This window comes from Helianthus annuus, chromosome 13, assembly GCF_002127325.2.
Source record: "Helianthus annuus cultivar XRQ/B chromosome 13, HanXRQr2.0-SUNRISE, whole genome shotgun sequence".
NCBI lineage: Eukaryota > Viridiplantae > Streptophyta > Magnoliopsida > Asterales > Asteraceae > Helianthus > Helianthus annuus.
Window position 1 is genome coordinate 68723892 of NC_035445.2, and position 72089 is coordinate 68795980.

Below are 72089 nucleotides of genomic sequence, written 5' to 3' on the forward strand. Positions count from 1 at the left end.
CAATTCTTGAGGTTCACTCTTTAAAAAGGAATAACAATGTAATGATAATTATTTAGGTTAAATTAAATTTTAAAAGTACTATTATATTATATACAGTCAGAATTATGTTTTATCTACTTAAAATATGTTCAATATGATAAGGGTGTTAGGAGTGGTTAAACATTTTAGAGTGGCAAACCAAAAAACCGATCAATCAGAGCGCGCCATGTCAATCAGTCAAAAGTGTTTAAACTTTGCTGAAAATTGTTGGCAATGGTTTAAACACTTGCTGAGTGGCAAACTTTTCTTTTATTTTCTGTTTTTTTTTTTTTTAATTTAAGATAAAATGGAAAAAACATCAACTTTTTATAAATGAAAATAAAGCATTACATTTTAAATAAAAATAAAGCATTACGTTTTAAATAAAAATAAAGCATTACATTTTAAATAAAATCTAACTTTAAAAAAAAAACTAAAAATCACAAGGCCATCTATATTTTTTTGCGATCTCACGTTTTCTACCGAGTGTGATTTCCAACATTGCAGGGTGAACATTGTCGGTAGGTCGATTATACGTCTCCAAGTCCTTGTCGAACATTGTTTGTCGCAACGCCTCTCGTTGCTCATCCGACAAGGTCAAGTATTTTTCTTCTCGTATACGTTTAATTTCCATTATCTCTTTTTTCATGGCCTTGTACTCTTCGAATTTGTGTGTTATATCTCTTGGGTCTTCGTTTCTTGAAGACGGCCCTTTGTCCTTTTTCTCCTTTCTCGTTTGTCGTCTTGGTGGTGGTGAAGGATCCTCGTTTATGTCGGGAATACCGAATCCGCTCGAGATTTCGACATTCGGTAATCCTCGTGTATAATTTCCCGAATCCGAACACTTTCTTTTTAGACCCGAGCCGGAGCTTCCTTCATTCAACAAAGGTACCGGCGACCACTTTTGATTTGTTCTAACAATCTCCCAAGCCGCAATATGAGCAAAATCAATTTTTTCTTTGCTTTTGTAATCATTTAGCGCTTGCTTCGTTACATAAGCATCGTCCTCCCCGCTAGGACGTAAGCGATTCTAAAATAATAAATTATCAACAACTTAATCCAAATATTTCGTTAAAAAATAAACCGTATAAAAAAAATATACCGCTTGATGAAATAGATCGTTGAATGTGTTAATTTTTGTTTGCATCGTCATCGGAGTTATCTTGTACGTCTCTCGGTGATTGTGACATTGGGGTTTGAAAAGGTCTCAGTGATAGTGAGCTTGGGGTTTGAAAAGCAAACGAGTCAAAAGCATTATGGGCTTCTAGGGAGTAATCATAATAATCGGGTCGAGTCATCGTCGGACCGTGTTGCATCCAATTTTGGATGGGTTGGGTATCATAACCGAAAAGTTGATGCATGGGTTGGTTAAAATAAAATGGAAGTTGGGTTTGATTCGCAAACCCAAGGTGCGGATGAAACGGGACACTAGAACCACCAGAACCACGTTTATCTTGAGCCCTCGACTTCGAACCGGACCCTACCATTTTTTTCTTACCTTCACCCTTGTTTGAGCCTTCCATTTTTTGAAAAGTTTTAAAAAAAAAGAGAGTGGAATGTAGTAAAGTTGGATGAGATTGATGCTTGGTGAAAATGGATTTGAAAAGGTTAATTTATAAAAGGTAAAAATGATTTTTTTTAATAAACCAACAGCATTATAGCCGTTGAACCTCGTTCCCCGCATCGGCATTGATCCCCCGATTCATGAGTTGTTCGGCAACGGTAAACTGTTGACAACGGTGTTTGCCGATCGGCAAACCCGTTTGCTGACCAGTTTACCGCTCCACTCCTTAACACCCTAATATCCATAAATTTCTAGAAAGCAAGTCACTTATCTAGCTTATATATGAAGCAATCAACAACATATTTTGTCGGTGATACACACGCTAGCATTGCTGACACATCGTGGTCAAACCTTTCTTGTGGATTCCTTTGTCCTAATTTTTATGTCGGTGCCATTGTTTGCATCACCCTTGATTTTGAAGGGTGATCCAACTTACTCTAAAGGGTCTGTTGGTCAAATCTTCATCATAAGTTTGAATCTCTCCCAGTAATACTAACTCATATTTATATAATTTGTACTTAGTAGAGATTAAACCTAAGACATCCAAAAAAAATGTCAGTGATCTCTAGATCAAGTGGTGGAAGTCTTTCATTTCTCTTAACAGATGAAAGTTCAACTCTGACTTGGTGCAGAGCGAGACATTGGTGGGCAATGATAGGAGACCCAGAGAAACTTGGGTTCAATCCTTGAGGCAAACGGGTTTTACCGGTAATTTCACCGTTGTGCTTACGGGCGGATGGGTTACCGGGTTTTCCTCGGAATTGGTGGTGGACTCGGGTTACTCTCGGAGTACTCCGTTTGATCCAGTGAATGCACCGAAAATGCCTATGATTAATTCTGTTGGTCGTTAAAAAAAAACAGAAAACAAAAAAAATTCTAGTTTAAAACAAAATATCTATGTGATAATTGAGAAGTCACTTCAATCTATATATGATAAAATTGAAACTCTAATGTGATTTATTATTTATTTTTTAAATTAAAATTAAATAGTAACATCATTAAGAGATGAACAAATGGTATTGGGTATAGGTATCGGTCTCATATTTATCAAACCGGTGTATTTTCGTTACCGGTTCTACACAGGTATTCACCGGTTTTTACCCTCAAATACCGGTGTCGTACCAGTACCGACCGGTACCGAACCGTACCATACTAAGTATATTCGGTACCGGTACCCACTTTTGGGGATTTGGGTAATGGTATTTTCGGTACCGGTTGGTACCGAGCTCATCAAATCCTGTAGCAACGCAGCAATGCAAGTAATCCGGTCTCAAATTTACCAAACCGGTGTATTTTCGGTACCGGTTCTGCCCAGGTATTCACCGGTTTTTACCCTCAAATATCGGTGCCGTACCAGTACCGACCGGTACCGAACCGTACCATACTAGGTATATTCGGTACCGGTACCCACTTTTAGGGATTTCGGTAACGGTATTTTCGGTACCGGTTGGTGGTACCGAGCTCATCAAATCCTGTAGCAACGCAGCAATGCAAGCAATTGCACCGTTTAGATTACTTTTGATACACACAGTAAGTAAACTGTATTTCGTTTGAATGAGGTTCTATATATATACAACTTATTTTGCTTTCTTTTATGTCTTTTCTGTAATCAATGACTTGTAGCATGTAAAATTAACTTGGATATTTAGAATATTGATGAGCAAACCGTATCAAATCCTGTAAACGAACCGGTATCGTATCGGTACCAAATTTACTATACCAAATCATTTTCGTTACCAATTTGGTACCCACCTTTTGGCGTTTTCAGAATCGTTACTTTCGGTTCGACACCGGTCTAGTACCATACCTGTATTTATTGATTTTTACCTTCAAAGACCATACCGTATTGTACCGAGCATTTTCGGTGCCGGTACCTAATTTCGATGATTTTCCGGATCGGTACTTTCGTTGCCGTTACCGGTACCGAGCTCATCCATATTTTAACGTGTTAGCACCGTAATAACTGAACTGAAAACAACCGAATTTCCAACGTGTAGGACGTGTGGGTCCTATTATTATATATTAGGTTATTTAAAATCGTTTTTTTATGACGGAGTGATTATCCTTACCACGTCATTTTTTTTATGTTTTGATATTCGGTATCTGTTTGCCGTTACTGACACGCCTTTTGTAGTCATTGGGTCCCGCCGCAACGTGCGGACGAAAAATAACTAGTTGTGTTTAGAGATCGAAACTCACACATTCCGAGAAGGAAACCACTTGATTTTACCAACAATAGATAAAAGAAAATTTTGCCAATGAAGTAGTGGTGGAGTGGTTGTGGAAAGACTTGATGTTCTTGTAACCCAGGTTTGATTCCCACTTGTTCCATTATTTTCTGCGACATCTAGGTGAAGGGCGAATACGGGATGCGCCAGTTCATATTAGATGAGAGGCGAGGTTTTACCGATTATTCTATTGACCAGACTTTTATACACAAACATATTATTGTTAAATCAAAATCTAAGTTAAAGTAAGAATAAAAATGCATGATCTCGACAAGAGTTTCGCTACAGAAACTAGACTATGAATCGCTCGATCCCGATCTTATAGAAATCTCTCACTTTCTTTGTGCCACTCCACTTGTATTCTCATCGATCAGTTGTTCATAGACCATGACTCTTGGATGAGAAGCAATGTCTAGTAGAGATGGTGTGAACATGTAGAAGGGGGTGTGAGTGTGACAAAGATATTTTTGGGGACGTTAGTTTAACGTGTATTTTTCATATTAACGCATGTTTGTAAAAAGATCAAACATGTTATGGGTCAACGTACTATATTGTCGGAATGATTCAAATGAAACATGAACACTTTTTTAGTTATTATATCCAAACAAAAATAAAGCTTGATGATCGTACGAAAATCTGCAACTGTATTGTCATTTGAAAATTTGCGTAAACATAAAAAAAAAACTAAGAAAGTGCTAAATTAAATTACAAATTTTATGCAAAGTTTAAGAGTTAATTAATTACACAAATGGTCTCTATTCTTTGCACATATTTCACAAATGCCCCCAAACATAAAAAAAAGTCAAAGTACTGAATTAAATTACAAATGTATGAATTTTGTAATTATGATAGTGCTTACCATGGATAATCGTTAAATTGACTCGTTAAATGCGTGTGAAATGTCTAATTTTCTCTTTGCTAAAAGATAAAACAATAACAAGAAAAAAGAAATATAAAATTAGTTATATCATTAATATATACAAGTGGGCCACATTTTTATTTATGTATAATAATACTAATAATTTAATCATACCACCCTTTCTTCTTCGTCTTTTGCAACAACCACCACCATCGGCTCACTACCTCACCACTGACTCCATCACCACCACCCATATTGCTACCCGTATACGAGCTTCACACCCACTCCAATCACCATTATTTTCAGAAGTCTTTGTAATGAACTTTATATACTTTTTCGATCTCGGCCTCGTTGGATCTGCAAAAATGACAGAGGCGACATGCCATACCCATCGGCCTTAGGGTGAGGGACTGTCACAATTATAGATTACAAACCACTAGTAGCATCTATGCAATTTTGAAGTTTTATAAACCAAAATCTTAATATTTGCAAAATACAAGGACCATTCGTGTAATTAAGTCAAAGTTAAGCTATGATTTTTTTAACTAATTTTATATGAGAATTTTGGAATATAAAATGTCTACCAAGCATGTGCACTTAATAATTGGACATGACACTCCACGTGAACCACTTTCTTCTTATTCCTTCTTTTCTTATTTAAAAATATCATTTATTCTCGTTCAAGACTTAAAAATATCAATTATTCTCGTTCCAAGACGTATAATTGAGTGATTAAATTATCTCTTTTGCTGGTTGGATATGGACATACTATTGCTACAACTTACAATATCATGAATCGAATTTAAGATTGTAAGTATCTTGTTGATAGATTTATAAATAGAATTATATAAATTTTTTGTAATATTTTTCTATTTTACATTTAATAGTTATTTCATGAAATTAGTGGTTAGTATTTCTACACTTCGTATTTTGTCACTGAAGTAATTTTATATATCCCTTACAAACTCGTAAAATATTATATTTGAATGCCAATAACTGTTTATATTCTATATCTTTAACATTACATACCTTATTTTATTAAATATATCCAAAGTATTCTCGAAAAAATGTTGTTGAATAACTGATTATACAATACTTATATCACGACGAGTAATTTAATGTCGAGAGACAACCATAAATAAAAAGTGAATTAAAAAAAGTTCGTTTTATTTGCCATTTGGCTTTAGTTTCTAGATTTTGACCAATAAACCAAAAACTGATACGATCACACGATCTTACTAAAATGCTTGTAGCTTAATGGTACAAATGTGTTCATCGGTGTTCTTCTCCTAAAATGATTAAAGTATGAGACTACATGGTATGGTGATGGACCATCCTTGGTGGATGATCCGCCACGTAGGCGACACATCATAGTCCTCCCAAGGATGGATCATCCTCCAAAACTAGGGGGCATGGGAGGATGGTCCTAGTCATCATCCTCCACCACTTTTATATTTTTTTTATTTTTTTTAATCTTCAACTTTTTTTAAACATTTAACAAATAAAGTAACAAATAATTTTCATTAATATTAAAAAACATTACATAAACTTAAAAAAAATTAAACTTAAAAAAAATAAACTAAAAAAAACATAAACTTAAAAACCTAAAGTTAAAAAAAAAAACTTAAAAATATCCTAACATATTAAAATAAGCTACTAGTCGTCGTCTTCCATGTGGTGGGCGGGTTCGTTTTGAGCGTTGTTCCAAATGTACTCCACCAAGTCCGCTTGTAGGTTGTGATGTGTGTACTCGTTACGTAGAGCGAAGGCGTTCAAATCTTGTTGTTCCTCACTAACTGGAACAGAATTTCCAGTAGACGCGTTTTCATCGTAATCGTATATCGCTCTCCCTTCGTCTTCAATGATCATGTTATGAAGGATGATACAAGCGTACATAATGTGTCGTAACCTCCTTGGTGTTTGCGAACGTGCTGGAATAGAAATGATGTGCCATTTTTTTTGTAGAACACCAAAAGCCCGTTCAATATCTTTTCTTGCGCCCTCTTGAAACTTTGCAAACTTTTTCCTTTTGTCGTTGGTCGGGTGCGGGATAGTTTTAACGATTGTCGAGTACGTTGGGTATATCCCATCGGCTAGGTAGTAACCTCGCCTGTACTCCACCCCTGAAACTGTAAAGCTTGTGTCTGGACCTGTACCCGCCACTACATCATCAAAAATCTGTGACTGGTATATGATGTTGAGGTCATTGAGCGAACCAGGTAGACCAAAAAAAGCATGCCATATCCAGAGATCCTGTGACGCAACAGCCTCTAGAATGATAGTCGGATGTCCCTGATCTCCCCTAGTATATTGACCTTGCCATGCAACCGGGCAGTTCTGCCACTGTCAGTGCATGCAATCAATGCTCCCGAGCATTCCTGGGAAACCATGTCTCTGTTCGTGTGCTTGGTATAATTTTTGAACGTCGTTTGCGTTCGATTTCCGCAGGTATCGCTTGCTATACAATTTGACAACCCATTGGCAAAACTTGTACAAACATCGACGTGCGGTTCTTTCAGACATCCTAATGTACTCGTCTAATGCATCTGGTGCGTAACCGTACGCAAGTTGGCGAATGGCCGACGTACATTTTTGTAAATTACTGAAACCCCTTTGCCCCCTAGCATCGTTTCGCAATGTAAAAGACGGATCAGACTGGGCCATGTCGCCTGCAATACGTAAGAACAGTTGACGACTCATGCGGAAACGACGTCGAAAAATATCGGCTGGGTACACGGGTTCGTCGGCAAAATAATCGGCTACTAGTTTATCGTGGCCGACTATAAATTTAGAACAAAACATAAATGAAATTAATTAAAACATACATTTTAAAATCTATATAAAACATAAGGAAAAAAAATAAAATACCTTCTTGGTCTCGGTTATATTTTGCTCGTCTAGTTAGCGGTTGGGACGACCCTTCAGCGGCCGCCATGAACACCTGAGCCGCGTTCATAATCATGTTGTGCATACTAACATCCTCTTCCGAAGATGATGAATACCACTCCGACGAAGACGATGAAGACATAGAAGAAATTGAAGAAATGGAAGAAACGGGTGAAGCCATGATAATTTTTTAGCGAGATGAGGTGGTAGCGGGTAAAAAATGGTACAACATATGATGATTTTTTATAAAAAGGGAAGAGTGATTTATAAAATGTGAGAGAGATGGGGTGGTAGTGGGTGAAAAGTTGTGAAAATAGGGGTTAAAGATGTGAGTATTTATAAAAATGGAAGTGAAATGGGTTTTTTTTTTAATATAGCCGTTTGAAAAAGTTTTTTTTTTATTTCTAACGGTCAAAAGGTGGGGGACCCACCAAATTTGCATCGTTGCAAACGGCTACTTTGGGACGGAGAGGACGGGGACGGTAGGGGGCGGCACGGTGTTTGGACCGTCGCCGACCCGCGACGGGCCGGGGCCGACCCCCATACCGTGTAGCCTGAAACCCAAAATCAACTTCGTTTAATGTATACCGAATACATGTTTTAAAGGATGAAGATGAATCGTATTATTCAAGGAGGAAGGGTAGGCTATATACCTCATGCCATTATAGCTCAAGGGAATTTACACAGTCTTACAAAATAATACAAAAACAGAACCTGCAAGTGTTTTGAGTTTGCAAATTTATTAGGTATATGAAAGTAATTAAATGTTGTAACTAAGAAGAAAGGGGTTTCAATATTTACAAGAGAAATCTTACTTACTACTGAATCTCAACTCTTTTCTACTGGGAAAACAAAACATTCACCATCTTCTACCACAAGATTCATCTGCCTGAATCCTAACAACCCTGACTGACTTGCTATAGAACCCTAAAGCCACCGTTGTTGGGGCTTCGCGTTGTCCACAACCTACCACCGCCATCATTCGAACACCATCATCACTGACTCGACGTCATCTCAGGAGGACTTCTTAATATGTGGGGGTGGCTGGAAACGAACGGGGCTATTGAAGAGGAACAACTGAATTAAAGAATCTATTGATTGCATTGAAAGAGGAACTGTTGAGTTTAAGAAACTGATAATGGCATTGAAGATTGAAGGGGAAGGGAACCGCGTAGAGAGAATCAATCAATATTGATAAATGGTGTATCCATTTTGTGTGAGGAGGGGCATAAAGGGAACAAAATGATTAAAAAATAGGGATTTTAACTTGACCTTTTATATACTATCTTAAAAATTGTGTAGGAAATTATATTTAGTACATCTGAAATGCTTTATATTGGTGTATAGATAAGGGTGTTAATCTCAATAAAAACAAGTGATAGGGGCGATAATTCTTAACACGAGCCGCTAACCCGACTCGAATCCGACACGAAAAAACAGGTTTGGGTCGACTAGCACGACCCATTTTAAAAAATGGGTTGACCCATTAACCCGTTTAACTATTTAGAAAAAAATCTTTTTATATTTTTGTTTTTGTTTTTTTCGTTTCTATTTTACATGGTTAGTTGTAACAATGTTAGTTTTGACAAATTGTATTATTTATTTGTTACATTCATACTCATCATTAAACATGTTATCAATAACCCGCTCGATAACCAACAACTCACTTATAAATCGTCAATTTGTATGACTCATCTAAAAATATGAGTTAAATGAATCGGGTTCGGGTTGAGCCGAATTAATATGGGTCGGGTTAGAGTTGAAATCTTTGACCCGAATAATAATATAGGTCGGGTTCAGGTTGAACATTTCAATCCACCAACCCGCAAACCATTAACCTGCCAACCTATCAACCCGACACGATTGACACCTATAGAGTTTATGAGTAGTGTAGTTGCCATTCAAATAGAAAAAAATATCTTTTTTTTTTCTTTTCCCTTAGCCTTAAAAAAATGCTTAATAAAGGCACAGTTACAAGTAAAATTCTACTAGAAATGTTTGTTTGTTTGATGTTAAAAGCCAAACACTAGATCCACCAAAATAATTAACTAACCTAGATAACTCTATCCATCTCACTGTACGGAAGCTTGACCATGGATACAACAAGTGTAAAATCAAAACTAAGAAAAAAACGTGAAATCATAAGTTTTTATTTTCCCCGGCTATTCCAAAGTGGCGAGTGACCGGTAAAGAGGCATGTCTTCCCTAGTGGAGACGTCAGTTTGATTACAGCCTGAGTCATTTTCAACCAAAATCTAGGTGAACGGACGAATTGGGCTTTAATCCCAGATTCGAACCTGACGGGAGACGAAAGTTTACGGATTCCATCCGATTCCCGCGCATCAAAAGGTACAGTCTCACGGCGATCGAGGAGTCGACCTTGGACATAGTCTCGAGCTGGGTGAGTTTACACGTAAGATTTTTTGCCGTTTAAAAAGAAATTTAAAAAAAAATAAAAATAAAAGGCACCGTAACCGACACTACCCACTTGCTACGATCCAGTGTCCCGATTCCTACAATACATCACCGTCACGACGTCGTTAGATCAGTTCCACCACACCGATAAATCCTACTCGTGACACCAGACAATCACAATCCACTTCACACACAGCTAATCGCCACAACTGGCCCCACCATTCCCCTCTGCATAAATACCTAAAAATCTCCCCGTCCTTACCGCACCGGATCCAACCCCTAAACAACACAATGGCGAGAGTAGATCTCGACGGAAACGTCATAAAGCCCATGACGATATGCATGATCGGTGCCGGAGGATTCATCGGCTCGCATTTGTGCGAGAAGTTGATGTCCGAGACGCCGCACACGGTGTTGGCTGTTGATGTCTATAATGATAAGATCAAGCATCTGCTTGAACCGGACTCGCTTCCCTGGAATGGACGTATTCAGTTTCATCGGTTGAATATTAAGAATGATTCTCGCCTTGAAGGACTCATTAAGTGCTCCGATCTGGTAATTTGTTTCTTGTTTGTTCTAGATTTGTTGTTTTGCAGTGCGTATTTTGTTGTTTCAGTATTTTATTAGTCAATTGTATGATTAAGTTGGTTGATAGTTGAGGATTTGTTATTGTTACTTTGTTCTGGTAATTAGTTCATCATTTGTTTCAGATGTGTTGTTTTGGAGTAGATATGTTCTGGAATGTTCGTGTTCGTTTGGAAGTGATTCGAGATGTTTTATTAGTTAGTTGCATGATTAAGTCGGTTAATTATACTTGAGGATTTGTTATTGTTACTTCATTCTGGTAATTTGTTCATCATTCGTTCCAGATGTGTTGTTTTAGAGTAGATATTTTGTTGTTTCAGTGTTCTGGAATGTTCGTATGTGTTCGTTTGGAAGCGATTCGCGATGTTTTATTAGTTAGTTGCATGATTAAGTTGGTTAATTATACTTGAGGATTTGTTATTGTTAGTTTGTTACTTTATTCTGGTGATTCGTTCATCATTTCGTTCCAGATGTGTTGTTTTAGAGTAGATATTTTATTGTTTCAGTGTTCTGGAATGTTCGCGTTCGTTTGGAAGTGATTCGCGAAGTTATATTAGTCAGTTACATGATTAAGTCGGTTAATAGTTGAGAATTTGTTACTGTTGCTTCGTTCTGGTAGTTAGTTCATCATTTGTTTCAGATGTGTTGTTTTACTGTACGTATTTTGTTCAGTGTTCTGGAATGTTCGTGTTCGTTTATATCGCGTAAGTTCGTTAGTAGTTGAGAATTTGTTATTTTTACTTTATTCTGTTGCAGGATTTAAGTGTAAGATAGTTGATGTGGTGTTAAACGAATGCTTATAATGCTATAGTGGTTAAAGCTTAGTGAATTAATTGATCTTGTTATTTTAGTGGTCTGGAATGTTCCGTGTTTGTTTGCTTTGGTTAACTGTCTGTTTGGAAGTGAAACACGATGTTTTATTAGTCACTTACATGGTTAAGTCGGTTAATACTTGAGAATTTGTGGTTGTTCCTTCATTCTGTAGTAGGATTGAAGTGTAACATAGTTGATGTTGTGTTAAACAAGTGCTAATTATGGTTAAATAAAGTGTAGTGGGTTGTGTGATTTTGTTTCTACGAATGCAGATCGGCTTAGAGGATTACTCTGTCTGCTGAATTGTCTAATTTCTGTTGTATATCTGTATTCAGACTATAAATCTGGCGGCTATTTGCACTCCAGCAGATTACAATACCCGTCCTCTTGACACAATCTATAGCAACTTCATTGATGCACTTCCTGTGGTAAGTATAGCATCTTGTTTATATACTTTTTAAAGGTGATCATGCTGTTATTGATGCAAAGTTTTATGCTGATATATGTCACCTACCTTCAATTATAGGTTAAGTACTGTTCAGAGAACAACAAGAGGCTCATTCACTTCTCCACATGTGAGGTGTATGGGAAAACGATCGGTAGCTTTCTTCCCAAAGACAGTCCCTTACGTCAGGTATGTTACAGGTCGTTGGTTGTCCATTTGGTACTGTGATATGTGCTATGATTATATATTGGTTGATGATATCTGTTGTTTATATTAATCGTACTTGAGCTTTCCTTGCCTTCTGCCAAATAATTATTCTACGGATACTTTTTCACAACACACTTTTTCACACAGTGTGTTGTAAAAAAGTGAAACTGCTGTCGTTAATGAGTATTCATGCTCCCTTTTGTTTCAAATCTGCTCATTGTCATCACGTGTTAATTTGATCATGAAGTATGATTTGTGATTTGATAGCTGAATCATGTGCTGATTATCTATTTGTGTTGGTTTGATCGCATCTTGTTGTATTTGATCTCCATATATATGAACACTTTAATCTACAGGATCCTGCTTACTACATTCTCAAAGAAGACACTTCCCCATGCATTTTCGGCTCAGTTGAGAAGCAGAGATGGTCATATGCATGCGCTAAACAGTTGATCGAGAGGCTTATTTATGGTGAGCAAATTCGAGCCACACATTATGTTAAATTTATAACAGAAACCACAGGATACTGACTCTCTTTTTTCCCACAACAGCTGAGGGTGCAGAGAATGGTCTTGAGTTCACCATAGTAAGACCTTTCAATTGGATTGGCCCTAGGATGGATTTCATTCCTGGGATTGATGGTCCCAGTGAGGGTGTTCCAAGGGTTCTCGCATGCTTTAGCAATGTTAGTTTATATTTTTTTTAATCAGTCACTTTTTACTGGAATATTATTTATTTACTGATGGTGTTTGGTTTTCTTTCCACACAGAACCTCCTAAGACGGGAGCCTCTGAAGCTTGTGGATGGTGGAGAATCACAAAGAACCTTTATTTACATCAAGGATGCCATCGAAGCTGTTCTTTTGATGATTGTATGTTTAATTTTTTTTCTCCTTTAACATACGGAAAATTTTGTTTTTTTGGAAAATGTCGGTAATGTCTTATCTGATCTATTTTACAGGAAAATCCAGCCAGAGCTAGTGGTCACATCTTCAATGTAGGCAACCCTAACAATGAAGTTACAGTCAGACAACTTGCTGAAATGATGACTCAGGTTTGTCAATCTTTTACCCTGAAAATATCTGTATTATTTTGCTAACTAGAATTGATTCCCCGCGTTGCGGCGGTTGTTTTTTTTAAATGTGATTTTAGCATACTGATTTTTTTTGTGTAATTGCTTAATGATCAAAAGCTATACCAACTGAAAATGATCATAAAAATAAGCACGGAAACGTATTATATTGACCCGGTCTGTTTCGAAACAAAATTTACGTCAAAGTGTAGATCAACTGAAAACGTCCATAATATTAAGCACAAAAACGTATTATACTTGACATGACTCATTTTTAATTTATTTTTTTTACGCCAAAACATAGGCCATCTTGAATTTATACCGGCATGCACATAAAAATAAGCACGAAAACGTATTATATTTGACATGACTCATTTTTTGGAAAAAAAAAACGAAATGTAAACCAACTTAAATTTATATCCACGTGTACAAAAAAAATAAGCACATAGGTCAAAATGACATTTTACAAAAGGTTTAGAAAGTTAGTGTGTAAGCTGAGAATGAGATTTACAAAAAAGACAAAAAAAGATATTGTAGCCAACAACTTGATCTATTATTTATATATTATAATACATATATAATAGTTCGACTTGCATTAGATTTGAGGGACATAATTGGAAACTTGTTGAGGAAATAAAACTTGTTCACATTGCTGCTCTGGACAGGTGTATTCAAAAGTAAGCGGAGAAGATGCAATAGAGACTCCCACCATTGATGTCAGCTCCAAAGAATTTTACGGGGAAGGTTATGACGACAGTGATAAAAGAATTCCAGACATGACCATCATAAACAAACAACTAGGTAATCTTCTTCTTCTAATAATATCTGCAGACAGTAGAACATCATCATCATACTCAGTATATCCCACCAATAGCAAAGCTAAGGTAGGGTCTGAGGATGGTAAGATGTAGACGGCCTTACCTCTACCCCGTAGGAATAGAGAGGCTGCTTCCAGTGAGACCCCCGGCTCGGTAGTAGTTTTGCATCAAGCCTTGGACATAAGGCACATAACACTCAGCAATTGGGACAAAAGCCAATTAGCGCATGTAACCCCTTGTCTTTCGGCTATCAACGCCACCACATGATGCATGATTAACCGTCCCTCGTTTAACGTTATTTTCACGAAATTAGTAAAATAACGTTAAAATTAGTGCACTTTCACTTTTGCCCCCCAAGGGCCCACACATATATACATTATATGCGCATATTGCAAGCGGGGTTTTGAGACAGTAGAACATGAATAGGTTATCTATTGATATTTTAACGAGATAACTATGAGCAGGTTGGAATCCAAAGACATCGCTTTGGGACTTGCTGGAATCAACACTTACATACCAACACAGGACATACGCCGAAGCTATCAAGCAAGCAATTGCAAAACCATCAGCAAATTAAAAGCACAAAGTAAGGATTCTGGTTCTCATGTGGTAGTAAAGTGTCTTCTCAAGGTGTGAGCTGCATCCATCTGTAGCTGGTGTTTTTGTTCTTTTTCAAAGACCTTAATGAATGAATATCTGTTTGGTTCATATACAGACCTTTTTTTTTGTTCTCATGTCAACAGTAGTTGCTAATACTTCTAACGTCTAGTAGAAACTACCGAGGAACTCTGCCTGTGTACAACCGGATTGGCCACATAATAATTCGGTTTATTGTTCATCTATTTCTTTTCCTGCAAAGGACCGAGTCCGAGTGTGTTGTATTCTTTTGTTTTAGAGATTGTCTAGACATTGTGCTATTATAATTTATTATTTATTTGATATTGTTCGACTAGTTGCATGAATGTTTCAACTATTTGGATTTCGGACACAATGTCGTGTTAGGAATACTGTTGGGTGAGCAGGAAACCGCTTTATGACCCATAGCCGAAATAACCAAGCTAAACCAAAAATTGGTATCATACGGTTAACTGACCCCATAACTAAACTGAACTGGCACAAAAATCGATGATAAAAAACGTAAATACTACCCATTTTTTCTCAGTCTCATGCATTAAGATAGAATAACTTTGGTTGTGTATGGTTTGATGAAATGACGAACATAGGAATCCAAGATTGAAATTGAAAAAAAGGATTCAAGTTTATTTGGGTCCACTCTAGCTATACAAGTCTATTTGCGCCAAGTGAAACTAAACATCATGTAAAAGAAAGGATGATTATAAAACATTTGCCAGCTTAAATGAGGAGATCAAATGGGCGAGAGCAACACACGGCCACTAGTTGCCGTACCGTTTATTGTGGTTGTCTCCACCATCGCCACCAACGCAACCTCAGTCGACATCACGATCACAACCACAAAGCAACTTCCACCGACTTTGCCACCCGTTGTCGATGCAACCACCGACCACCGCTGCACTACCGACAACACCACACCACAACCACTGACATTACCATCATTGACTATTATTGTCTTCTCCAATACCGTTATCAGTGGTATCACTGTCACCATCTCCTCTGCTAGGGTCTCCACTGCCGCTACTCGCTGCCGCCAATACTCCTTGTCCCTAGTCGCCATAAAGATGGATATAACTGATGAGCCATTTTGTTTTCTAAGACGACTCGTTTGAACCCATTTTAATTTAGCTAAAACCGATTTGACCTAAACCAATGTGATATTTCTTTTTTAACTTTTTTTTAAACAAGCTTCTTTACCAAGCTCATTTTCGCTCTAACGGTTTTGACCCGAACTTGTTATGACCCGAACCCACTATGACTGACACTCAACCAGATCATACCGTTTTGCCATACTTACCACTGATTAGCTTATTAACTTCTTTAAGTTGTCACATGTTTGATAGCAACTGAGTCAATTGACCAACTGATTTTGACTTTACAAACTATATTAAATGCCTTGTCAATGTACATTAATTTACCCATTTTAAAATTTAAATATGTAATTATCATCTACCTCCGTGTGTTAGGCCTTGGGTATACTTTAACTCTTTTTAACACCACCTAGATGTCACATCACTTACTTTTCTTCATTTCACTTTACCTCACATCAAGGAAATGGTTTAATCCCCTTAACTTTATTCTTTTAAAAGTTTGAGTGTAAAAACTTTTAATGTTTTGGGTGTAAAAAAGGAAAACAAATTAAGACAATCTTTTAACATCATGTTAACATATAATCCCTTTAACACCCCTTAACACAAGAAGGGAGTGGTTTACAATGTCGTTTAACATGTCATGTCATCATTAACACCCTAGATGTTAAGGTACACCCCATGGCCTTACGTCAGAGAGTTCTGCTCTTGTGGTGACACAACGACTGTCAAGTGACAGCCGACAATATGGTTTTCCACGGGAACGCCCAAAAAAGCCAAACTTTGAAGCCAACATGGGCCCGATTAAGACAATATAATTTGGACAAAGTGAGGCAATACAAAACTCTCTGATTTAGAGAGTGTGATAACCTTATATATGAAATTCACAGTTAAAAAAAAAATCTACCAATCTTTCTATTCTCATAATTCATTTTCCATACCATTTACGTACATATACACAAGTCTTAATTTATAAAATATAATACACTACACTATCTAAAAGATATTTTAATGCACTTAGTATATTAAACCAAAACAAAATAGTAAAAGATCATAGAACTATTAAAAAGATGAACTATTAAAAGAATATATAAGGATACACAAACCTTTTCTTTCATTTTCATTTCTTTTCTCTTATATTTTGGCAAATTGGATTTAAATAATCGCAGTTTTCTCAATTTGGCTAATAATAATCTCAACTTAGTTATTGGTCGATAATAATCCGAACTGGTCCACTTTTGGCCGGTAATAGTCCGCCGTTAAGAATAGCCTAACGGAGTTAAACTTTTTTCCGAATTACAAACTGATGTTTTATGGCTTTTGATCAGAACAAGGATACGAGTCGATTTATGTAAACTTATCTCGAAACGATGCTTCAAACGGTTTGATTTTTGTTAATTGGAAATTTAAACACCCGAATTGAAGCACGGTTTTCGTTGTTTGGGGCAGTATTTCGAGGTAAATTTTACGTCAATCAACTCGTATCCTCGTTCTAATCAAAAGCCCTAAAACATTAGTTTGTAATTCGGAAAAAAAAACATAACTCTGTTATGCTATATTTAACGCAGACTATTATCAGCCAAAACTGAACCCGTTCGGATTATTATTAACCAATAACCGAGTTAGGATTATTATCGACCAAATTGAGAAAACTGAGATTATTTAAATCTAATTTGCCTTATATTTTTGAGTTTTCCATTATCTTTGGGGTTGTTTGTTAATATGTTATAAATATGTTATAAATATAAATCCGTTAAAAAAAAGATAATAATGACGATAAAAGTACATCACACAGCTGGATCATCATCATATATAGTCAAAACCTTATATTCAATCTAACAAAAAAAAAAAAAAAAAACAAAAAAAAAACAAAATTCCAATTTTCACATTCTTTTTTAAATCAAAAATACTTTTTATATAAAAAATAATAATCAAAATAAAAAAAGTCACCACTCTCACCGCCGACGTCTATTCCAAAACTCTCCTTCAGTCCACCATCTCCCCTTTCAACTTTCTCTCTCTAGAATCTCTCTCTCTAGATCGCACCTTTTTCTTCATGAATCTTCACATTTCCGCTCCGATTGCACTCTAATCGCTACCTGCAACTGAATTTGATCTTCAATCGGTTTGTTCCAGAGCTGTTGAGTTCGGATTTCGATCGAGAAACGAACGGATAGGATCTAGAGAGAGAAACACTTCCCTGTTTGAATTGATTGGAGTAGAGTTGTTATGGCGTTGTCAGGTATGAGAGGCTTGTCCGTGTTCATCTCCGACGTGCGTAATTGCCGGAATAAAGAGCAGGAGCGGCTTCGTGTTGATAAAGAGCTCGGCAATATCCGTACTCGGTTCAAAAATGAGAAGGTTAGGCTAGGGTTTTGTTTTATTGGATTTTGTTAATTTTATCTGTGTTGATATAATCCAGTATTTGTGACAATTGAAAGTCTTATTATTAGGTCAAATTTTAGGCAAATTGAACTAGTATAGTTGGTTTTGAGGTTGAGGTTGTGAGGATTGTTATGCTGCTGAGATCAATTATTATGAAATATGACTTCAAACTAACTTTTATATGCATAAGTTTATAGTTCATAGAGAAATATCAAACCTAAATAGTAGTCAAAGTTGTGGACAAGGCTAGGGGAGGGATTACTGGATTAGTGCTGCAATGTAGTTATGGTTAAGTGAATTTATTAGACTATGAGTTATGGAATTAGGATTAATATTAAGAATGTCACTAGAATGTCCGAACTCGCTTAAAAATTAAAAGGTTAGTTAGGGTTTTGGTTTATTGGATGCTATCAGCTATGAACTTTATCTATGTTGATGTGTTTTAGTATTTCAGTATTTGTGGAAAGTGCATATTGTATTAGGTCAAATTTTCGGTGAATTGAAGTTTTAGGTTAGGTTTATATGGTTTTGAAGTCGTGTGGATTCTTTGAAGTTGTGAGGGTTGCGAGTGAGCTGAATTGCCATGGAATATGTATAAACGTAACTCACAGATGCATAATTCGCATGCTTCATAAAGAATTAGTGCTGCAATGTAGTTATGGTTAAATGAGAATTATGAACTACAGAAAATAGGGTTAATAAGAATGTTTAAAAATAGGGTGCTCCATTTCATCACAGAAATAGGATTAATAATTTTTAGCCGGGTATGTCATTAGCTTGTCTTCACAAGAGTGCTCTTAGAAGTATGTATTTCATTTCTTTGGAACTGGACTGTTACTGAAAAAGTGATGGATTGATAAGCCTATAAGAATGTTTTATCATACTCCCATCACTTGAAAAATGCACCGATTACTACTTTAGTCTATCATATGTTAAATGCAAGTTTTACATTTTGTCAAGCTTTTAAGCTTTTACCATCAACTCAATTTTACAAAGTCATGGTTCATATTAGTAGTATATGCATTAGCTTGAAAACTAACGTTTAATCTCAAACCATGTTAAGAAAAGCGAAATACTAACAGTCAAGGTTTAAAAAAACGGAAACGAGTTTCGAGGCGTTTTCCCTTCGCCTCACGAGGCGTAAGTATCGAGGCGGAACGAGGCGTAAGGCCGAGGCGGTATTAATAAATAAATATTAAAATTATATATATCATAAAATAAAAATTACTAAACATAAGAAAAGCACACATAGAGAAAAGAAATATAAAAAATATGTTATGTTTTGAAAATAAATAAGATTCCACATATAAAATTAAAAAAAAAAACTATTATATATGCCATTTAAGATCATGGAGCTAATAGTTAGTAGCAAAAATTTAGGACTTATATGTTGTAAGTTTTGGGTGTGTGAATAAAAGTCTCAAAAGGTGGTAAATACTTTGTCCCACATTGGTGTGGGGACAAAGTGAGTGGTTGTTTATAAGGTAAAGACTTTACTACTCTATTGTAGCTTTATGACATGTTTTACCACAAGTCCTACCCGCGCGCAGGGGGGGGGGTGCAAAAATGAGCTTCTTAGCTGAAATTTGGTTGAACTCATGCGTGCCCGCACCTGCGGCCACGAATGCAGCTCCGAAAAACCCGGGCCCGCGTGGGGCAGTTTTATACTCAACTCCAGTTCGGTTTTTTGCGCCTAAAAACAAACGTACGCCTCACCCAAATTAGTTCCGCCTCGAACCGAAACTTGCGCCTCACTCCACTGAGGCGTACATATTATTTCTGTCCCTGAGGCGCCGCCTCATACGCGTTTTTGCTCCGTTCCGCCTCGAGGTGCGCCTCAGTACGGACGCCTCGGCCGTTTTTTAAAACCATGCTAACAGTCCACCATTGTGGAGATTGACTGATACTCAAACCTCAATGTGAATATATCCTTGAAGTCGACGCTAGCAATTTTAAGCGGCGGATGGGTTGTAGTTTCACTTAAAAAGTAGCACATGCGTAAGATTGATGGCTGTTAAAGTACAAAATGTATATGTAGTCACATGAGAATACGATGGATTAGATACGAGGATATCAAAAAGTAACCGTTGCACAAACTGAGTGGATATTGGCTTATGACTTGATAGGGTTTAGTTGATAACTTGATATGTTATACACTTGTGGATGCATCCCTGAAGAATGGTAAAACTAAAAGGAGATCTAATGGTAGTAAAAAAATAGCATGATTTGCATTTAGCGTATAGGAACTTCACAGACTAAATTACAGTCAGGGTTCCACTTTGGAACTGTAATAATAGATTCATGCAAAAGAATGTTTGTAGTCAGGACATTGTTCTTATTTACTTGTTCTACACTTCTACACACAGGGTTTGACACCATATGAAAAGAAGAAGTATGTTTGGAAGATGCTATACATATATATGCTAGGATACGATGTTGACTTTGGTCATATGGAAGCTGTTTCCTTGATATCTGCTCCAAAATATCCCGAAAAGCAAGTTGGGTATATAGTGACATCATGCTTGCTCAACGAGAATCATGATTTCTTGAGATTAGCAATAAATGCAGTCCGCAATGATATTATTGGTCGCAATGAAACTTTTCAGTGCCTGGCATTGACACTGGTATGGATACAATAATATAACAATGATTATCTAGAACATCCATATTTTACTTTGAAAAATGTATGATCCAATGCTAGACTTTTTTCTTTCTTTTTTCATTGGCAATTTAAGGAAATTCATTTATTACAGGTTGGGAATATTGGTGGCAGAGAATTTGCGGAATCACTAGCACCTGATGTTCAGAAGTTGCTTGTAAGATGAAAAATACACGTGAAATTTAATTGTTTATATAAATAGTTGCTTACTCTGATACTTACTCTGTTTTACTTCAGATTTCAAGCAGTTGCAGGCCACTAGTGAGAAAGAAAGCTGCGTTATGTCTATTACGGCTTTTTAGGAAAAATCCTGATATTTTGAATGTTGATGGCTGGTCAGATCGAATGTCACAACTTTTAGATGAGCGGGATCTCGGTGTTTTAACATCTTCAATGAGTCTGTTTGTCGCTTTAGTATCCAACAACCATGAAGCATATTGGAGCTGTCTTCCAAAATGTGTTAAAGTTATGGAAAGGCTCGCTAGAAATCAAGATATTCCTCAAGAATACACATATTATGGTATTCCTTCTCCATGGCTTCAGGTTCGTGACTCCCTTAACACAGACGATTTGTGTAACATATTTGTTATTACTATCCGTAATACAAATTGATTTCTGGTTCTGCAGGTGAAAACAATGAGGGCACTTCAGTATTTTCCAACTGTTGAAGATCCAAGCATTAGAAGAGCGTTATTTGAGGTATATTTTATTATTTTAGTAGGTTTTGACGTTTTGTTTTCTTTCTCTATGTCAGGTTTTGGATAATTAACTAATGGAGCTTATTTGTAATGGTTAGGTTCTACAACGAATACTCATGGGAACAGATGTGGTGAAAAATGTTAATAAAAATAATGCTTCTCATGCTGTTCTATTTGAAGCCCTTGCTCTTGTAAGTTTCTGTTATCATCAATGTTTTCAGGACTGAACCGGACATCGAACCGGTCTCCGTACCGGTCCACTGGTCGAACCGGGTTATTCCTTAAATATTACAAAAATAAATAGGGTAAAATTGAAAAAATTAAATCAAAATCCGGTTCAACCCTTAAAAAAATCCAGTTTGACCATCCGGTTTTCCGGTTCGACCGCCGTTTCCTGGTCCAACCGGCCAGTTCAACCCAAAACTGGTCTGATAGGGTGAATCGGACACCGGTTCGGTCCGGTTTTCAAAACATTGGTTATCATGTTTCAATCCATGAAAACATAATCTAATGTGGACCATTTTCATTGAGTTAAGCTTATTTTTTGCTTCAACAAAATGTTGACAGGTCATGCATCTTGATTCTGAGAAGGAGATGATGTCTCAATGTGTTGCATTGCTTGGGAAATTTATAGCTGTTCGTGAGCCGAATATCCGGTATTTGGGTCTGGTAAGTTATGAAGCAGTCTAGATTACTTTCTGGATTTTTGTTTGCTATCTGATGGTAAGTAAAACTTGGTGAAAATGGATTTTGCAGGAGAATATGACTAGAATGTTGATGGTTACAGATGTTCATGAGATTATAAAAAGACATCAAGCACAGATTATTACCTCATTAAAAGATCCTGATATCAGGTGAATTTTTGATCACTTATAATCACTAATCATTTTGAATGTTTTACATTTTGTTATATGTTGATAATCTTTATATAAAAACGCAGCATCCGGCGACGTTCCTTGGATCTGCTTTATGGCATGTGTGATGTCTCGAATGCCAAAGACATTGTTGAAGAACTATTGCAGGCATCTATAATCAGCCAATAAATGTTTATTTTAGAAATTAAAAAATTTCCGTTAAATTTTGATTGTAGATTGTTAGATTCTTATCTAGTGGATTATGCCACTGACACACCTTTTTCAGTATCTTGGCACAGCAGATTTTGCAATGCGTGAAGAGTTGGCTCTGAAAGCTGCTATTCTTGCGGAGAAATTTGCACCTGATTTATCATGGTATGCAGTTCCGTCTTATTCTGTTAATCACATCTAAGTATCTAACAACATAACTATAGAACTTGATGGAACTTTTTTTTGAAAAATGTATTTTGTACACATATGCAAATCTATTTTTCACTTCATTTTATTATTCAGGTATGTGGATGTTATACTTCAATTGATTGACAAAGCAGGAGACTTTGTCAGTGATGACATTTGGTTCCGTGTAGTGCAGTTTGTGACTAACAATGAGGACCTTCAGGTACCTTCATATCTTACTTTAATTTGATATCCATACTTGTTTTTTAATCTCTCTTTCTCTTTGATTTTCAATTTTCGGGGTTGTTCTTATCGTATAATTGTATATTTCATTAGCCTTATGCAGCACTGAAAGCCAGAGAGTATATTGATAAGCCCGCCACACATGAGACAATGGTGAAGGTATGTAAACTCTCATTTTATATTTATTTAGACCGCTCATATTTAGCTAATATTAATATTCAGATGTTTTAAAACGGTTTATTTATTTATTTACTTTTTGTTTGAACAGGTTAGTGCTTATCTGCTTGGAGAATATAGCCATCTCTTGGCCAGACGACCTGGTTGTAGCCCAAAGGAAATATTTAGCATCATACATGAAAAACTTCCTACCGTATCGTACGTATACCTTTTTCTGTAACTTAATTCTTTTATATTTTCAAATAAACATCTAAGACCTGCTTTTTTGTTCAGGACACCTACAATCCCTATTCTTCTTACAACATATGCAAAGATTCTGATGCACTCACAGCCACCGGACCCAGAATTACAGAATCAAATTTGGGCAGTATACAGCAAGTCAGTTAACAGTTGTCTTAAACTCGTTTCATATGTTCATTTTTTTAAACATGTATTCTCATCAATTTAGGTATGAAAGTTGCATTGATGCTGAAATACAACAAAGGGCAGTTGAGTATTTTGCATTGAGTAGGAAAGGTGAAGCTTTAATGGATATATTAGCTGAAATGCCTAAATTTCCCGAACGCCAGGTGATTATCTAATAACTTTAAATCTTCAATATTGTTCCTTATAGGGGTGAGTAAACCTTAACCGTTAACCAAAATTAACCGACAACCGAACCACCACCAAACCGAAATAACCGATAAACGATATTAACCGACGGTTATGGATAATGCGAATTGATTAACTGATAAGTCGGTTATGGATATGGCTAAAGGTGTCCCATAACCGAACTTTAACTGAACCGAAATGAATTAAGACATGCTTTTAAAATATATCTATATTTAAAATATACATGTTCAAGAAGTCAAACTCTATAAGTCTATATACATCAAAAAACGTATACGAAAGCTTTTTATGTTATATAATTAGTTTTAAAATGTTCAAAAAATAATTATTGTATAAAATTTGACTCAATTTATGCATGTGTATTTTTTTTGTCTTTTTTTATTTGTAAAAAACGATTGTAACTGAGACTAGAATCGTCTAATATGTTCATTTAGTTTAAAACTAATGGTCACGGATATGGTTAAAAGTAAAAACCGAACCGAACCGCCATTTGCACACCCCTAGTTCCTTATGGTGATTTTTGTATAACACTAATGTTTTTTGTGTAGTCATCATTGATTAAGAAAGCTGAAGATACTGAAGCTGATACAGCAGAGCTAAGTGCAATCAAGTTAAGAACACAGCAGCAGACATCGAATGCTCTGGTGCTGACAGATCAGCGCCCTGCTAATGGCGCTCCACAAGTGAGTCAACTCGGCATGGTTATGGTCCCTAGCACGAGCAATGCGGTGAGAATATATTGCATAAAGACATATAGTAGCTTTAGTTTTTGTTTTTGTTTGGTGTTGGCGTATAATTCTGTATAATTACAGGATCAAAATGCTGTTGACCAACGGTCAACGCAGTCCAACGGGACTCTGAGTGTTGTTGATCCTCAGTCCGTTGCTCAAGATCATGCACCTACTGGTGATATCCTTGGGGATCTGTTAAGCCCACTGGCTATTGAAGGTCCTCCTGGTGTATCTCCTCAATCAGAGCTTAATGGTGTTCCTTCTCATGATGGTTCAAATGACGCTTTAGCCCTTGCACCTGTTGAAGACCAAGAATCTACTGTCAAGGTACTGAGACGGGATGCGTAATATGTGAAAATGGGTTTGGGTTGTAGTTTTTCATCATGTAGTGCGGGTGGTTTGGGCTGGGTTGGATATTTTAAAATGCCTAAACACTCTTTTGTCCGGTTATTTTTACAGTTTTAAAGTAATTTATGCCTTATGACTACAAATCTTAAGTTAAACCACTAGGAGTAGGGCTGTAAACGAACCGAACAAAAACGAACGAGGCCATGTCCGTGTTCGTTCGTTAAGAAATTGCAGCTGTTCGTGAACTGTTCGCTAACACATGTCGAACAGAAGTTTATGTGTTCGTTTGTTAAGGCATTTCAGTTCGCAAACAGTTTGTGAACACTGGTCACGAACACAAACGAACTTTAACTTGAAATGAAAAAAAGCACCGTTAACCTTCAAATTTATCAAAACGAACGCAAACGAACACAAACAACATTAACTTGAACTTAGAACTTAAGAGGGAAAATATCAAAAAACATTAAAACTCATAACAAATTAACATAAACAAATGAACACGAACGAACGTAAACTAACATATTACCGAGTGTTCACGAATGTAGTCGAACGAACGTGACCTTTGTTCGTATTCGTTCATTTAGTTAAACGAACATAAATGAACTTTCCGCCAAACGGTTCACGAACTGTTCACTAAACTTTTGGTTCGTTTACAGCCCTAACTAGGAGGTTTGTACTTTGTATGTATTAGAAATAGACTCTGTCCGACTTTTAGTTGGTTTGTCACTCTTGACTTTGTTTTTGGCTTGTTTGTGGTAAAACACAACCCAAACTGACCTATTCGTAAGTAAATTGGTCGAAAACTCGAAATTGTCACTTATATTTATTGGTCCCCATTATCTCATTATTGAGATTTTCAATCATATCTTGTGCTTTCACAGCCAATTGGAGATATTGGTGAAAGATTTCAGGCTTTATGTGTTAAAGATAGTGGAGTACTTTACGAAGATCCTTATGTTCAGGTAATTAATATTAATAAATAGTAATAATGCAACTTGATATTATATCTTCTTTTACACTCCAATGGATTCAAGGTAGTAAATATTATCAAACATTATTGTCAGATTGGTATCAAAGCAGAATGGCGAGGTCACCAGGGCCGTATGGTACTTTTCTTGGGGAACAAGAATACCGCTCCACTTGATTCCGTACAAGCAATAATATTACCTCCTTCGCATTTGAAACTGGAAATCTCTCTAGTACCAGAAATTATACCTCCACGCGCACAGGCAAGTAATCAAATCACCTTTTCTTTTTCTTTTTCTAATATTAAGTTTTATTATTTTGTTGACTTTGTTTTTTCGCTTTTTTTTTTTTTCTAATTATGAAGGTCCAATGTCCACTTGAAGTGGTAAATGTCCGCCCGAGTAGGGACGTTGCTGTTCTTGACTTTTCCTACAAGTTTGGAACTTATTTGGTATGTGGTAATGATTGTTTTTATCTGCAACCTTTAACCATAACCATGACCGCTAGCTTCGGTTCGGTTAATCGGGTATGAGACTCGGTTATGGTTCGGTTTTGGTTAATTTCGGTTAATTAACCAATCTAGGTTTGAATTAAAATTTAAACGAACTGAACATATTAGACAATTATTGTCTTAGTTACAATCATTTTCATAAATAAAAAAAAGACCCAAAAAAACATACACATGCATACGAGTCAAATTTTATACAATAATTATTTTTTTAACATTTTAAAACTAATTAATTAGATAAAATAAAAAGCTGTCGTATATGTTTTCTTTATGTATATAGAGTTTAATTCTATGAACAATTATATTATAAATATAGATATATTTTAAAAGCATGTTTTAGTTCATTTCAGTTGGTTATGGGAAACTTTTAACCATAAGTCCATAACCATAACCAACTTATCGGTTAATCAAATAGCCTTATCCATAACCGTCGGTTAATATCGGTTAATTTGGTTTGGTGGCGGTCCGGTTATCGGTTAAGATTTGCTCACCCCTAGTAAAGATGTTTAATTATCTACATTTTCACATCACAGGTGAATAATAGACTTCGGCTTCCTGCAGTGTTGAACAAATTTTTTCAGCCTATTCAAGTATCGGCTGAAGAGTTTTTCCCCCAGTGGAGATCACTTCCTGGACCTCCATTGAAACTTCAAGAAGTGGTAATGCATCATCAATGGTTCTTTTGGATTCACTTGCTTAATAGTGTGTAGTGCATGTTTTGTTTCATTGTTTTTTTTATATCATTTTGCATTACATAATTTATTATTTGTATAACGTAACAGGTTAGAGGTGTGAGACCCATGTCATTGGGAGAAATGGCAAATTTGTTCAACAGTTTGAGGTTGATGGTTTGTCCTGGATTGGTGAGTTATTTATAATATTATAATAAACCATATCTCTATTTTAACTTTGGTAATAAAGGCAAGCACTTAATACTTTTTTATTTTTTTTAATTTTTTTATGTTTTGTGCTATTTACAGGATCCAAATGCGTGTAATTTAGTTGCAAGCACAACCTTTTATTCTGAAAGTACACGAGCGATGTTATGTCTGGTAAGTTCGTATACATGTTTTGAACTCGTATTTAACAAAATTGTAGTATTGTTTACTCGTCTACACTTTTAACACTGGTCTTTAATGGTAATTGATACTTGTTCTTTTGTGTTACAATCAATCTCCCCTAAAATTTACGTATATTCATTTGAAATTAAATGAAAAGAAGTTTGTTAGACTTTGAGAGTCGACTTTTGGCTAAAACTTTGGCATTCTTTCTTTCAGATAAGAATTGAAACTGATCCAGCTGACCGAACGCAGCTCCGCATGACAGTTGCATCAGGCGACCCAACACTAACGTTTGAGTAAGTTTTGAGTTTTATGTTCGAGTAAAATGCTGTTTTCATCCCTGCGGTTAGGCCAGTTTTGCGACTTTTGTCCAAAGGTTTGTTTTTCCGCATTTGGATCTAAAAGGTTTGAAATCTTGCCATTTTCATCCGGCTCGTTAACTCCATCCATTTATCACCGTTAAGTCAAGGATATTTCCGTCTTTTTTGCCAACTTAAGGTATTCAGTCTTTCTACTTAAAGTGAAAAAGACCAAATTGCCCTTTAAGTTAGCAAAAAGGACGGAAATACCTCCGACTTACGGAGAAAAAATGGATGGAGTTAACGAGCCGGATGAAAACAGTAAGATTTAAAACCTTTTCGATCCAGATGCAAAAAAACAAACCTTTAGACGAAAGTCGTAAAACTGACCAAACCTCAAGGATGAAAGTAACATTTTACTCTATATGTTTTATACCAATGAGATAATGAATCAATAAGATAACGAATAAACAGGTGTAACGGGTCAGGTAATGGATCAACATAAATTTAGGTCAAAATGGGTGATTTTAACTGCATGTTGACGTGTATATATTAGTATATTACTACAGAACTGTAATACGAGAGTAATAATTGTTTGTTCTTTTTGATACTCATCAATCTACTACATGTTTACACAGGCTAAAGGAATTCATCAAGGAAAATCTAGTAAGCATTCCAACAGCTGGCAAATCTCCTGCATCCGTGGCTCAACAACCTCAGCCAACTAATCAACCAATTGCATCATCAGACCCGGGGGCTTTGCTCGCTGGTCTGCTTTAAAAAAAACCTTAAAACATTGTATTATTAAATTACAAGCCCATTTGCCGAGAAAAACTGTAAAATGGTTATAAAAGTTAAAAGCAGCGGTACAACAAAAGGGGCAGACAATGATACGAGCATGGGCTGGCGGGATTAAAATGTGAGCTTACAAAATGAGCGGCATAGTGTTAGCGTCGGTTTGTCGGGTAACATGTGGGATATTGTGTTATGAGGTCATGTTTTTTTTTTTTTTTTTTTCCTCTGTTTTTACGAGGGTTTATTTGTTTATACAAGTTTTGAACGTTTTGGCGTGGTATAACTAATATAGGGAGTGATTGCATCAATTGGTTTATGTAATATGGATAGGGTGTGAAGAAGGTTAAAGTTGATTGTAACATTATTATTTGCATTTGGTTGTCAATGCACAAAATATTTGATCCTCTTTTTCGCCTCATATGTTATTTGTGAACTTTTAGTACTGTTAGGGTGGAATCGTATAAACTTTCGGATCGTATTCTATCATCGTAAGAAAACTTGTGCCGCGTTTTGAGTTCATTTCGTGAGTGTGACACGATGTTTAGGTTCAACCGACAAACACGACATATTGGTTTCTTAGGCTAGTGTTATTTGATATCCTGACATATACTTTATGATTAACCTTGTGTTTGTAGAAAAGACTATTACATTACATCTAAAGAAATATATATTTGATTTATGTTTGTAGAACTTGTACATAGTTCAAGCTATCTCGTTGGAAAGATGATTAGATCATACATTAGCAAACAATTTATAAGTCTTTGCATCTAGACTTATCTGTCTTAGAGCAGCAACCGCCGCAATAACTCCAACCGCCGAGAATATCACTGCTATGCTCGAGTTTAACCAAAATAAGGGGCTTTGTTTTGACGGCTTGAATGTAAGATTATATAACACCACAGGTAAAACAAAATCAAGTGGCAAAAACCCGAATGCGCCTATCATTGCATTAATATCACCAAAAAAGGGCAACATTGCTGCTATTGTTGTTGCCAAGATCACAGATATTGATCTTGAAATCGCTCTCGGAATCACATTTCTTGCTGAGAATTCACTCCTTGTTGGATCCGCAAAGGCTCTTTCAAGAACTTCGTTTGTTGGTTGCAAGTAAACCTACGAAAGTGCAACAATGATATAATTTTAATACATTGTTTTGAAGACTTGGTTACGAGTAGTTAACGTACTTACTGCTGAGACAGCTGAGAGTTGTAGTATAGTAAAAATGTTGATCATCATGATGAACCATCTTGGAACCAATGGGTTACCATCATGGTCAATAAAGTTGCTTAGAACGAGGGCGGATGCTTTGTTACCAAAAGCCCAGTATCCGGAAACCGAAACACTCAAGAATGTTACTATGATCACCGTGTAGCAAATACACAAGCCTTTGAACATCTTCCCTTTAGTTGGAGGTGCAAGTGTTGCCTACACACAACACGCGAATGAGTCTAAATATTAAAAAATTGGACGCCTTGGTGCACCAAGACTCACCGGTCGAGGTGGTGACAAGACGAGTAAGTCAATGGATTGATAACGACTCAAAACATGGTCAAGTGGTAGTTTACTTGTATTTCCGGTATGATGCCATTTCCAAAAGTTGTGGAGATAATAGCCATTGCATTAAATATTCCGAAAATTCGTGTTTCATCATTGTTGCTTAAGGAGTAGTTTTTATGGGGTCCTTTTGAAGAATTTCCTAATAGAAACAAAAAAAAAAAAACATATATAAAAGAAATGATATTTTTATGATAATAATTACTCTAATTTAGATATTGTAATTTTTTTTACCTATGTAGATAGAAGCTGCAGCAGCAGATGCGCTATAGAGAAGACACAACACTAGAGAAATGAGGTTCATATAACGTAGCGAATGGAACGATGGAATTTGTGCCAAAATCAACATAAAAACCCCAAAAATAACAACAAATTCGTATAGCTTCATTGTTCCGTCTGAATTCCATAGCACGTATATTGCCTGCATGATACTTGTGTTACATATTCAAATCGGTCTAAAAAACCAAACCTCAAAGAATAGGATCATGGATTTCTTATTTTGTGGAATATTACTTGTAATAATCATCTATTCTTATCTACCTAAATTCTTGTGTTTAATCTTTATCCTAATTGCATATAAACTTCTTACCTTAAGGTAGTGGTGCACAAAAAACCCGAACCCAGACCCGAAAATAAAACCCGGAACCGGTTATTATAAAACCCGGGTTTTTCATACCCGAACCCGAACCCGACCTTACCCATAGGGTAGGGGTTGGGTATGCATTTCTGTTATAAAACCCGAACCCAGAACCGGGTTTTTTTATACCCGTTTTCAACCCGGGTTTTATGAGTACCCGGTTTCAACCCGAACCCGGAACCGGGTTTTTTCAATACCCGGTCCGGGTTTCCCAATACCCTGTTCAGGTTTTTTCGTTTTTTTTTTTTTTGTGTTTTTTCGAGTTTTGTACCTTGGTAATGGGCTAACGGCTATATAGCCGTTAGAAAGTGTATTATGATCATTTGTTTGGTTTACTTTGTATCTCTATACCCTATAAAAGGGGTCTTTGATGACGAACAATAAACGAAGACAATCAAGTTATTCAAAGCTATCTATGTTCATCATCTTATTTGATCCGGTTCAATGATTATTTAGGTGTCATGTATTTCTATGTTTTATGAAATAAAAAGGTTTTACATTTTATATTTCTATGATTTATCCCAAAAAATGAATACGCGAGGCATACCCGAACCCAACCCGATCCATACCCGAACCCGAAAATAGGGTATTATAATACCCGGGTATTAGAAAACCCGACCCGAACCCTACCCGAACCCGGGTATATAGGGTATACATTTTTTATATAAAACCCGGACCCAGACCCGACCCATGTATTGTCAATACTCGATTTTGTAGAACCCGATCATACCCGAACCCGGTTCCATACCCGGAACTGGGTATTCAGAAAACCCGATTTGTGCACCACTACCTTAAGGCATTGACCTCCCAAAAGGTGAAAACCCACCACAGTACCATAGCAGGCCGTAAATTGGATTGGGCCTACATAATATCTACTCCATCTTGGGCCTGCAAATTCAGCAGTTTGACATTAGTGACCATTCAAAGTACACACTTTTTTTCTTCTAAATTAAAGTTAAAGTCAGAACAAAATACAAATTTATACAGTATTAAAAACAAAGGTCGGTGATCCGGTCTTTGTTTTTTTGTTTTTTTTTTTTTTTTTCACTTGATGGTTCTATTGGACCATCTGTCCATCATCTGGTACACCACGTTTTCTTTTCCCCCTTATTTGTACAACAACAAACGTTCTCTCACTTTATGTTATCCAAGTACCACCGCCATAGGTTTCGTTATCAAACATTTTCCGGTCTCGATCAAACAAACAAGCTCTACTTTGAAAAGAAAAACGAGTATAAATCAAACGTAAGGTAAAAAAATTAGAGAGACAGAGAGAGAGATCCAGTCACCGGATGACGCGGCTATACTCCAACACCGCCGCAAGATATGTAGGCCGGAAAACCGCCGCAGCCGCGTCAAAAGCGAAAAAAAGGCGGTGTTGGTGGATGACGATGAGGAGATTTCCGGCAACAAATCGGCGACGATTTCATGATAACAGTCGTGATGACCGACGATGACAACAGAGAGTGGAGCCACCATTTTCTCCGACTCAGTTCGATGGTGGCGGTGGGGGAAGTGGTGTGATGGTGACAGGAAGTGGTGGTGGTGACTGTGACGGGAAGTGGTGTGGCGGTGGGGGAAGTGGTGTGGTGTCTGAGACCAAAAGAAGAAGTTTGATTCTAAATTAAGCTAACAAATATTGTTTGTGAGCTGTTAATTCAACTTAGCAAAGCTTACTAGACCAGACTTTATTAAACATTTGAAAAAGAGATTAATTGAGCCAGAATAGCACGTTTTTTTTTTTTTTTGTAGAAATTTTTATTTATATATAAACAACTGGCCGAGTTACATCAATATCGCAGGTAAGCGAGCAACAAGCTGCGCCGCTACCAACGTGTAATAAGTTTATGGCTCTTTACTCTAGAATGACTTAAAAATTTGTCAGGGTTCTTACTTAACAGTATTAAAACATGCTCTTCATGCAAAAGAAGAATCTCACCAAGTTTATAAACCAAACTCAAAAACTTAAAAAGTACTCGAGAGACAAAAAAGTGTCCTCGACGTGGGGTGCACCTCCCTTATTTGAACATGAAGTTGGTTTGTTTTCAAAATGTTTCGCTCGATATCTTATAGATATTTTTTTTTTATAATAATACTCTTATAAATCTTATAATTATATGATAATAGTTCTTATATAGATGATTCTAACGAACCATCACGTGTCAGCTTCAAACTCTTCTCCTAATTTTAATATTATATTAACATCTTGACATTTCATTTTATTGACATTACTTTTACGACTTTATACTATAATATGCGACACATTACTATATTTTTTTTTATCCATGTTGGTGGCACAAACTCCAAAAGAAGCAAGACGTAAATATTGATGATTGTGATGTCAATATGGAAAACAAACAAAACAAAGTCAAAGGTGATTTTCTTTTGTGGGCTTATTGTTGACCAAGAAAGCAGGTGATTTTCTTTTGTGGGCTTATTGTTAACCAAGAAAGCATGATTAAATACGGGGCTTTTTCTTGGAGGTTTTTTTCGGCCTGCCTTTTAATGACACACATGACATATATAAAATGGTTTTTGGTTTTGTCGACTTAGTAAGTTAGTATGTTATTAGATCGGATACGTTGAAACACGTATTTTAATAACGTTAACGTATCACATAACGTGCTGCCAGCTGTAAACAACTAAGACGTTGCCGCCGCAACGCGCGGCTATGGCAAGAATCTAGTTATGCATAATTTTGGATGGATTTATTCCGCTTTTGAGGAATGAAATATGATTGGAATACATGTAAAAGAAATATACAAATTACGTTCTATCAAATTTTGATTGTTAATAATAATATTGTTTAAGCAAAAACATATCATGATTTTTAATTTTGTAATTTATATCATTACAAATGACTATTTTCCTTATGTATATACTTTTGAGTTTTTAGGTCTTTAACATAAAATACAACATATATGAAAAAGAAAAAAATGTACGCTAGATCATATATTTTAACTTGATCCTACACTCGTCTTAAAGAGAAAAAAATTATCCACACTAGAATCAACAACAGACCAATCAGTTTTTTCCTACGGGGTCACTCTTTTAGGTTGTTAGACTTCTCATAACCAGACGTTAGAACTTTTGAACTAGGTCGGGTCATGGAACATAACAATGTTGGACTCTTAGAGAAGACAAGTTGAGCTATTACGCATTTTTCTGTCTGTAAATGTAAGTATGTAATAGTTTATTTGAATTAAGTCGACGTTTTCAACAAATACTACTTTCAAATATGTACAAACACGTTCTTTTTGTTGATATCATTAGGAAATTTTAGCAAGATACTGGAACTAATAATTAATATTAGGTCACCGGTTGCATTAAAATTTAAACTAAGTTATGGTGTTGTGGTTGTTTGGTAAGAAAATCAAAACATGTTACTATCTTTTTATCAAGTTTAGATATTAATAAAATGTATGTGGCATATTTTTAGTTTACGTAATCATCCCAATTGCTTTGTTATGTGCCTTAAGTCCAAGGCTTGATGCAAAACTACTATCGAGTCGGGGGTCTCATTGGACGCAGCCTCTCTATTCCTACGAGGTAGAGGTAAGGCTGTCTACATATTACCATTCTCATACTCTACCTTAGCTTTGCTATTGTGGGATTTACTGAGTATGAAGATGATGATGAATTATCCCAATAAATAAAGTGCGATGTTACCTAAGACATCATATGCCATGTCACGAAACCGAAGATGTCGGTGACCCAACTCGGCATGGTGTTCAAGGACAAGAGAAATAAGGTTATACGAATAGAAAGTCACGATTGCTCCAATCACCAATGACAACACACCGGCGGTCCATCCTAGCGATGCAAATGCATATGGTAGACTCAACAACGACGGTGCTACAATGGACGTCGTCAAATGATAGCCGCTATGCCACCATGACCCTGCCACATATTACATTAGATCCATTCATTTGAAGTGGATAAATATTCGTAGGATAAGTTAACACAATGTAAATTGAAAGATAATAATCTTACACAAATTTCTAGTATAACATATATAACAATCAACAATGGTTCTAACAAAATGTATAACGTGGTTTGTATGGTAAATCGGTTATTTAAATTAGCATCTTTTTTTGGGTAAAACAAAACCATGATAGTAAGTCATTACTAACTCGCTAGTAAAATTTATAAGAATTCACAAATTTTATATTTAGCAGCCAAAATGTAATCGAAACGAATCGAATAAACACAAATGAAGGCTTGTTCATGTTCACCCTCTTAACTTTAACCAAACAAAAGAAAGAGACGAACACTTAAACAAACAAAATTCTCTACTTTTATTTGTCCGTTTAGACAAAATGAACATGTCCATGTCCGCTTTTATTCATTCATTAATATTCTAAACAATATAAATGAAAGAAATGAACACACGGCCGGCCCATAGCAAGTGCCGGGTAGACGACCGTTCTTTGCCCAAATCGAAATAGGGCCCAAAAAATTTATATGTTTTTATATATATTTATTAGAAAAAGTATGTTTTCAAAGAAAAAAAAACTTATGGCCTAAATTTCTAAAGCAAAAATGTTAAAGCCCAACTGTTTAGAAGCCCAACTATTTCGAAACCCAACTGTTTCGAAGCCCAACTGTTTTTGCCAATCAAATTCAGAAGCCCAACTGTTTTTGGCAATCAAGTTTAGAAGCACAAATGTTTTAGTGTGTAATGAGTTAATGACTTGACCCAAATCAATAAACAAACACATTGGATTAATAAATAGGGCCCAAATTTTTTATCTCGCACAAGGCTAATTTTTTTCTTCTTTTTTTGATCTTCGGAGACGGCCGTGATCATTGTAATGCATTTAGTTCCTAGCTAACAAATCTAATGGTTTTAGCATGTCTAAGTTAAGGATTAAATGTGTTACAAAGTGCAAACTACAGAGACCATCCATGTACTTTTGGCAAAAGTTGTGGACTAAATGCGTTACAAAATGCAAACCACAACGACCATCTGTGTACTTTTGGAAAGCTAGGGACCAAATCCAAAATTTTGGTTAACCATACGGAGTATCCATGTACTTTACTCTTATTATTATATACTATTTTTTCGATGAACATTAATGTTAACAAATTCTTAAGTAAATAGGTTTGTTTACATTAAATTAAAAAGAATTAAATGTGTAGTTGTATTTACCTGTTTTTTCTCAACATTTCAAAATAAAGTATCTTTTATACCATAAACTATACCGAGTATGACACCATAACAAATCGAACTGTAACGGCCGAACGATATCGGTAATACAATATTTTTTAATACCATAAACTATACAGAGTATTGACACCATAACGAACCGAACTATACCGACCGAACGATATCGGTACTGGTATCGACATTCATTTTTATGATTTTTGATCAGTACCATAACGAACCAAGCCCATACCAACCAACCAACCAACTAACATGAGTAACCAACATCATCATTCATATTAATGGCCAGTGGTATCCATTGCACATATTATTTTATTCAAACCAATTAAACCCAACCTCACATCATATATAGTAAGAAGTATCATACAAAAAGGAGTTTAAAAATAAAATAACAAAACAAAGAGATAACATGTTATATCTATTGCTTAATGGAGAACTTAAATTCATGAACTTAAACATATGACCAACTAAAACTGGAAATTAATAAAAGATCATGTACCTTTGGATTTGAGAACAAAAAGAGCACCGGCATCAAGGTGTTGTTTGTGATGGTCGGTGGTGGTGGAAAATGTTTTGATGGTTTCCTCTTGCAATGCTCCAGTATCGGAGTCTATGCGAATTGTGCTCATCTCTCTCTCTCTCTCTCACACACACAAAGAGAGAGAAAAAATGATTACTTTTAATCGCATACAAACAAAGTGTTATATATCAACTTAATTAAATATAAATTGTTGTCTTAATCAAACTTGACTTACAATGTTTAAGTCTTAGGTTTACATCGGAATAATAATAATAATAATAATAATAATAATAATAATAATAATAATAATAATAATAACTAGAATTATCACCCGCCGTAATGCGGCGGTGATTCATTAGTTATATATCATGTTAGATGAAAGACAAATGTTTTTCACATGACCACGAACCTATGTGTAAAACTGAGAAAAAAATAACTAAGTCGATCTCTGACATGTCAAGCAGGAAAAAAATACGTTGAACCCACACGCACGTTGCGGCGTGTTAACTCGGAACTTAGAACGACACGTTAAACAGAGAACTTATGAAAGATGAAAAGTATATAAGAGAATAAAGTTGAAAGTAAAAAAAAGTGTTGAGATTAAATTGCGAAAGATGAAAAGATTTGGGTTGAAAGTAAAAAAAATTAAAGGGGTTAAATTGCAAAATATGAAAACTTTTGAATTAGAAGTGAAAAATCAAATTAATCAAAGGGGTTAAAATACCAAAGATCGAAACTTTAGACTTAAATTGTCAAAGATTGAAACTTTAGAGTTAAAAAAGAAATCAATTTCAGATTATGGAAACAAAAGAGATAAATAGATTTAGTTAAATTGATGTTTAATATTATTATTATTATTATTATTATTATTATTATTATTATTTAATAAGATAAATAAAAAAAATAAGGGTGATAAATTACCAGAGAATGACACGTGTCCAAAAAAGATTTTTGTTTATTAGTATAGATAGATAATAACAATAACAATAACATAACTATAATAGTAATAGTAATTAAAGGGTGTTGCTTTTCCCATTATTTGGTGGAGTGGTAAAGCCAATGAAGATAAGAACTAGGCATCCTTTGGAGGTCGTAAGTTCGAATCCGAGTCAACAGGGGTTTTCGGCACACTATGTGTAATGATAGAGAGTCTCGGCTCTTGTGGCGGCGCAATGTCTGTCAAATGACAGTTGGCGGTATGGTTTCCCATGAGGACACAAACGGAGAGGTCTCATTAAGGCGGTGTTATGCCCCTCTGTGAAGAATGCGTTGGTAATACTTGAGATGCAATGAGATGCAACATTACTTATGTCCCAGTATCTCCTATGTACATAGAATAGAACAAAACGATGTGGGATTTTCCCAAAGCATTAACGATGCATCAAAAAAGACAAATTGAATTTCTTTTGAGAAGGTGTATTGTGACAGTTCAAATTCGGGAAACATCTAACATAAAACGACATATTCCCAAGTGTTTACGTTTTAACCATGATAAACTCACTCAATAGAAAATAAGTGCCACTTAAGATCAATCAATCTATAAGGAGATGTTAATGTATTATATTATTAAACACAATAAGGAGATGTTAATGTATTATATTATTAAACACAACTACACTTTCAATTAATCTTCAACATGAGGTACAAAAGATTTACATAAGATTTTATGTGGTGATGTGAAACCTATATTAACACAACAAAGCATAGTAATATAGTTAAAAGGTTAATTTTGCAAGATATCCTAACATTATAGTATTTGATTTTTTTTATGTTTGTATAATAGACTATATTACATTCTATGTTAGAAATAAGTGTTGATTTATGCTTTGTAAAAATTTTACATAATTTAATTTAAGCAATCTTATAAGAAGATAATGAAATCATACATTAGCAAATAATTTATTAGTCTTGGCATCTAGACTTATTTGTTTTTACTGCTGCTATTGTCGCAGTAACTCCGATCATTGAGAATATCACCGCTATGGTGGAATTTAACCAAATCAAGAGTGTTTGCTTTGACGGTTTGAATGTGAGATTAAAAAAAATTGCCGCTATTGTTGTTGCCAAGATCACGGATATTGATCGTGAAATCACTCTCGGAATCACATTTCTCACCAACAAATATTCTTTCAAGATCACTAGTTGGATCAACAAATATTCTTTCAAGAACTTCGTTTGTTGGTTGCAAGTAAAGCTCTAAAAGAACGAATTCACAACAATGATTTTTTATTCACTGCTTTAAAAGATTATGTTAATAACATACTTACCACTTAGTGGTGAAGCTTGAAAATTTTCACCGGGGAGTCAAAAGTCACCGAACCTAAAGTATATACCAATTTTTTTTTTTTTGCAAATCGAATCAAATTTGGTTTTCAAATTGGGTTAGCATCCAGAACTAGTTCCGAATTATATTCGCAAATCGAATCTAGATTGTGGTTTTCGAATCCATCGAGCTGAATTTTTGTATTTGAACTACATATATAACTTTTATTTAAACACCATTTTTGTTCGTGTTTTATTAACTTAGAAAGTCTTAAACCAAAACATATTGACCATCTTCAATTTTTTTATTTTGTGTTTTAAAAAGACTGATTAAAAGCAAAAGGTGTGAAATTAATTTGTATTAAGAGTTTTTTTTTTTTGAACGGTAACAAACTATATATAAATATAGCGTCAGCCAGAGGCTGAAAGGGAATAACAAAAGGTAGTTAAGAGCAATTTAGATAGTATAAATTAGCAACAAGTTGATGGATTGAGGTATTGTACCCCATGCATTGGGGGTTTTTTAAAAAAATGATATTACACTTTTAACCCAAAACTATTCGTTTTACGTTTCGTTCTAAATTTTGCGAGTTAACACGGCATAATATGCGTGTGTGGTTCAACGTTTTTACGTTTTGTTATACGTTTCGTTCTAAATTTTGCGAGTTAACATGACGCAAGGTACGTGTGTGGTTCAGTGTGTTTACGTCATCTATTTTTTCCCGTTTAACAAGTTCGTCGCAACGCGCGAGCCTAAATCGAGTTAGTTATTATTTTCTATGTTTTATATGTCGGTCTAATCCACATTAAGACGCCACAACTTCAATGTTGATGATCGTTAGCTATAATATGGTATTAGTGCTATTTGTCACAGTTTTACGCCGTACCATTAATTTAGAAACAAACCTTGAGACATTGACCTCCCAAAAGGATATTACCCACCACAGCACCATAACAGACCATGAACTGGATTGGGCCCACATAGTATTTACCCCATCTTGGGTCTGTCGATTTCACGATTTGATTTGGGTTACTATTCAAAACACAAACACAATTTCGTTTTTTCTTTGAATAAAATACAAATCACGCATAATTGTGGAAAAAGAAATATGTTGTAAGACAAAAAATAATAATACATATAGTATTACGATCAAATATAAATGCTCCTTATTGTAAGAATGGTATAAAGTCTTTTAAAAAAACCTACCACAAAAAAAAAAAAAAAAAAAAAAAATCTAAACACCCACCACCACCCAAAAACCTAACCCCCCCCCCATTTTTTTATCGAGAGAAGGTGTGGGTGTGTGTGTGTGGCTCGGAAGCACGGAAACGCCTTGGAGGTGCCGTCTCCCGTCCCGGGGACTGCTAGGGGACGGAAACGGCACGGGGACGGCCGGAAAACCTCCCCGGCATGTTGGGTACGACGTGGAAACGTGCTGCAGAAGGGGACGGCGTTTGGGGACGTGCAGGAAACGTTTCCGGCATGTTTCCGTTTATTTTTTTTTTGGTTTAAAAAAAAAACAAATAGACAATCTCGATGTTCCAAAACGCCTTCCATTGATTTGTAAAAAGCAAACTGGAATGATGAATTAGGGTTCCGGTCAATGTCCAGGAAGAAGGGGAAGAAGAAACAACGACCACTAAGTTTTTGTCTTTTTAGGGTTTAAATTAGTTTAGTTATTTCAACATTTAACCCCTATATTTTTACTAGTTTACATTTAAACCCTAAAACTTGTAATTTTTTTACATAAAAGTGTAAAAATAGTTTGTGTATTTAAACATTTAACCCTTTCTATCTTTACTAGTTTATATTTGGTTCTTAAACTTATAAACTTATACATAAGAAGTATAAAGTAACATTACATCAATATATAACTATTTGGGGTTTTGTGTTACATTATCTTTAATATATATTTATTTTTTTATATGTTTTTATTCCCGTCCCCGCTTCTTGAATTTTTTAGTTTTACCGTTTCCCGTTCCCGTACCTGTCCCGTACCCCGTTCCCGTACCCTGTTCCCGTACCCTGTTCCCGTACCCGTCCCAGTGCATCATAGTTGTGTGTGTGTGGGGGGGGGGGTTTAGATTTTTGGGGTGGTGGTGAGTGTCCCCCCAATCACCCACCCATTTTTTTGTCGAGAGAAGGTGTGGGTGGGTGGATGGGGGGGGGGTTAGATTTTTGGGGTGGTGGTGAGTGTTTAGGATTTTTTTTGGAGGGGGGGGGTTTAGGTTTTGGGTGGTGGTGGGGTGGGGTGGGGGTGGGTGTTGAGGTTTTGGGTGGTGGTGTAGTGGGTTTAAGTTTTAGGTTATTAGACACTTGTCACTCTATAAATTCTTTTTACACTTCTTACAATTAGGAATCTTTGTAGAATAACTTAAACCCAAATCATCATAACAACTTTCTTTTAGAGTTAAGAATTCCTTATAAAAGTTAAAAATCACTTTAAAAAGTCATGCTAAATGGTCTATATTATTTAGCAAATTAAATCGTGTTATGGTGTTGTGGTTGGTAAGCAAATGAAACTAGTATTAAGCACCCTCGCGTTGCGGCGGGGGTGAGCACTAATGTCAGACTACTGTCAGCGACCACGGACACTGAAGTTGCGGTGTTAATGCGAAGAAATTAAACCGAAACGTAAAACATAGAATAAAATAACTAAGTTGATCTAGGACTCGCGCGTTACGATGAACCACGTCTATTTTTTCTCGTTTGACAGGTTCATCGTAATCTATATATAATATATATCATTACCACTATACAAACCATAATGCATACATTACAACAACCATTGCATCAATATGTTGCAAATTATATTTATACAAGATTTTGGCTAAATTAATTAGATTATTATAAATAATAATAATTTATAAATAAAACAACACAACTTTGAATGGATCAAGCCGATTGAATATGGTAAGATAATGAAACCATTATTTGATTAGGGTACAACCACTTATGCACAATTTACAACCATACATGCATACAAAACAGATTGAATTTGGTAAGGTAATGAAACCATTATTATTTGATTAAGGTACAACCACTTAAGCACAACTTACGACCTATATTTGATTAAGATACAACCATTTAAATACAACTTACAACCAAAGATGCACACAAATGTTTCAAATTAATAGTATATAAATATGTTAACCTTTTATTGTTATGGCAAATTGGATTTAAATAATCCCAACTCACTGTTATTGGTCAATAATAATCCCAACTCATTTAATCACCAATAATAATCCGAACTATTCACTTTTGTTTGTAAAATACTCCCAGTTAAAAAAACACTAACTAGGTTAAACAATTGCTGATGTGGCTTGCCACGTGGCAAATTTTGATGACGTGGCAGCTGATGTGGCAGTCTACGTGGCATATTTTGATGACGTGGCAGCTGATGTGGCAGTCTACATGGCATATTTTGATGACGTGACAGCTGATGTGGCAGGTGACGTGGCAAGCCACATCAGTAATTTTTAACCTAGTTAGTGTTTTTTTAACTAGGAGTATTTTACAAACAAAAGTGAATAGTTCGGATTATTATTAGAGATTAAATGAGTTGGGATTATTATTGGCCAATAACAGTGAGTTGGGATTATTTGAATCCAATTTGCCTATTGTTATTATCAATAAAAAATATAAGTATGTTCCAATTATATATCAATAAATGGAAGTAAGATGTTACCTAAGATATCATAAGCCATGTCATGAAACCGGAGATGACGGTGACCCAACTCGGCCTGGTGTTCAAGAACCCGATAACCCACCCGTCCGTAGGCATGGTGATGAAATTACCGGTAAAACTCGTTTGACTCAAGGATCGAACCCAGGTTACCATGAGTCTTCTATCATTGCCCACCAATGCCTCACTATACACCAAGTGGGAGTTAAACCTGCATCTCGCAAGAGAAATGCAAGTCTTCTACCACTTGATCTAGTGATCATTGGCAATACTTGAGCACATTATTCAAACCATGACTCTTTTCAGTATATCTATAGAAATAATTGTACATAGTTTACGCAATCTCGTTAGAAAAAAAATGAGATCATACGTTAGCAAACAATTTATAAGTCTTGGCATCTAGACTAATTTGTCTTACGGCTGCAACCGCCGCTGTAACTCCGACCACCGAGAATATCACCGCTATGCTCGAGTTTAACCAAAACAAGGCATTATGCTTTGATGGCTTAAATGTAAGATTATAAAACACCGCCGGTAACACAAAATCAAGTGGCAAGAACCCGAAGGCTCCTATCATTGCATTAATATCTCCAAAAAAAGGCAACATTGCTGCTATTGTTGTTGCCAAGATCACAGACATTGATCTTGAAATCACTCTCGGAATCACATTTCTTGCTGAGAATTCACTCCTTGTTGGATCCGCAAATGCTCTTTCAAGAACTTCGTTTGTTGGTTGCAAGTAAACCTGTAAAAGCACAAGGATGATATAATTTTAAATCACTAAAGATTCATTTAATATCGACTAAACTGCCAAAATGATCTCTGATTTTGCTAGATTAGTTCAAAACTCAAACCTTTTGAATCTGGGTCCATGTGGTTTCAATTTTGTTACCATTTTCATCCAAAATCAAAATCTAGTCAGATTTTTCAGTTAACATCCAGCTTTTCGGTCTTTTTCTTCCCTTTTAATGAAGGGCAAAATGGTCTTTTAACGATTTATCACAACAAATTAAAAGAATCTGACCATTTTGCCCTTCATTAAAAGGGAGGAAAAAGATAAAAAAGTTGGATGTTAATTGAAAAATCTGGCCAGATTTTGCTTTTGGATAAAAATGGCAACAAAATTGAAACAACATGAACCCAGATTCAAAAGGTTTGAGTTTTGGACTAAAGTGCCAAAAATGACCAAACCTCAGGGACCATTTTGGCAGTTTACTCTTTAATACCGGTTAACAAACATACTTACCACTGCAACAGCTGAGAGTTGGAGTATGGTAAAGATGTTAATCATCATAATGAACCATCTTGGAACCAGTGGGTTACCATCATGGTCAATAAAGTTGCTTAAAACGAGCCCCGCGGATTCGTTACCAAAAGCCCAGTACCCAGAAACCGCAACGCTAAAGAATGTTACTATAACCACTGTGTAGCAAACACATAAGCCCTTAAACATCTTCCCCTTAACCGGTGGCGCAAGTGTTGCCTAGACAATTAGTCCAAAAAAGGTGCTATCAAGTTCAATGTTATATATATATATATATATATAGGATAAGGATCATGTGAGAAGTGATAGGCTAGTTGAGAAACTTGAGAAGCATTCTGGACCACACATTTTTCTAAGCCTTTCGTAATATACACATATGTATAGTTTAAAATTGACTATATACATATGTGTATAACTCAATATACATATATGTATATAGTCAATTTTAAACTATACATATGTGTATATTACGAAAGGCTTAGAAAAATGTGTGGTCCAGAATGCTTCTCAAGTTTCTCATATAGGGTGGACTTCTCTTAGGATCCCTACCCTATATATATATATATATATATATATATATATATATATATATATATATATATATATATAGGGGCTGCTAGAATAAGAACCACCCCGAGTTGTAAGAACCGCGAGAACTACACCCCACGGAGCGCCGTTCGCCATGATTTTTTTTACAAGTAGATGTGTGTATTATAAACACAGCCGTAAAAAATCATGGCGAACGGCGCTCCGTGGGGTGTAGTTTTTTACACCACAAGTTTGGTGTTTTTTAATTTTTTTTCTTTTTTCTTTTTTTTTTCACCAAACTTGTGGTGTAAAAAACTACACCCCACGGAGCGCCGTTCGCCATGATTTTTTACGGCTGCGTTTATAATATACACATCTACTTGTAAAAAAAAATCATGGCGAACGGCGCTCCGTGGGGTGTAGTTCTCGCGGTTCTTACAACTCGAGGTGGTTCTTATTCTAGCGGCTCCCTATATATAGGTATATATATATATATAGAGAGAGAGAGAGAGAGAAAGTGTAAAATACATTACGGCTTAACGTATATCACGACAACGTGCGTGATTTTATTCTATAACATGCGTGATTATTGTTTTCAACATGCGTGATTTTGGATTTTTGGGTTATAATGTGCGTGATTTTAAAATGAACATACGTAATTATCTGTCGTACGTGATGTACGTTAACCGTAATGTACATATATATTTGTATATAGCATTAGTGGGTTTAATAGTAGTTTACTTGTATTTCTGGAATGATGCCATTTCCAAAAGTGGTGGCAATAATCGCAATTGCATTAAAGATTCCAAAAATTCGTGTTTCAACATTGTTGCTTAAGGAGTAGTTTTTATGAGGTCCTTTAGAAGAATTCCCTGAAGAGAAACAAACAAAAATGGTAAATATATTAAAAATGGTGATATTTTTATAGTAGTAAAGTTTAAATATAAGTTATAAAAGTTGGACCTATATATATAGAAGCAGCAGTAGCAGAGGCACTGTAAAGAAGACACAAGACTAAAGAAATGAGGTTGATATGACGGAGGGAATGGAATGATGGAACTTGTGCTAAAATTAACATTAGAGCCCCAAATATAACCACAAATTCGTATAGCTTCATTGTTCCATCTGGATTCCATAGCACGTATATTGCCTGTACCCACAGAGTGTAAGTTATTCGAATAGGATTTGAAAAAAAAAATGTATATTAATTCAAATCGCAAAAAAAGAAAAATGAATATTCAAATCGCACTAACATAATTTGGTTTATGAAATTGCGAATCGGAATGGCAATTGAAGCAAATTATGGATTCGACTTTCTATTAGAATTCGAATATGTGATTTTCAAACTGTTTCCAACAGGATATTCAAAGTGCACATGTGTGTCTATATATATATCAATGGTCCGAATTCGAAAAGGTTTTTAATTCTTATTCGAATGCTTAATCACTTTAAAAAAAACCCCATTATAATCTCAACTTTTTAGTTTTATATGAATAAATATGTCCACTAATAAAAACTCAATAAAAAGTCTCTTTAAGACTTTACTTGTAATAAAGTTTACTTTTTATATTATAAATAATCTTTTTGTTAGGTTTTTGTAAAGAAAAAAAAACTCACAGCAAAAAAAAAAAATATAAAGTATAGAGATGAATCCAAACTCCAAAGACACTGATCTAAAGCAAAATGTGAAAAAAAAAATATATCATAATGTATTGGGGTATTGGATTTTAATAATCCCAAGTTTCACTAATTGGCCGGTAATAATTCCAACTTCAAAAATTGCCTACAACAGTCCCAACTTGTAAGATTTTGGCCACCAATGATCCTTGTCTAACTGGGTTATAACCCAGTTAGTTTTTTGAAGTTTTGAGCGGCGGAGAAGGTCACTAGAGGTTGGAGATGACAAGTGGTGGTCTCCTTCGGTGGTTTCAGGGGTAAAGAAGGTCGTCGGAATAAGTTGCAGGTCACCGGAGTTGCGTAGATGGTGGAAATTTTAAACTTTTGAGAAGCGTAGAAGATTACAGGAGGTCGGAGATGATTGGTGGTGGTCTCGTTTGGTGGTTTCAGGGGTAAAATGGGTCGCCAGAAGAATAAGTTGCAGGTCACCAGCCCAACAAGGTTATAACCCAGTTAGACAAGGATCATTGGTGGCCAAAATCTTACAAGTTGGGACTGTTGTAGGCAATTTTTGAAGTTGGGATTATTACCGGCCAATTAGTGAAACTTGAGATTATTAAAATCCAATACCCCTAATGTATTTGAAGCTTTTCATTTCTTGATAATGATGTATTAATAGTTATTTATTAGCAGAGTAATCAACTCTAATACACATCAACCTTGAGGCATTGACCTCCCAAAAGACATTGGCCCACCACCGCACCATAGCAGACCATGAACTGGATTGGGCCCACATAGTATCTACCCCATCCTGGGCCTGTCATACCAAATTTTATTTTAGTAGATGATTTATTAAGTGCAAGTCAGAAACATTAAAAAGTCCTACAAAATACAAATTGTACATACTTTTGATAGTTTTCTCTCTCTTTTCTGGAAAATGAATTGTTTTGAAAAATTAAAAAGGAAGTACACAATATATTTTTTTTTTCGTTGACATACTATATATTTTTTTATCTTAGGATTTATAGTTTTCTAAGCAAAAACATATCGATCTTCCGTTGGATCTTTGCAAACATAAGATTTCGCCCATGATCCCGATTTCTAGGTTTTAGGATCGTAATATCTTGATCCGATATCGCATTACTTAAGTATGTAAGTTATAAAACTATAAAAGAGTAAACTTTATTAAAATAAAATAACATATAACCTAATTGGCTTTTATATTACTGAAAATCATGTTACAGTATTGCCATTATGTTTATAAGTTTTTAGGTATTTAAGATAAGATAAACACATGAAAATAAAAGCTTAAGGCTTAATTAATAGATCTGAAATAAGTTATATGTTTTTATTGAAATAGATCTGAAATAAGTTATATGTTTTTATTGAAAATATAATATTAACAATTACAACTAAATATGGTCGGCACAAATAAAACAATATTTGTTAAAGGAAAATGAATAAATGCGGCAGCTTTCACGTTATCTTCATTGGGGTCTGTTTTTTTTTACCAATAAGATAGGTTTGCATCTCATAATGTTTTTTTTTTTTTTTTTTTTTTTTTTTTTTTTTTTTTTTTAAGTCAAAAGAAGTCCAGTCATCCAGGTATACCCATAGGCAAAAAGCCACATACATCCGTGATCACGAACAACATTGATGACTCGAGCTGTCACTAATTCCGGAGAAACCTATCACCTGAAGACCCTAACCCCTGCTTGTGCACATGACATTATTTCCCAAATAAAAATCCTAAAATCATTATCACTAATTTCTAATTCCCTTTGTTATACCATGTTATTAGTAATCATATAAAGTATGTTCTTATTGATCCCGATAAATAAAATACCATGTTACCTAAAATATCGTATGCCATGTCACGAAATCGTAGATGGCGATGACCCAACTCGGCGTGGTGCTCAAGAACGAGAGAAATAAGGTTATATGAATAGAAGGTCACCAATGCTCCAATCACCAACGACAAAACTCCGGCAATCCATCCTAGTGATGCAAATGCAAATGGTAGACTTAACAACGGCGGTGCTACAATGGACGTCGTCAAATGATATCCGCTATGCCACCATGACCCTGCCACATATCACATTATATCCATTAATAACTTGAACTGGATAAATAATTATAGGGTAAGTTGTAACAACGCAAACCATAAGTTAATGGTTGTACTCGATTCTTAGTAGCATCATCACACGGTGTTTGGTTGATATATATAAATGAATCCATGTATTTCGGAATCCTTCAAACCCATCATAAAGGATATGCTTAGACCATGGCGTGAAGCTGTGCACAAATGGCAAAGATAACGCCCCAATATGCTCCGTATACCGCCCCCTGGGGCGTGATCTTCAGAAAATGGGTGTTGGCGTGATTGTGAAAAAGTCTGATGAGGGGCTTGATCTTGAAAGGAGAGCTTGATGCCACATGTCACATAACCCCCAAAATACAAGATAGGAACATTATCATAACGCCTCACTACACTTGGTCTTATAGTGTTCTTTTCATACTAATTTTCGTTACATTTTATTTTGTCATCAAACCAATTACCTAGATTCTTAATATGTCATCACTACAAACATTTATATGGTCACATGTTGTTTAGTATAGAATCAATATACCACGTTTTCATCCTCATTTACAGGAGTTATATCTCATGAATTTGTCTTTTACTAACATGTGAAGTTATTACTCATCTCATGGGCCATAACACGTTAAAGTCAAATATGTACAAATAAATAAATAAATAAATAAATAAAATGGGATGGGTTTAGCTTATCCCAAGTCTGGATATAATCTTGGATATAGTGGAATGACACAACACAACACCTAAGTTTACATACGTGTGTTTAGCGAAACCAGGTATTCACACGTAGAAAAATTTTAAAGTTACATAATTTTTTGATGTTTGTATAAAAATCTAAAATGCATTTATGGTATTTTTGACTTTTTGATATAGTTTAGACTTTAGGCCACACGGGGCGGTCCCGTGATGGCAATGTATAACGCGTGAAATGGTCACGCTACACCGCCGCCGGTGTGTTGAACACGCGTGGAATTCACAACGCGTTAAGCCGGTCACGCGTTGAACTTTTGATTTTTTCGAACGTTGGATCATTTGACCGTTTTAAAACGGTAACAATGTTTAAAAAAATAAAAAAAAACCTTTCAACCATTTATCTATTTAACATCTCCATTTCAAACAATTTTTCACACACCAATCTACATCCTTTAAACCCATTTCACACAATTTTTATATCTTTCTCAAATGGAATTCCCTACGGATTCGACGTTTCCGATGTCTAGCGATACCGATACCGAGTCGTCTTCCGACAACGACACGCTAAACTATTTTGTGTCGGTGTATAACGAGCTTGATGCCGAGTCGTCCTGCCCAAAGAAGAAGATGGTCGACCGTGATCGTATAAGTGCCAACGAAGTTTTGATGAACGATTATTTTGTGGAAAACCCGCTATACAATGCCGAAACGTTTAGAGATCGGTTTCGTTTACCCAAAGAATTATTTTTAAAGATTGTTGGAGACATCGAAGCAAGCGAGGAATGGTTTCAAGAACGTTACGATGCGAGGGGCAAACCAAGTTTCACGCCGATACAAAAATGCACGTCCGTCATTCGCCAACTAGCGACAGGTAACCCACCCGATCAATATGATGAATACCTAGCTATGTCTGAAAGAACTTCACGTGAATGTTTGCAATTTTTTTGCAATGCGGTCATTAAGTTGTATGCTAACGAGTTTTTACGTAAACCGACGAGCCACGACATCTCACGTATTTACGCCGCACACGAGGCTAGATGGCATTTTCCCGGGATGCTCGGTAGCATCGATTGTACACATATCGAGTGGAAAAATTGTCCAAGAGAGTTGCGAGGGGCGTATGTGAGGAGAGACATCAAAAGACCAACCATCATACTAGAAGCGGTGGCGTCGAATGATTTATGGATTTGGCATTCGTATTTCGGTGTTCCAGGTTCAAACAACGACATCAATGTGTTGCACACGTCGCCGTTGTTCCAAAGCGTAACGGATGGTACCGCACCTTCCTCTCCTTTCTATGTTAACGGTCGACATTACAGACGAGGCTTTTATCTTGTGGATGGTATCTACCCGTCTTGGTCTGTTTTTGTGAAAGCTCCCTCATTTCCTGTCGAGGCTAAAGAAAAGGCGTTAAAAAAATTGCAAGAACCGGCAAGAAAAGATGTTGAGAGGGCCTTTGGTTTTTTAAACACCGACCGGTTCGTTCGATGACCAAGAAAGCAATACATAGCATAGTGTATGCATGTATCATATTGCACAATATGTTGATCAAACACGACGGACGTGCAATATCCCCGGATTGGGTGCCGGATCCTCCTACACAAGTTCAAGTTCCACAAGATATCCATTTACAATTGCGTAACGAAGAAACTCACTTTCGGTTGAGATTCGATTTAATCGAACTAGTAGGTTCTCTAGGTTTGGAGTTTCCGGATTCGGACGAGGAGTAGGTTTTTTTTTTTTTTTTTTTTTTTTTAAAAAAATTGTATGTTTCTAGTATGTTAAATTGGAGTAGGGTTTTTTTTTAAAAAAAAAATTGTATGTTTCTAGTATGTTAAATTGAAGTAGTATGTTTTAAATTTAATGAAATTTTTAATTTTAGTGTTTTATTGTTAATTTATAATTTTAAAATGAAAATTAAAAAAAAAATTGGGAGTGATAGAATTCCATCACTAGTGATTCCACCCCTCCTACATTTCTATCACTAGTGATGGAAATTTGATTGATGACATGGCATGATTTTATTGGACATTGAGAGTGATAGATTCTATCACTAGTGAACCACCCCTAGTCCCCTTAGACAGACCGCATGATATTTTCGTGTTGGATTTAATACATTTTTAACAGTGGATATTTTCATTTTCATTAGACTAGACCATATGGTTTGCTTTCGCGGCACTGTAATCTCACCCATTTTGGCGGCCCTTCCTCATCCTGTCATAATCAAAGGGGGCGCTATGGCATGCCTACGCCAATGAGTTGGCAGACGCTATGACATGCCTCCCCATCACAACCAATCAGATTTCTTTTCTTTTTTGTTTTTTTTTCTTTGAATTAAATGCCATTTTAGTCCCCGTGGTTTGAGCCATTTTGCCAGTTTAGTCAAAAGGTTTTATTTTTCGTCTGTGGGTCCAAAAAATTTCATCGTTGCCATTTTAGTCCACCGGGTTAACTTCATCCTTTTTTTTCTGTTAACGAGAAGAGTAATTCGGTCATTTTATATGTAATTCTGTTAACTATAAAGGCAATTAGGCCTTATAAAATCACCAAATTGCCCTTCTCGTTAACAAAATAATTGATGAAGTTAACCCAGTGGACTAAAATGGCAACGGTGAAACCTTTTTGGACCCAGATACGAAAAATGAAACTTTTGGACTAAATTGACAAAATGACCCAAACCACATGGACTAAAATGACATTTTTATATATAGTAAATGAGGGCTTTAAAGAGTTTTATTCCACACCATACAAGTTAACAATAACGCCTTCGATTATATGTCGTCTACGTGCTCTGATAAACCACTTAGCCTTACTATTAATACGATTACATACGAGTCAATTATATCAATGATTAATAAAACATATCTATACATCACATAACCACAATAAATTATATATCACATACCAGGAAAACCATTAGTAATGATTTATATTAGTCACACATCAAAACTGAATCGTTTTAACTTTTAAACCGAACAAATAATATTTAAAAAAAAAGTTTAAATATAATAAAAGATCTCACTTTTTGGTCCGGTTTTAATCCGTTTGAAAATTTTAAAACCATAAATCAAATAGTTCGTTACGACCAATGGGGTGGTGATCCATTGGCAAGGCAAAGCCTTTAAACACCTTGATAGAGAGATCTTGGATTCAAGTCTCATAGACGACACAGAATAAAAGAAATTTGTCGTTCAAAAAAGGTCTTATACATCCATATCATATGATCCGTTTTAATAAACATCAAACATGTGTTTCAATTCAAATACAATCAGCCACAATATAATCAATCAAGTGCACCGGATAATAAAAAAACCAGACGGTTAAACAAACCGATGATTGGTTCAGACGATTTCATGGTTTTAAACCGAACTGAGAACAGCCATGCTCCAAATCATAAAAATTAAGTTTGAAATCTGTTGATGCATCGGATGTGGGGTCAAGTTGTAAGTTACATATATGATATTATGATCATGATAATTAACTTAGAAGAACACAAAAAGAATATATAGAGAAATTAGGATAATTATAACAATTAACTTGAACTTTGAACTTGTAACTATTTAAAAGAAGAAATGATGTACCTTTGGACTTGAGAACAAAAAGAGCACCGGCATCAAGTGGTTGTTTGTGATGGTCGTTGGTGGTGTTGGTGGTGGTGGAAAATGCTTGAGCTTCTTTGGTGTGTTCTCCATGCACTGCTCCAATGGAGCCTGTGTGAACTGTGTCCATATATCTCAGGGAGGAGAAAAGAGAGAGAGAGCTAGGGTGAGAGGAGATGAAAATGGCACCTAAAATGATTAGTTTTGAATATGTTACAAGGGTCTTCTATAGCCATATGTTTCTTTTTATAACGACTTCAATCATAGCTTTGTAATTAATGTATTTGACTCTTTTAACTTTTTCTAAAGATCAACTAGGTTGTAGTAACACGCGTGTGAGATAAGACTTTTGGATCAATTGGTCTTGGGTTCGATTCCCACAAGGGGGTTTTCTCATATTTATTGGGTTTCCTCCTGAATTGGTGTATACACATTATGTCTAGTGGAGATGGATATGATCGGGTCATGCATAATGACAACTGATAAATAAATTCGAAAAATTAAACAAAATGATATCTAAATGTTTTAATGTTATTTGCCCCGTATCTCGGCTCTGAATATCAAAATAATAAGGAAAGATAACAATAAGGTAAATAACAAAGATAAACATAAAAGAAAATGATATGAACTCGGTCCATTTTGGTGCACTCGTTATAGCAAACACAAAAAAAAAAAAAAAAAACGGTTAAAATATATGTCCAAAAGGGTATGTGCACTTGCTCAATCCGTTTAATTTTTTTCAAAAGTTAAAAATGGTTTTTCTGTATCGATGTCGGTTTTGTTCGTTAAAACAACTACACTCAAAAAAGCAAAAAAAGAGAAGGCTCAACTTATCAAGCCTCCAAGGTTCATATTAACATGTTGTCACTATTTAACTTCTTTTCTTTTATACAGTGACAAGAAAAGTTTGATCATCCGGGCAAACTCAATGGCAGAAGGTCACTCACGAACGCAAAATGATGTCGATGACCTGGCCTGTCATCATTCCGGAGGAAACTCACCTCCGGAAAGTTTACTGTGTAAAACCCCTAGCTCAATCTAGAGTATTTTTGTTTCAGACGAGACTCAAACCTATAACCTCTACGTTAATGTTAATGTTAATGTCATGTGATTATCAATACACCAAATGGCCATTGGCATTTAACTTTAATTTTAAGTTTCTAGTATGCAGTTTTTTTAATAACCAATTTGTTTTTATGTTTTAACGAAAAAATGTTGTGTAAAGTTTATCGTTGATATAATATTACGAGTAAGGTTATTGTATAAATGGATTTTAACATACAAATAGATATTAACATGAAAAGTAAATGAGAGACTTTTTTGTATATATTTTTTTCCTATCTTGTCAAACACGTATTTTAATCCTAGAATATGAACAAAAATAATCGTGAGTGTAATACACAATTTTTTTTATTTTGCAACTAAACATTATGCTTAGGTAGATGGAAAAAAAAATCGAAAATAAAAGTTCTTCCTTCACTTGTCATGTTAAGACCTATTTGTATGTTAAGACACGTTTGTATTTAATCTTTACACATAATATTATATAGAGTAAATTACTTTTTGAGTCCCTATGTTTTAGTGGTTTTAACCAATTGAATCCAAAATCAAAAAGTTTAACGTCCTGAGTTCCTTACCACTCAATTTTATAATGTTTTGAGTCCACTGTTTTAACACTTGTACTTTGATTTTGGATTCAAGTGGTTAAAACAAATAAAACACAAGGACTCAAAACATTAACAAATTAGCGGTTAGGGACTCGAAGCGTTAAACTTTTTTATTTTGAACTCAAATGGTTAAAACACATGTACTTAAAACGTAATTTACTCTATTATATAACATATACTAGGTTAGAACCCCGTGTATTACACGGGTTGAGTAAATGTAATTTTATAAACAAAATTAAAACAATCATTCTTTAAAAATCTCGTTTATTACACGAGTTGAACAAATCTATTCTATATATTAAATAATAAAAATTTATATCTCTAAGAACCCTATGTATTGTACTGAATAAATGTAATTTTATATACCAAATAATAAAAAAAATATCTCTAAAAACCAAGTGTATTACACGGGTTTAATAAATGTAATTGTATAAAGTAAATAATAAAAAAAAAATTATATCTTTAAAAATCGTGTATTGTACAGGTTGAATAAATCTAACTATATATACTAAATAATAAAAAAAAGTTATATCTTTAAAAACACTGTGTATTACACGGGTTGAATAAATGTAATTTTGTAACCCTGTGTATTACACCGGTTGAATAAATGTAATTTTATAAACTAACTAACAAAAAACTTATATTTTTATAAACCCCGTGTATTATGTGGGTTGAATAAATCTAATTATATATACTAAATAATAAAAAAAGTTATATCTTTAAAAACATCGTGTATTCCACAGGTTAAATAAATATACTTTTTGTATTGTAAATAATATGCTATTGGATTCGATTGAAAAATCATAAATTTGGTTCGGCTTAATTCGAATCGAATCATAAACTTGGTTAAGTTTTATTCGAATTGATTAGAACCCCAATTTGAAAAAACCAAAAACAGAATAATATTATTCGCTTCTCTTCCTATTTAGTGTTTTTTTTAAGTTTGGTCTAATGTCTGATAAGTTATTTTGTATATTTTGTTTGTATATTAAATTTTTGATATGAACGTATTATTGTTTTTTTTAAGTTTAAGATTATTGTTTTGTGCTATTATTTAAAAAATATCTTAAATTTATAATTTAAATTTGAAGATAATATTTTATTAGAAAGAATAGAATGATTCTATACATTCAAAGTATGATAAGATTTAATATTAATTGATTATTTACTATTTAATTAATTGATATAAGATAAGTATGAAAAGGTAGGAAATTAAAACGTAGACGCTTGAATGACACGTATCCCAAAGTTGGTTTCTTTTATTATATAGTATAGATATTGATTTATAAATCTGTTAGCTTTATGTGATATAAATTGTTTAATATAAATCATAAATGTTTCTTGATATTTTGTTTTCTAATAAACCCACAAATTCTGTTGGTGAAAAAATCGTCATTCTAAGCAACGGATGAAAAATGGGGTAAATGGCAATATCCACTGGTTTATTAGCTAAATGGTAATTGACGCATACAATACGCTCAGTCGCGTTGTGAAAATGCTTATAAACCAAATAAACATTCACATCCCACGTTATTGAGTAAGAAGATGGAAAAACGTATTTATTATTAATAGCAGAAGGATCATTTACTTGATTATTTGGATAATACTACACGTTCACACCTTGAAACACTACCCCAGATTACTTTGTTATATATGTTTTAGTGCCTGGCACAATGCCTAGATTTTCCGTTAGTGATAAAATATTACATTTTTGGATAATTTGCAGTTTCTTGAATTGATTAAACTGGAAAATACCGGACCGGTACCGAAAACGCTAAATGTCGGTACTGAATTGGTACCGGAAACACTAAATGTCGGTACTGAATTGATGCCGAAAATCGAGTCGGTTCAAGAAATCCGGTACCGGTTATTTGTTATTTGTTGGATCTATTTGACGAAATAATTTTAAAATTTTACACACTATTTTCATGTTATTTGTTGGGTTTATTTGACGAAATCGTTTTAATACTGTTTTATCTTTATTTTTATTTAAAAATTATATGATATATCAATATATTTCTCTACCCGTGTTGCACACGGATAATAACCTAGTAAACCAAATAAACATTCACATCCCACATTATTGAGTAAGAAGATGGAAAACGTGTTTATTATTAGTTCTCTAACTCAAGCTTTGCAACTAGCCTTATGATGCAACAACCATCTTTTGATAAATTCTAACCATCTTTTGATAAAAGAATTTAAGGAAGATGATCAAATAGGAAGTATAGTTTGGCTCGGAAGGATAGTACGCAATAGGGTTATGACATGTGGCAAAATTTAAAAATAAAGAAGAAGGTATCTTAGTCAGTTTTATCCAATCTTCTCCCTTCTTCTTTCCCTATAACTTCAAAACCCACAATTTTTAAAACTCACAATCTTCAACCTTTTATTTATTTTCTATCTTAATAATCACTACATTATAGTGTGATTTTCGTCATCAATCAATGATTCAAACACCTAATTAACGTGTTCTTCAACTTTTTTAAAGAAACTCAGTTTAATTTTATACAATATCTCATTTTTTTTCCTGTAATTTTGAAGCGAATCACTCGATTCGTTCGATTCGATCGCCAATAAGTGTTTCTAGTATTCAAATTTCGTCAATCGTTGTAGAAATCGGCTTCGATCTATGTAAGAAAATTTTGAATTGCATTTTTAAGATCTGGGTTTATGAATTGAGTCATTGCGTTTTACAAAGGAATGAAAAAACATTTTTTTTGTATTTTCAGTCCATTGCGTTTTAGAAACAACACATTTTGTTGTGCTTTTATGCAATAAATTAAACCCTAAAATTTACAACCCTGCACCCAAGGATTATCTTAAAGAGATTAGACACTCATTATTGTTGTTTGATCTTTAAAAAGCTTGATTCAATCTTGAGATACATGATGGAATGCGATTCGGGATGATTTTTAGGGCCAAGATCACCCAAAACTTCCCCTAGGAGCAGGGGCGGATCCACGGGTGTTTTGGGGGTTCCCAGGAACCCCTCAATTTGGCAAAAAAAATGAAAAAAAAATTAGTGGAAACGTTGTATGATTTGGAAAAAATTAGTAAGAACCTACCAAAAGGAACCCGGTGAAAAAAATTTCTGGATCCGCCACTGCCTAGGAGCCCCTAAGTCGAAACTGGGAAGATTATTTTTGAATTAGCCATTAAAACTAGTCAAATGGGAGTTTTCTCCCTTTTGCGCAGAGCCAACGTCTTAGACGCCTAGACCAGGTGTCCAGGACGCCCTGAGGTTAAAGTTGGACGCCCAGGAGCTGATGCCGATGGATATCAAGACGTTAGGCGCATCCTATAGGCCGCCTCAGACTGGTTCACAACCTCTTTTGCTCTATTTTGCTCAGTTTTACCCCCGTTTTTGCTAGTTCCATTTCAACACTCCGTTAAGCTTCCAAAACACACCTTAAACGTGTTGAGGTTACAAAATACAAATCATCTCAGAGTAGTGTGTTCTAAACTCAATTTCACATAAATCGGTAAAATTAAACACGTTAAGCTTTGGTAATGCACCAACCCATCAATGACACTCGATAATACTTAAGCAAGAACAATGGAGAATGGTTATCTCACTGAGTGAGGAAGAGGGAACAGTGGAGACTGGAGAGTGGAGACCGGAAGGGTATGGGATTGTAAACTACAAATTCTCTCTCGCTATAAAATCTCAAAGTTTAAGATTTCTTTCAATCATATAGTATTTAAATATATTGTTATATTTTTATTTAATTAACGTTTAAACATAGTTTATTATATTTTAATACAATAACTAGGTTATTCACCCCGTGTGTTACACGGGTTAAGTAAAAAAGAAAATACCAACAAAAACCGTATTAATAATATATTAATGTCACGTGTTATTCTCTATATTAATTTAGGAATAATATTATTGACTAATAATAATATATTAGTTTAATACTTTAATATCTAATATATTTTATATTATTAATACATAATAGCATATAAATCTAATCTAATACTAATAAAAGAATAGAATATTGGATTTTAATAATCCCAACTATTCGCCGTTGGCCGCCAACAGTTCTAACTTCAAAAATAACCACTGGCAGTCCCAACTATTAACTTATTGGCCACCAATAGACCCTGACTAATAGAATCCTAATGACGTTAGTCTCCGGTCGCTGGAAAAATGTTTTTGGCCGGAAAACTCAACATTTTCGACCCAAACCTCTATAACCCTATTACGGACCTTTAGGGACCTTTTTTCTAGTAAAAGCCCCAATTATTGAAGTCGCCGGAAAACTCCTTTTTTGCCGGAAAACTTCTTTTAGGCCGGAAAACTCAATATTTTCGTGCCAAATCACTTTGTAACCTTAAATCAGACATTTAGAAACATTTTTCAGGCCAAAAACGGTTTTCCGGCGACCGGAGACTAACGGCGTTAAGGTTCTATTAGTCAGGGTCCATTGGTGGCCAATATGTCAATAGTTGGGACTGCCAGTGGTTATTTTTTAAGTTGGGACTGTTGGCGGCTAACGGCGAATAGTTCGGATATTAAAATCCAATATTCCCAAAAGAATACATTTCATGTCACATGGCATTCTCTTATAATAAAGGATTTCATCAAAATGCCATGTGATAATTGTTGGATATTATGTCAGGTTCGATAAGTCAACGCTGCTGACCGAGTCTTGACCCGTAAGAGTTATACCGTGGTCAACGAACTAAAATCCACTTAACTAATTTAACTGGTAATTACGAACGATACGCGGGTATTGAACTAAGAGACGGGTTCGTAAATCGTGTGGGACAAGAATTCTCTTGCATCGCCATTTGGCGAGCACCTAGATTTCAGCCAATGGAATTACATGCAAGGAATCTTCTTGCCACTTGTCATCCACCTAACTTGTGGCCAATCAAAACACATGCATTTTGCATGTTTTGACACTTGGCGAGCATGCATATAGTCCATGTTCTCTATAAATGTGGGTCTTGTTTTGAGAGTATGAGGCACAAAAATTGCAACCAAAACTCTCTCAACTCACACACCCAAACCGGCCACCACCGCCTGCCAGACAGGCCGCCGCCGCCCCGCCGCCTGCCGCGGCTGTCGTTGTTGACTCCCGCCGAGTGCCGCCGCTTGGCGCCGCCCCTTCGTCGTGCCTCGTTGGTTCGTTAACTAGCCCTTGTTCGTTGAACCTCGGTGTCTTGACCGGTTAGCCTTTAACCAAAGGAATATCTAAACCCCCTATGATTGAGACTAAAAATGTATATATAGTTTTAACTAGTTAAAGTTTATTTTGAATGACACATATATACATGTATTTTATTTGTCAAAAGTGTTTTGACTAATTCTTGTAACGAAATAAACACATAAATAATATGAACCGGGTTCATGAAATAAAAGTAAAAATTATACCACGGAGATCCATCAGTGGTATCAGAGCCGATGCTCACCACATGCAAATCGAAACCGGTCTTTTTCACCGGAATAATAAATCACAAACTTTAAAAGTCTAAAGTTTTTGATTTATTTTATCTTTGGGCTATATATATATTTTTGGTCATATTTTAATTGTTAAATATTTGGTTGACCAAAATTGCCCAAACATACTTTGGTTATGCTGAATATGTAAATCGGGCCCGACCTTGTGGTGGTGTTTATATTTGGTTTTATTCATGGTTTTGGCCCGTTTTGCGGCTCAAAGTTGTAATAGATCAGTTTATCGTTTTGGCCCGCTTTGTGGTTCAAAGTTGTAATAGATAAGGTTCTTTATCTTTGTTATATTTACTTGTTAAATATTGTTGATGCGAAGACCCGAAGCAAACCCGAAGCAAAACCGAATGCCATGAGGAGTCTTGGAGTTAGTGGGAGTCGCTCAAGACAACAAGATGCACTCAAGTCCATCCTTGTGGTTGTTTTGTGTTTTGTGACCGTGACCTCTTTGATCTTGCTACTTGGCTCTAGCAAGATCATATTCATGCCCATATGATTTACATATTCATTTTTGCTATTATGGTTGCCCTTTGATAAATGTTGTCACACTTCAACTTAATACCAAAACGCATTCTTAAAAAGTTTTTTTAAAATGAAAACGGGAAAAGCAAGTTCTGGCAACTTGCATATTTTGTAACCACTAGAGTTTTATAACATGTTTTTTCTCACATCTTTAAAACTCATAAACTTAATAGTTTTTACTATTAACTTTAATTGGTTATTCAAAGTCGCGACAAACTTAGTTTTGTAGGTTATCTAAAACTAATTGTCTCGAGAGGTGAAAGGGTCTTTTTGGTTATGATGCAAATTTAATACTTAAATTAAAACCGACTATAACGACCTTATTTGATAAAAATTAAAATCAATGGTCTATGCCATCCTACTACTAGTAACACTTGGGACATAATGCGAACCATCAGTGTTGGAGCCACAACACGACACTTGGTGTCTAGTTTATCCTTCCAAGGTGCAAGGGTTCCGTCGACACATCCGGCCCTTCCACATGTGCCTGTTTTAGGACGACTATTACTTTTCTTCTCGTGTTGCGTGCCCCAGCCGTCTCGAGAACAAAAGTGGCATAGATGAGGCCAAACGTATCAATGCAAGGACAAAGGTTGTCCTCGCAGCCTCATAAATCCCGAGAGTTGTGCTTTTCTCACAATTAATAATCGTTGTCAGTCCGCTTAAACCTCTCGCTAATGTTGCATGCCCCAGCTGCCTTTAGAAAGAGCTTCTAACCGGATTCTCATTCCTTATCGTCTCACCTCACTAAATAAGGAAATACATTAAAAATACTAATTAAATAATTTTTGCTTAACAGATGTCATCTGAAAACAACTCCTCTTTTGCTCTCAAGTCCATACTTGAGAAAGACAAACTGAATAACACCAATTTTCTTGAATGGCACCGCAACTTGAGAATCGTTCTCAAGATGGCAAAAAGGCTTTATGTTTTGGAAATCCTGATCCCAACCGCACCCGAGAACAACACTGTGGTTGCGAAGAAGGCTTTCGACAAACATAAAGAAGATGCTATGGAAGTTGCTTGCCTCATGCAAGCCACCATGTCTCCAGATCTTCAGAAGAATATGGAAGACATGAATGCCTTCGACATGATTGAACAACTCAAGGGCATGTTTCAGAAACAAGCTCGTCAGGAACGCTATGACACCATGAAACAGCTCATAAGCTGTAGAATGCAAGATGGTTCCTCAGTTAGTGCTCATGTCCTCAAGATGAAAGGCTACATCGACCAACTAAACAAACTTGGTTATCCTCTCCAAGATGAGATGGCTATTGACTTCATTCTCAACTCTCTTTCCAGTCACTATGATCAATTTGTTATGAACTTTAACATGAATGACTGGGTAAAGACAGTGTCGAAGCTGCATGGGATGCTCAAAACGGCAGAGATGAACATTTCCAACAAAGTAAGCCAAGTGTTAATGGTTCGATCTGGTGGTGTTAAAAAGCCCAAAACAAAGAAGAAAAGTTATAACAGAAAAACAAAGGAAAGGCTCCTTTTGCTGCCAAACCTGCCACCAACAAGAGCAAGCAAGCTGTGAAAGCCCCTCTTCCAGAAGAGCGGCAATGCTATGAGTGTAACAAGATGGGGCACTGGAAACGTAACCGCCCCGAGTATCTTGCCAAGCTCAAAGTGAAGAAGGCTATTGGAGAAGGCACTTCTTCAGGTATTCTAATATATGTTATCGAACTTTTCACTGTTTCAAGCAACACATGGGTATTTGATACCAGGTGTGGTTATCACATCATTAATGTCTTGCAGGAGCTTGAGAAGTGGAAGAAACTGAAGTCGGGAGACATGGAGCTCATTGTTGGCGATGGGAAAAGAGTCCGAGTTCTGGCAACTGGCACATTTAATCTTACATGTCCTTCTGGTCTTGTCGTTGTTTTGAACAATTGTCTCTATGCACCTGGTTTAACCAGGAACATCATTTCAGTTTCGTTGCTTTTTGAACAAGGATTTAGATATGTTTTTAATGGTGTTTCTATTTCTGCTTATCTAAATGGTATTTACTATTTTGAGGCTAAACCTCGAAACGGTATCTATGAAATTAATGTTCCGCCTAGCAGTAACATATATCACCTTTCTAAATGTCAGAAAAATGGTGCTAGTGATTCATTCCTATGGCATTGTAGACTTGGCCATATAAGCAAGGCACGCGTAAAATGGCTCCAATCTGAAGGGATTCTAGAATCCACTGGAACGGGCTCATTTGATGATTGCGAGTCTTGCTTAGCTGGCAAACTCACCAAGGATCCCTTCACCCATGTTGGTGAACGAGCTAGTGATCTACTAGGACTCATACACTCAGATGTATGTGGTCCTTTTAGAACCATGACTAGGAATCACGAGAGATACTTCGTTACGTTCACCTACGACTATAGTCGATATGCTTATGTCTATCTCATTAAGCATAAGCATGAAACTTTTGAAAAGTTTAAAGAGTTTCAAAACGAAGTTGCAAACCAACTTAATAGAAAGATTAAATGCTTCGCTCAGATCGAGGCGGTGAATACCTCAGCTTGGAATTTCTCGATCATCTAAAGGAACGTGGTTTCACAACCCACTCCACCAGGCACACCCTAACTTAATGGCGTGTGTGAAAGGAGATATCGAACCCTACTAAATATGATTCGATCGATGATGTGTAGAACAAATTTACCTTACTCCTTTTGGGGTTTTGCTCTTATGACTGCTGCTCGACTCGTAAATCTAGCGCCGACCAAAAAGGTAAACAAAACTCCATATGAGATATGGCATGGGCATAAGCCAAATTTGAGTTACCTAAGAGTATGGGGGTGTGATGCTTACATCACAAGTGACTCTGATGACAAGCTCGACCCTCGAGGCGAAAAGGTTGTTTTCGTCAGATACTATAACCAATGCAGTTATTACTTCTACCATCCTGATGCAAATACGATTTCCATTAAAAGGAAGGCTAAAAGGTTTCTTGAAGATGAACTTCTTAGTCGAGGAACTGGAAGTAACTTAGTAGATCTTGAAGAAGTTCAAGGACTACAAACAACCGTTGACGAGGTCGGAACGTCTGAATCACAACAAATTGTTGATACCGAATCAGACCCGAACACAAACCTTCGCAGGAGCATCAGGACTCGTAAAGAACCCGATAGATACCTTTGGCATGTTGAGGGTTCTTGTCACACCCAACCAATGGCGGAAACATCGGGATGAGACGAAGTGTGAAGATTGCTAGAGACATCATAACGCTATTTGTGACAATATTTAGAAAATCCAAATTTCATTTCATTTCATAACTTCAAATAGTCAACATTACAAGATATTCAAATACGACAAGTTTAACAAAACAACATGATAACATAACAAAATTTTGATACAACATTTTAAACCCTAACGTCTATATGTGTATCTAGGCATCAACGCTACTTCATTTCATAGCATCATCGTCCTCAACCTGTAACATGTTTAAAATAAAGTTCAATGCAAAAGCAAAGGCGAGTATACAAGTTTGATACGTACATAGCAAAAGATAAGTTTGAACAATTCCTCATAGCAAGCATGTGATTCAAGATAAACATTTAAACATGGCATGTGTCTAACATATCAAACCAAGAAAACGCAATATGCTCAAGACATAACCTCAAGTTTACGGGCGGGTCGTTAATCCTATAGCGCTACATATGTCAAGGTTTGGCTCGTACGAAGTTAATGATAAGTTCAACACATAAGAATAACCCAAGTTTAAAGTATCAAGTCATCACGTATACAAGCATGTTATAGGAACGTTCATGTGTTTAATAAAGTGTTCATGTGTAAGTTAATAGGTAAACATGTTACACCCCAAAAGTGGTAAAAGTAAAAAGGGGGAAATACGAGTATACTCACAAAGTTTGCATATGTTTTCCGATTATCCAATTGTTGACGAGTAGAGATTTAGAGTCCGAATGTATAAGGGTTAAGGTTCAAGTATGTTTAGAGTCGAGATTCGGTGTTTAAAACAACATAAAAATAAGATATGAGAATAACATGGAAAATAATCATTTAGTACATATGATGCTTGTTCTTGACACTAGGAAACTCGAAGGAGTTTAGATGTTTTCATGGAACAAGGTTCCATTAGAATCGTGACAAGTTATCATAGTCTAGGATGATGTAATCTAGTACCCCGACATATGAACACTAGTTCATCATCAAAGATTCGATTATTCGAATAATATATTTAGGTTATATAATATATGTCCAATAGTTCAAGCATGAGGTAGAAGATTAAAATCTTCATTTTGGTACCTCTAAATGTCATAGAAGTCATGTAGGAGGTAGGAAGATCAAGTCTTCCATTTAGGCACCTCTATGTGTTCACCACTACACTTGATGTAAAAAAACAACCAAGGAGGGTCATGAACATACAATAAAGAATAAGAAATATACACACTAACTAAGAGAAATCATCAAATCATGTGAGGATTGTATGTTTGGACAACCCAAGTTGTTCCATAATCACTCATGTATCAAAGACAAAGTTTGACATGACTTGTGGGTTAAAAACCCTAAACAAAACACCAAGTTTATGAGGTTTAATCCTCTGATTTTAAATGTCTCAACCTTGTTTTTAAGCTTAACCAACCATGGGATAAGTTGTAAGCATTAGGACATAGGTATGAGATGTGTTGGACACAAGTTGCATAGGTTTAAACAAGTTTTTGATGAACATAAAAACAAACAGAAAGTTTATGGACTATTTCGGGGCATTTCCAGGTCTGATTTCTCCAAGGAGAAGTCTAGGAATCGAACCCCATGATTATACAAGCAAGTAGGAAAAAGAATCGAGTGAATCGGATAAGAATTGAGTGAGTTATGCTCATTTTCGTGAAGGGGTGTCAATCTACTCGAACCCTTGCTTTCAGCTACGGTTTGGTGGATGTTTTGTGAGTTTTTAGGGTTGCAAAAGTGGTAGGGAGGCTGGTTATAAGTGGTATTTATAGGGGGAAGGATTAGGGTTTCAATGGGTTGGGCTTTGGAAGTGTTTAGAAGGGGTTACACCTTGAAACTAGCCCACAAAACCCAACTATATGGGCTGAATTTTGCTGAATTGGGGCTGCCATATTTCTTTATTTTTTTTATTTTTTTTAAAACATTATAATGAGTAATTTTGTTAGTTAAGTTGTGTAATAATGTGCAACAATGTTTCCCCTAACTTGTAACAAGGTGAAATATGAAATAAAACATGATTTAACTAGGTAAAAAGTGTAATGTACAAGTTTTATTTACGAAGCAAGTTCCGTATTTTACAACGATTACGATGAAAGAATGGTTATAAGAACACAAGATTTCCAAAGATAGAATTTCACGTAAGGTTTCTAAATGTAGGATGTTTGAAAACGCAGGGCGTTACAGTCTCCCCTCCTTTAGGAAATTTCGTCCCGAAATTTATTCAAGAGGAAGGCTTGAAAGAGTTTTTGGCATAAAGGTGATCATTAAGAATTGAAACTTGGGAAGTTTGAAAGTTTTGAAAAGTACCAAATTTTGGAGAACGTCAAGGTAGATTTGCAAGGGGAAGTTTTTAAGGATAGTAAAAAAAAATCATACTTTCGTAAAACCTGTTTATTGAGAGGAACGAAAAGGTTTGTTACTTTAAATAAAGCAATAGAGGTATACTAAGTATAGTTTCACAAGAATCAAGAATAGGGAGGCTATTTTATAGGTAACGAGGTAAGTTAGGACTCAAATGTTTAAACAAGCTGGATTGCGAACGAGTTTTGTATAAAATAATACGAGTATAGAATGAACGAATGACTCTTAAAGAGTACAAGTATGTGAATAGCATAAGTGTTGGATAGATGAACGTAGTGTGTTAAGGATGAAGTCTCGTCATGAATAATCGGATATAATGCGTTTGTGAGTTGCGTGAAGTTGTATTAGGTCCAAAAGGTCTGCAACACACTGAATTTCTCATGGCACGTTTTACGAAAGTTTGGTAACATGGTGAAAACACTTATATATAGGAAGTACCAGCGGCGTATCCACCATGTTTTAACCACATTACGTCCGTTTCGTTACTTGGGGTCATGTTACGTTCCGTGTCTTACCATACACAGTAGTACACTCTATGGTTCTCATACGCCTATCACTATAATCCCGTGTGCACCCGCGATTATACTGATCGTCGCATGATCCACATAGCTTGTACTAGTTATGTATGAATCAAGGTATACATGAATTTGAAAATAAGAATGTGTACGTAGAAGAATGTCGTATGTAAGCATGTTTATGTTTAAGCATGTATGGGACCCACGTAAGCGAATCCCTCGGATTACGCTCGCGTATAGGTACGAATGTACGAATCATGAGTAAGGATGAAAGTATGAGCATAAGTTTAAGTATGAATACGCATGTATGTATGAGCATAAACATAAAATGTGTAAGTAGTATGTGTACAAGTAGAAGCGCAAAACGTATAAGTAGTATGTGTATAAGTAGAAGCATAAAACGTATGAACATAGGTGTAGGTATGAAAAATAAATATTGCGTATATAGTGTTTGTTGGGACACCACGGATCTAAGTGTATAAAGCATTCAAAAGTTCGAGTATGTAATACGAATGATATAAATGATGTTATCGCGAGGTATCGACCAAAATGTGTACGATGATATGCATGTATAGTTGTTTAAACGAAACATTGAGTTTATTGAATCAAATTTAGATTGAGCTTGGTTTAAAAGGGTAGAATATAGTTTGCATATGTAAGAGTATATAAAGTACTTATTGGTCATGCATATCGCATTTCGTAATGAATGGAAATGCTACCTTTGTTTTAAAAGAGTTTACGAGATCCGAAGATGGTCGGTCCCTATGAAGTCTTCTTGCCCACGTGTTTTGAAAAATAGGTGTAGGAAAAATGTAAGTTCGTTTCATCTAACAAGAAATTTTGGAGTTTTTTTTTGTGAATACGTTGATCCTTGGAAAAGGGATTTATCAAAGGTCTTAGTGTTCATTTTAAAGGGTTTAGACAAATGGTTCGTTGATGTTGGAAATATTCTTTGGTAAAACGATCTCATAATATCTATAAGATCCTATAGGTAATTGAGAAAGGTTGGTTTGGTTTCAATTTAGAATGGAAGTCTCTAGTATGACGATATAATGTGAGCAAGTTTTAGTGATTAAGTCGAATACGAAGTTCATGGGCAAGAGTTTCATTGGGCCGATTAAATTGATAGGTAGCATTTCGTAAGGTTTTGAAGTTTGAGTAATAAAACGTTTTAAGACATGATTATGAATTTCGCGTATATGAGTTGAGTGAAAATAGATTGTAGAATAAAAGTACGTTTGATAAAACAATGTATTTCGAAATCTGTATGAGTGGGTATTTTTAAATAACATTAAACAATTTGGGTATAAAGTATGATCGAGTTTGCATAATAAGATGTTTCGAAAAAGAAGTTTTGGTAACGGTCACCTAAGTAAGGGAATCACCCCTAACTCGTTGGTGAGGTCGTTTTAAGGGAAGAGGGGTGGAGTCAATCGTCAAGGTAAGGGAGTCACTCCAATCTCGATGATACCTCTCCACTAGTTGTTACAAGGAATATGAATTTAAATTATATGAAAATCATGCATATATAAATGTATCGAAAAGGTTCGATATGTTGTGCGTGTGAAAAGAGAAATCAAAGGTAAACTCGAGGTTGAAAGATTGCATCGTATAAAATGAACAATAGAAACACATGTTTGACCAAAGTTTGGAGTGTTCCAAACGGAACTTTGACTAACCAAAGTGGTCGAAAAGTCTTTTGAATTTGAGGAGCATGCTTTGGCCTAATAGGTAAAATACTCTCGCCGACAGGTCGGTTAACGGTATTTACCCTTCCGGTTACTACATGTCTCAAATCAATCGAAATTTCGAGACTTGGCGGGATTTATGAAAAAATCAAGGAGTGGAACTAGTCGACAAGGTGCGGGTTTCACCCCTATCTTGACGATTTCGTATCCTAAGTGTGGTTGGTACTCGTCGGGTCAAAATTTAAATTTCGACGTGTTGACGAGGGTCCACTAGAATTTGAAATTTGAGATTTGCCATTTAGATGTGGATTTCACTCCTAGCTCAATGGCGATATCTCGTGTAAAAAGAAGAATAGATAGATTGAGAGTCGTTCACTAAATTGTGGGTTTCACGCCTATTTTGGTGAATTCGTCTCATTTGTACAATATGAGTGTTGTCGGATTTAGAATAATCAAGTAAAATGCATGAGGGAAGTGTGTGTTGAAGGAAATACACAAGCAAGTATAAACACATAAGAAAGCATATCAAGAATGGTACTTAAATAATGAAATGATAAAACAAGTGTTAACACATAATAGAACAAGCTTTAATGCGTACGAATAACATGTCAAATATTACACATGAGTAACATACATGTTTAAAAGATCATAAATAAGTAACAAATAAGGTATCATGTAGTAGTCCAAGCAAAGCATACGAATAAGGCTCTAAAACTATAGACTAAGTGAAAGCATTCCTACTTTTCCTAATTCCCTATAGTTATGGCTCTGATACCAATCTGTCACACCCCAACCAATGGCGGAAACATCGGGATGAGACGAAGTGTGAAGATTGCTAGAGACATCATAACGCTATTTGTGACAATATTTAGAAAATCCAAATTTCATTTCATTTCATAACTTCAAATAGTCAACATTACAAGATATTCAAATACGACAAGTTTAACAAAACAACATGATAACATAACAAAATTTTGATACAACATTTTAAACCCTAACGTCTATATGTGTATCTAGGCATCAACGCTACTTCATTTCATAGCATCATCGTCCTCAACCTGTAACATGTTTAAAATAAAGTTCAATGCAAAAGCAAAGGCGAGTATACAAGTTTGATACGTACATAGCAAAAGATAAGTTTGAACAATTCCTCATAGCAAGCATGTGATTCAAGATAAACATTTAAACATGGCATGTGTCTAACATATCAAACCAAGAAAACGCAATATGCTCAAGACATAACCTCAAGTTTACGGGCGGGTCGTTAATCCTATAGCGCTACATATGTCAAGGTTTGGCTCGTACGAAGTTAATGATAAGTTCAACACATAAGAATAACCCAAGTTTAAAGTATCAAGTCATCACGTATACAAGCATGTTATAGGAACGTTCATGTGTTTAATAAAGTGTTCATGTGTAAGTTAATAGGTAAACATGTTACACCCCAAAAGTGGTAAAAGTAAAAAGGGGGAAATACGAGTATACTCACAAAGTTTGCATATGTTTTCCGATTATCCAATTGTTGACGAGTAGAGATTTAGAGTCCGAATGTATAAGGGTTAAGGTTCAAGTATGTTTAGAGTCGAGATTCGGTGTTTAAAACAACATAAAAATAAGATATGAGAATAACATGGAAAATAATCATTTAGTACATATGATGCTTGTTCTTGACACTAGGAAACTCGAAGGAGTTTAGATGTTTTCATGGAACAAGGTTCCATTAGAATCGTGACAAGTTATCATAGTCTAGGATGATGTAATCTAGTACCCCGACATATGAACACTAGTTCATCATCAAAGATTCGATTATTCGAATAATATATTTAGGTTATATAATATATGTCCAATAGTTCAAGCATGAGGTAGAAGATTAAAATCTTCATTTTGGTACCTCTAAATGTCATAGAAGTCATGTAGGAGGTAGGAAGATCAAGTCTTCCATTTAGGCACCTCTATGTGTTCACCACTACACTTGATGTAAAAAAACAACCAAGGAGGGTCATGAACATACAATAAAGAATAAGAAATATACACACTAACTAAGAGAAATCATCAAATCATGTGAGGATTGTATGTTTGGACAACCCAAGTTGTTCCATAATCACTCATGTATCAAAGACAAAGTTTGACATGACTTGTGGGTTAAAAACCCTAAACAAAACACCAAGTTTATGAGGTTTAATCCTCTGATTTTAAATGTCTCAACCTTGTTTTTAAGCTTAACCAACCATGGGATAAGTTGTAAGCATTAGGACATAGGTATGAGATGTGTTGGACACAAGTTGCATAGGTTTAAACAAGTTTTTGATGAACATAAAAACAAACAGAAAGTTTATGGACTATTTCGGGGCATTTCCAGGTCTGATTTCTCCAAGGAGAAGTCTAGGAATCGAACCCCATGATTATACAAGCAAGTAGGAAAAAGAATCGAGTGAATCGGATAAGAATTGAGTGAGTTATGCTCATTTTCGTGAAGGGGTGTCAATCTACTCGAACCCTTGCTTTCAGCTACGGTTTGGTGGATGTTTTGTGAGTTTTTAGGGTTGCAAAAGTGGTAGGGAGGCTGGTTATAAGTGGTATTTATAGGGGGAAGGATTAGGGTTTCAATGGGTTGGGCTTTGGAAGTGTTTAGAAGGGGTTACACCTTGAAACTAGCCCACAAAACCCAACTATATGGGCTGAATTTTGCTGAATTGGGGCTGCCATATTTCTTTATTTTTTTTATTTTTTTTAAAACATTATAATGAGTAATTTTGTTAGTTAAGTTGTGTAATAATGTGCAACAATGTTTCCCCTAACTTGTAACAAGGTGAAATATGAAATAAAACATGATTTAACTAGGTAAAAAGTGTAATGTACAAGTTTTATTTACGAAGCAAGTTCCGTATTTTACAACGATTACGATGAAAGAATGGTTATAAGAACACAAGATTTCCAAAGATAGAATTTCACGTAAGGTTTCTAAATGTAGGATGTTTGAAAACGCAGGGCGTTACAGTTCTGAAGTCCTGACAGTAGCCGAGTCTGATGACGAGCCTACTAGTTACAAATCTGCTATTTCTAATCCAGATTCTGCGAAATGGCTAGAGGCCATGAAAGCCGAGATGCAATCCATGCGTGACAATCAAGTCTGGGACTTGGTTGAGCTACCCCCCGAATCTCAGGCAGTAGGGAGCAAATGGGTTTTCAAGAGAAAAACCGACATGCATGGAAATATACAAACCTATAAAGCACGGCTAGTAGCAAAAGGTTTCACTCAAACTCAAGGTATTGACTATGATGAAACCTTCTCACCCGTTGCTATGATCAAATCGATTAGGATATTACTTGCCATAGCTACGTACTATGATTATGAAATTTGGCAAATGGATGTTAAAACCGCCTTTCTTAATGGACATCTTTCCGAAGATGTTTATATGGTTCAACCTGACGGTTTTGTCGATCCAAAATATCCTAATAGGGTATGTAAGCTAAACAAGTCCATTTATGGACTCAAGCAAGCATCTCGGAGTTGGAATCTTCGTTTTGACCAGAAAGTCAAAGAGTTTAGTTTTGTCAAGAACGAAGATGAACCTTGTGTTTACAGAAAGGCTAGTGGTAGTGCTATATCATTTCTCATCTTGTATGTAGATGATATATTGATCATTGGAAACAACATCCCCATGCTTAAGGAAATTAAACATTGGTTGGGATCTTGCTTCGCAATGAAGGATCTTGAAGAAGCTGCTTACATTCTAGGTATCAAGATCTATAGGAATAGATCTAAGCGACTTCTTGGGCTAAGTCAGAGCACATACATAGATCAAGTAATGAGACGCTTCAAGATGGAAAACTCCAAGAAAGGAGGTGTTCCAATGACTAAAGGAACCGTCTTGGACAAATCACAAGCTCCCTCCGAGGACCGAGAGATAAAGCAAATGGAAACAGTTCCATATGCTTCAGCGATTGGTTCTATCATGTATGCTATGGTATGTACTCGACCAGACGTCTCGTATGCTTTGAGCATGACCAGCCGTTACCAGCAGAGCCCTGGGATTGCCCACTGGACTGCAGTTAAGAACATCCTTAAGTACTTGAGAAGGACAAAGGATATGTTCTTGATATTTGGAGGAGTCAATGAGGAGCTCACTGTAAAATGTTACACTGATGCTAGTTTTCAAACTGGTCGAGATACCTCTCGCTCACAAACGGGTTTCGTGTTCACTCTCAACGGAGGAGCTGTCTCGTGGAAAAGCTCCAAGCAGAGTGTTGTAGCTGATTCTACCACGGAATCTGAGTACATTGCCGCATCGGATGCCGCAAAGGAAGCTGCTTGGATGAAGAAGTTCATAACCGATCTCGATGTGGTTCCAAGTATCATGAAACCCATCCAGATATTTTGTGATAACACAGGTGCTATTTCTCAAGCCAATGAGCCTAGATCACATCACAGAGCCAAGCACATTTTGAGAAAGTTTCACTACATACGTGAGATTGTGGAACGTGGAGACATCGTTATAAGCAAAATTGACACAGATCAAAACTTAGCTGACCCATTTACTAAGCCAATGACTCAAGAAAAACATGACCGTCACATGGACGCTATTGGGCTTAGATTAGCTAGTGAAATGTTTTGATTTAGTATTTGGATGTACGAACATTAAACAGTTGTATTCTTGTATTCATTTTGATTTACTAGTTAAATGCAATTCTTGAATCCTAC

General features: G+C 35.6%; 4 protein-coding genes across 5 annotated transcripts; 2 read left to right on the forward strand and 2 right to left on the reverse strand.

Annotated features, from left to right (window-relative positions):
• The first annotated feature begins 10050 nt into the window (after nucleotides 1-10050).
• On the forward strand, nucleotides 10051-14856 carry LOC110898069 (UDP-D-apiose/UDP-D-xylose synthase 2). Its single transcript, XM_022144799.2, has 9 exons — nucleotides 10051-10525; nucleotides 11704-11796; nucleotides 11895-12002; nucleotides 12377-12491; nucleotides 12572-12705; nucleotides 12790-12891; nucleotides 12981-13073; nucleotides 13757-13892; nucleotides 14374-14856. Exons 1-9 carry the CDS (start codon nucleotides 10262-10264, stop codon nucleotides 14484-14486), a joined length of 1158 nt encoding a protein of 385 aa, XP_022000491.1. The 5' UTR covers nucleotides 10051-10261; the 3' UTR covers nucleotides 14487-14856.
• A 2716-nt stretch (nucleotides 14857-17572) lies between these two features.
• Nucleotides 17573-28765, forward strand: LOC110898070 (AP-2 complex subunit alpha-1). Its single transcript, XM_022144800.2, has 25 exons — nucleotides 17573-17991; nucleotides 20382-20639; nucleotides 20769-20831; nucleotides 20912-21217; nucleotides 21302-21373; nucleotides 21471-21563; nucleotides 21940-22041; nucleotides 22129-22226; nucleotides 22313-22394; nucleotides 22513-22601; nucleotides 22740-22845; nucleotides 22959-23024; nucleotides 23134-23240; nucleotides 23316-23420; nucleotides 23491-23611; nucleotides 24200-24379; nucleotides 24464-24709; nucleotides 25612-25692; nucleotides 25795-25959; nucleotides 26061-26147; nucleotides 26738-26863; nucleotides 26987-27067; nucleotides 27185-27256; nucleotides 27482-27561; nucleotides 28203-28765. Exons 1-25 carry the CDS (start codon nucleotides 17860-17862, stop codon nucleotides 28342-28344), a joined length of 3060 nt encoding a protein of 1019 aa, XP_022000492.1. The 5' UTR covers nucleotides 17573-17859; the 3' UTR covers nucleotides 28345-28765.
• Nucleotides 28766-29015: 250 nt separating this feature from the next.
• LOC110898071 (GABA transporter 1) lies at nucleotides 29016-36390 on the reverse strand. 2 transcript variants are annotated; one of them, XM_022144802.2, is made up of 7 exons: nucleotides 36217-36390; nucleotides 34220-34450; nucleotides 31377-31438; nucleotides 30148-30334; nucleotides 29925-30055; nucleotides 29548-29784; nucleotides 29016-29472 (listed from the first exon to the last, which is right to left on the reverse strand). In XM_022144802.2, exons 1-7 carry the CDS (start codon nucleotides 36344-36346, stop codon nucleotides 29092-29094), a joined length of 1359 nt encoding a protein of 452 aa, XP_022000494.1. In that variant the 5' UTR covers nucleotides 36347-36390; the 3' UTR covers nucleotides 29016-29091. The 2 variants fall into 2 exon arrangements, with proteins under 2 accessions (XP_022000494.1, XP_022000493.1); XM_022144801.2 differs by having other exon boundaries at nucleotides 31341-31438.
• Nucleotides 36391-42469: 6079 nt separating this feature from the next.
• Nucleotides 42470-52203, reverse strand: LOC110898072 (GABA transporter 1). Its single transcript, XM_022144803.2, has 7 exons — nucleotides 51964-52203; nucleotides 47449-47679; nucleotides 46314-46411; nucleotides 44941-45127; nucleotides 44719-44849; nucleotides 43432-43668; nucleotides 42470-42930 (listed from the first exon to the last, which is right to left on the reverse strand). Exons 1-7 carry the CDS (start codon nucleotides 52109-52111, stop codon nucleotides 42550-42552), a joined length of 1413 nt encoding a protein of 470 aa, XP_022000495.1. The 5' UTR covers nucleotides 52112-52203; the 3' UTR covers nucleotides 42470-42549.
• Between the last annotated feature and the right edge of the window lie 19886 nt (nucleotides 52204-72089).

Bases quoted from the DNA above. Each gene is read 5' to 3' on its own strand.
- LOC110898070 (XM_022144800.2), top strand. From the start codon at position 17,860: ATGGCGTTGTCAGGTATGAGAGGCTTGTCCGTGTTCATCTCCGACGTG. The intron at 22,846-22,958 runs GTACCTTCATAT...ATATTTCATTAG, and splicing joins CTAACAATGAGGACCTTCAG to CCTTATGCAGCACTGAAAGC. The intron at 23,241-23,315 runs GTACGTATACCT...TTTTTTGTTCAG, and splicing joins GAAAAACTTCCTACCGTATC to GACACCTACAATCCCTATTC.
- LOC110898069 (XM_022144799.2), top strand. From the start codon at position 10,262: ATGGCGAGAGTAGATCTCGACGGAAACGTCATAAAGCCCATGACGATA. The intron at 11,797-11,894 runs GTAAGTATAGCA...CTTCAATTATAG, and splicing joins TCATTGATGCACTTCCTGTG to GTTAAGTACTGTTCAGAGAA. The intron at 12,003-12,376 runs GTATGTTACAGG...TTTAATCTACAG, and splicing joins AAGACAGTCCCTTACGTCAG to GATCCTGCTTACTACATTCT.
- LOC110898071 (XM_022144801.2), bottom strand. From the start codon at position 36,346: ATGAGCACAATTCGCATAGACTCCGATACTGGAGCATTGCAAGAGGAA. The intron at 30,335-31,340 runs GTAGTGGTGCAC...AGTATCATGCAG, and splicing joins TGGGAGGTCAATGCCTTAAG to GCAATATACGTGCTATGGAA. The intron at 30,056-30,147 runs GTAAAAAAAATT...TGTTTCTATTAG, and splicing joins TGCAGCTTCTATCTACATAG to GAAATTCTTCAAAAGGACCC.
- LOC110898072 (XM_022144803.2), bottom strand. From the start codon at position 52,111: ATGGACACAGTTCACACAGGCTCCATTGGAGCAGTGCATGGAGAACAC. The intron at 45,128-46,313 runs GTTGATGTGTAT...CTGTGGGTACAG, and splicing joins TGGGAGGTCAATGCCTCAAG to GCAATATACGTGCTATGGAA. The intron at 44,850-44,940 runs GTCCAACTTTTA...GTTTCTCTTCAG, and splicing joins TGCTGCTTCTATATATATAG to GGAATTCTTCTAAAGGACCT.